At 35.4% G+C, this 72,089-nt stretch overlaps 2 protein-coding genes across 6 annotated transcripts; both read left to right on the forward strand.

Annotated features, from left to right (window-relative positions):
* Nucleotides 1-4,912: 4,912 nt before the first annotated feature.
* On the forward strand, nucleotides 4,913-37,547 carry LOC127091901 (uncharacterized). Of its 5 annotated transcripts, none has more exons than XR_007792028.1 (20): nucleotides 4,913-5,134; nucleotides 6,041-6,357; nucleotides 6,536-6,642; nucleotides 7,676-7,834; nucleotides 17,969-18,034; nucleotides 18,146-18,235; nucleotides 18,401-18,703; nucleotides 18,881-18,978; nucleotides 21,399-21,434; nucleotides 21,541-21,661; nucleotides 21,784-22,020; nucleotides 22,794-22,889; nucleotides 22,996-23,061; nucleotides 23,223-23,261; nucleotides 23,375-23,509; nucleotides 24,168-24,529; nucleotides 24,921-25,014; nucleotides 35,816-36,007; nucleotides 36,503-36,653; nucleotides 37,070-37,547. XR_007792028.1 is itself a non-coding variant. In XM_051030637.1 (19 exons), the coding sequence occupies exons 2-18, from the start codon at nucleotides 6,544-6,546 to the stop codon at nucleotides 36,599-36,601; spliced, it is 2,292 nt and encodes a 763-aa protein (XP_050886594.1). In that variant the 5' UTR covers nucleotides 4,913-5,134; nucleotides 6,536-6,543; the 3' UTR covers nucleotides 36,602-36,628; nucleotides 37,070-37,547. The 5 variants fall into 5 exon arrangements, 1 of the variants encoding a protein (XP_050886594.1); XR_007792030.1 differs by lacking the exon at nucleotides 6,041-6,357 and having other exon boundaries at nucleotides 36,503-36,628; nucleotides 37,070-37,145; nucleotides 37,285-37,547; XR_007792029.1 differs by lacking the exon at nucleotides 6,041-6,357 and having other exon boundaries at nucleotides 4,914-5,134; nucleotides 37,070-37,145; nucleotides 37,285-37,547.
* Nucleotides 37,548-65,762: 28,215 nt separating this feature from the next.
* Nucleotides 65,763-67,652, forward strand: LOC127093288 (gibberellin 20 oxidase 2). The gene is made up of 3 exons (XM_051032199.1): nucleotides 65,763-66,407; nucleotides 66,842-67,163; nucleotides 67,238-67,652. The coding sequence occupies exons 1-3, from the start codon at nucleotides 65,875-65,877 to the stop codon at nucleotides 67,514-67,516; spliced, it is 1,134 nt and encodes a 377-aa protein (XP_050888156.1). The 5' UTR covers nucleotides 65,763-65,874; the 3' UTR covers nucleotides 67,517-67,652.
* Nucleotides 67,653-72,089: the final 4,437 nt, after the last annotated feature.

Below are 72,089 nucleotides of genomic sequence, written 5' to 3' on the forward strand. Positions count from 1 at the left end.
ATTCCACGGCATACCGAGTCCACGGTTTCAAGAAAAGAGGTAATATACAATTATATGACATATATTCATGGAAGTTGTTACATTCTTAATTTGATCTAACTATTTATATGACATGTAGCTTCAAGAAAATGAGGTTAGCAATGCCTCCGCACAACAAAAAAAGGAGGTTAGCAACGCCTCCGCACGGGTAAAAAGTTCTGGTGCTAAGAAGACCGTAGCTAGGAAAAAACCTACCACCAAGTATAGGTCGTGCCTCAGGACATTTCTAGAGATGACCGATATACCGACCGGAGGTGTTCGGACTGTACATATGGAGGTAGGGATTTTCGGCTTTGATCACGACCAAATGATTGGTAATGAAGACTTCATGCAAGTTTTTAGTCATGAAGAAATCGGCGTCACCGTTGTCAATACATAGGTAAATCCGGTCTACTTTGTTTTATTAATTAAACAACTTATGTTAATGATGTTTACTTTATGTTAATCCGGTTTACTTTATGTTTCAAAAGAGGTGTTAATGATGTTTTTATATTAGGTTTTTGTATGACAAATTGATGCGCCTCAATGGTTTGGACGTGTCATTCGGATTCTTAGCACCCGCGACCGTCAACTTAGGTTTAATCTTAAGTAGACCGCATACCGTGACGGAGTACGTTCTTCGGATCCTCATGGACAATAAAGATGCGGAGAAGTTGTTTTTTATACCGTTTAATACCGGGTTAGCATTTCATTCTAAATTCATCTATTATAATTATTTTCCAAGTTACCATCTAACATTTGCCTAATCATTACAGTGGACATTGGTTGTTGCTCGCAATCAATCCTATCCGAGAAATTGTGTATTATCTTGACTCGTTAGGAAATGATTGGACAACATACCCGGATATGAAGGTCCTAATTGACACGTAAGTGAGAATGTTCAAATTTTTTCTTAGTTTATGTGAATTGTTCTAATTGCTTCATTTTTATTTTATTAGCGTCCTACAAGCTTTTCGGGCCCAACGAGATATCCAAACCTCAAGGAGGGGCGCCAACTCCATTACATGGATTAAAGTGGCGGTATATTTTTAATTACCATATTTTTTATTATATTAGTGATGACACTTGATAAAACTTAGGATTTATAATCCATATTTTTTTTTCATATGTAGTGTGCTCAACAACGTAATCAAATAGATTGCGGGTATTTCATGTTGAGGTTTATGCGAGATACTCTTGCTTTGGGCCGATTAATGATTCCCACCGATGTATGTATTTCTAACTTATGAGTTATTTTTATATTTACACATATCTCATATAATTAAATAGTTGGAATTAATTCAAAATATGTTATATTATTATGTAGTACTTTGAGGAATTCAAGTGTGCATTTTATACAAAGGATCAAGTGGACGAAATCAAAGAGGAGTGGTGTCAATTCATGATAGAGCTCAATGTTTTTTCATAAATTTGTGTAATTAATGTGTACATTTGTAGTATATGTAATGACTTGTAAATGTGTACATAAATTTGTATATATTTTGATACATTTAAGGCAAAATTGGTTTGAATTGGTATATATATATATATTTGTTAGCCAAAAATTGGTAGAAAAAAGGCCAAAATGGCATATATAAAATGTGATAATTGTCTGTCAAAATCTGGTTGAAAACAGGTAGAAATTCTGGTTTATAAACCTGGAAAAAATGTGGTTTAAAACAAAAGCTTCAAAAATTTTCGTATACCTTAGACAGCGCTTTTGTAAAAAGCGCTGTCTAAGGGGGGGATTAGAAAGCGCTTTAGGCAAAAGCGCTGACTAAGGGGGGGGCTTAGACATCGCTTTTTGAAAAGCGTTGTCTAAGGTATACCTAAAAAAATTAAAATAGGAGGGTCTTAGAAAGCGCTTTTGGCCAAAGCGCTGTCTAAGGGGGGTGGGGCTTAGACAGCGCTTTTCAAAAGCGCTGTCTAAGGTATACCTAAAAAATTTAAAATAAGAGGGTATTATAAAGCGCTTTTGGCCAAAGCGCTGTCTAAGGGGGGGGGGGGGGCTTAGACAGCGCTTTTAAGATTTAAAAAAGCGCTGTCTAAACCTTTAGTAGCGGAGGTTTAGACAGCGCTTTAAAGCGCTGTCTAAGGCTAAAAAAAGCGCTGTCTAAGGTCTTGTTTGTTGTAGTGTGAATAGATGACGAATACTCAAATTGTTGAGTTAGGTAACTCGCATTCAAGTATTCGGGGAAAAGAATAGTAGACACTAGACCACTTCCTTTTTCGTCCAAGTTATTGTGAAAATAAGGTTGCTTAAGATTTGATTACAAAACTGCTTTGAGATGAATCAGGTTGGTGTTTTTTAATGGATAACGATTGTTTGGAGGATCAAATTAGGCAACTCGTATCCAAACAATCGGGGAAAAGAATAGTAGGCAGTAGATCATTTCCTTTTTCATCCTTTGTGAAAACGATATTTAAAAATGATTAGATGTTTTAATTGAATTTGAAAAAATGCACTCGATAAAAATCAAGGTTTAACTCAAGTTGATTCGGAGTTAATTGAAATGAAATAAGTTTTGATTTGAATTTTTTTATTTGATGTGGTCAAGTTATCTAGTTAATTAATTAACCAAATTAACCAATTAAATGAAATTAATTAATTAATCAAATTAATTAAAAAAAATTAACAAAATTAATCAATTAAAATAAAATTAATCAAATTAATTAAAAAATAATTAACAAAATTGTTCAATTAAAATAAATTTAATCAATTAATCAAGTTAATTAAAAATTGATTAACCAAATTAATCGATTAAAATAAAATTTAATCAATAAATAAAATTAGTTAACAAAATTAATTAATTAAAACTAAATTAACCCATTAATTATAAAAAACAAAAAGAAAATAAAAAGAAGTAATAAAACAATAGAATTTAAAAAAAGAAAAAAAGGAAAAAAGATTCTGGGGGCGCCCACGCACCCTTATTCTTCCGCATTTTGGAAAATGGAGAACGTTATAGGAAGAAATGATAACGTGACCAGAGCAAGAATAATTGTGGAAAAAAACACACTACTAATTTATTTGATTCATGTGTAACTATTCAATTTTCACGAAATTGCATAAATGAATAATAAAAAATCATCTACTCGATTTCACAAACATAATGACATGCTTTAAAATCAACAATCAACAATTAAAATTTTCGAAAAAATAGTCGTTTACAGTGGGACATACAAGAACATCGTTTTTTCCAAAAATTCACATTTCAAGCTATCTTGCACAAATGCTTAAAGAATATGAAACATACTAAGTGTATCAACAAGTTTATGTCAAGAAATCAAGTAAAAAGAAAGAATCAAAGCTTATCCATACGAAAAGCCTCAAGAACGCAAAGAACACCAATGAGTTTTTCGACAAGTTTGCGAATTTCGGTCACCTTTCGATGAAGCTCCAAATAGGTACCGATCAATGTGATCTGAATCACTCTTCAATCGTCTCATTCTCCTCTTTCAAATTCTTCAATTATTTTTCATTTTTGAGCAAAATTCAAGTAGTGAACATGCTATCTTTTTGACTTCTTTTTTTCCATTGTGGTGATATGATGTTGTTTAAATATGCTAAGATGAATGTTAGTGAATATAAATTTGTGTGAGACGTGAGGGTGAGTTTTGAAGGGAGTTAGAATGTGAAAAATGAAAATGAAGAATGGTTAGGATTGCACCAATTAGTAATCCATGTTAAAAAATGTTTAATCATAGATTAGGATTTCACGTAAGCGTGTTTGTTGAAGTTTATTTTGTTGAAATGAGATTGTAATTTGGTTATGGGAGAGAAATATGGATAGTGATCCAAGTGAAAATGATAGGAACAATTGTGAATTGTTGATGATTTTGATCCAATGACCATGAGAGTTAGCATAGAATAATAAGCAAATTAGAGTTTCTACAATTAAATGTATTGCCAAAATAACCCTTGAATATTTTTAGATCAAAAATTGAATTTAAATGCAATAAAATAAAATAATTTTTTTAAAATAAAAACGAATAAAAAATCAAAGGATTATTTATTTGTTCATACTTATTTTTTCTTAACATTTTAATAAAAAAAGAATTAAAATGAATAAAAAACAGGTGCAAAAATGTGCGAAAAAATAAAATGAATGCATTAAAATAATCTACGCGAAATGGTTGAAAATACTCAGGCTGATCAAATTACGAACGTAAATGCGATCGAAAAAACTAAACGAGTATACCAGGTTAAACTACACGAATCATAGATTAATAAAACAAGCAATTGCAAGTCCGATCTCAATTTTTTTGCCTTCTAACTCTACGCATAATACGCTGAAATATATCAAATAATACATTTATAATAAATTCATGTCAGTATTTGAATCTTGGAAATTCTTTACGATGAATGGTGTGTTCCCCAAATATGTTCAAGAATGCCTTGCAGCAAATAGGGAAAACGTCATCATAAACCTAAATTTAAGGATATACAATACTCTACCAGATACATATGTTGACCTAGACCATCAATATGGATATAAAGGAGAAAATCTTAAACATGTGTTACTTGCAAACAACGAAAAACTACTTTTTATCTTTTAGTCATATAGATAATATCCCAAACACTTTTTTTAAAAAAGACACTCACAAAAACATGTTGTCCCGAATATTTTTAATAATTTTTATTTTATTTTTATGAAAGAGTGATAACTTAAATATTAAATTAAGGATTTATTCTTATTTTTCTTGATAGAGGATGAGGGAATACTTGCCTCTCCTAAAATACTCTCCTAAAATAAAAGTGGAAATGTTGGTGCATGAAATGAAATAAAATTGTGCTTGGACTAAACTAAGGAAGGACATGTGGTAAATTGATAATCAACCACTTAAGGAGTAAAATAAGGAAACAAAGCAGCTAGCACAGCTGTGGATTCCGATTTTCTACATACTACATATCAGCTTCTCATGGAAAAGACAACCTTACCCTCGATTCAAAATCACAACCAAACCGAGTCAAAAACCAGCCATAACTAAAATCAAAAGCTTATTTTACATTTGCATCCATTTTCACTCTCTTCTTCGTTTTCCCTTCTCTACAAAGTTGATTAAATCTTCCCCAAAACTGAAAAACAGAGCCACACATTCATCACTGATCAAGGTTCGCTCGCACTTCATTTTACAATTCGAAGTTTCATTTCCATTATTTGTTAGCATTAAATTAAAATGTAAACATTTCACTTCACGATAACGCTTGTTATGATTAGGTTATCAATTTTCGTAACGGTACATGATTTATTATTTTTATTATTGTGAATTTAATTGTTACTATACATTCGGAATGATTTGGGAAATTCGATTGCTTCGGCTGGCATTTTTCTCTTCCAATTCCAGGTTTCTCTTTGGTGATTGATTATGTAATTGTGTTAAGGTTTTAATCCACATTTAGTTTTCTGCGAGTTTTATATTAATGTACGTTTTGAGTGGTGAATGAGTTGGAGATTTGGTTGAATGCAATTGAAATGAGGCATGGAAATGCTGAATTTAGTGTTAATTGAGATATTAAGACTCTTAATGTTAGTTAATGACATGCAGTTGCAGAAAACATTTGTCCACAAATTAAATAGTTACAGGCTGATGGAAATTATTTGGGGAATAGATCAGGACATGGATTAGGAAAAAGCTTTGATGATGTAGTTTAAGCTCTCAATCCATAGACTATGATTTGGCTTTTTTGCATTGTTTATTGTTTACATAATGTCGTGGTTTTATTTGAGGTTGCATTGCATTGGTCACTTTTCTTGTCTTTCAGTGAAGTTATTGATTTTACTGAGCTCAATTTTGTTTTTTGATGGGCTTTTTAGTATTTTTTTTTTGTTATTTACTTACTTTGCATTGCATAATCTGCTCAAAATCATGACATTTGCAATTTTCCTCAAATCTCAATACAAATTTCTGTTACTGGACATTGAATGTACTATGAATTGTTGCTATATTTGCAAAGAATTAGATCTACTGGATTTACTTAAGTTCAGAGCTGATGGGTTAGGTCTAATGCATGGTATAGTTGACAGTGTTTCGGAAGGTGACACGGCCTGGAAACTTGAGATTCTTTTGTACAGAAGCTATCATAGTTGTTCTAGAAGCTCCTAGATTGACAGGGAGGTTTTGCGTTTCTTATGGTATTTGATATCTTGTTAGTGGGTTTAGTTTGATAAGTTTATCCGAGACATGTTTTGGAAATTCAGGGTATGTATTTTCAGAAGTTATAGGGTTGATTGTTGAGCATAAAACTCAAATGTCTATGCTTGACTTTCCAAGGTGTTGGATCTATAAATTTTCTCTTGCAACCACATGTGCCCTGCAGCAAGCTATTCCGTTAAGGTTACCGCATCTGTAATGTATCCTGCCGACCATTTTCAAATATAAATTGTATATTTTATTTTATATGGGGTGACTTGTGTGGTTGAAGCTGAAGCAAATAATTTATTATAGTATGCCATCTTTTTCATTATTTTAATTACTCCGGGATATATGTTATTTATCATTTTTTTCCCACCAGTTTCGGCAATGCACTACGTGGGTAGTGTAGGGAACCCAAATAATTCAACTCGCCCACGCAAGGAGAAGAGATTGACATATGTGTTGAATGATTCTGATGACACAAAGGTAACACATTATTTCTTTATTATTGTTAAGAGTCCCACATCGGACAATATAAAGTCTGAACATGTGTTTATAAAGTCTGAACTTGTGATTATATTTATTCCAAAAAATGACCTAGTTTCATGTTTGTCATATGCTTCTTTACCCCCATAGACCTTTTCTTTGACATTTGCCTCAAACTTGTGAACTAGATGAGACTGAACCTGGTTGTTTCAGATTGTTTCATGAAAAAACCACCTTTTTAAAAAAGAAAGTTCACTTTGATTTTCAACATTTTTTAGGCTTTTAAAAATAATCTGAATCTAAAAAAAACTGTAATTTGAGTATAATGAAAAACTGTCGAGTAACTTCTTCTGAGAAATATACTGATTATTAGTATGAGTGTGATAGACGAGAGAAAATGTTAAATAAGTTATCTTTTTAAAAAATAAAGTTCACTTTGATTTTCAACATTTTTTAAGCTTTTCAAAATAATCTGAATGTGAAAAAAACTGTAATTTGAGTATAATGAAAAACTATTGAGTAACTTCTTCTGAGAAATATACTGATTATTATTATGAGTGTGATAGATGAGAGTAAATGTTAAATAAGTTATCTTTTATAACTTTGAACAAACACAAACTATCATACTTTACATAAAAATTTCAAATATTAATAATCACTTTTTACACAGTATATAGAAAACACTTCTTTTATATTACTGACTGATTGGCAGATTGTGATGTTCTTTTAGTTAATAAAGCTGTATTCATATACTTTTTGGCCAACATTAAACCATTTGGCGGCATATTTGCTTTCATCCTTATTGTTAATATTTATCACTATTTAACCTTATAAACAATCAAATCTTCATCAATAGTTTTTCTATACGCTTTGGTACCTGTTACCTTCTGACTTGCTACTTGGCATTTTGCTTCCAAAAGTACATATAATAGATGCTACTTCTGCTCGGTTTTAATTGAAAACTCTTGAAAATTTGAAGATTTTCTCTGTTGATTTATCTATATTACTCAAATGTTTTTCCCCCTTTCTGCAGCATTGTGCAGGCATAAATTGCTTGGCTGTACTTAAGTCCGAATCATCTGATGAGTCTGATTTTATTTTCACCGGAAGCCGTGATGGCAAACTAAGAAGGTGGGCACTATCTGTGGATGCAGCGGCATGCTCTGCGACCTTTGAATCTCACTTGGATTGGGTAATTCTTCTCTCTCTAATCAAAATTTTCACACACATTACAATTGTCTGGTGACCCATGGTTTATTAAGAAGTACCTCATGAACACAATTTTTTTACTTTCTAGGGCTAGTGACGATGCTTTAGTTACACTACTTCCCCCCTATAGTCTCCAACAATTTCCTAAGATAGATATGTAAGTGAACTTCATGTTAATCATGTATTAGTTTTATCGCTTAAACACCAGATTTGATGATCAAGTTAGAAGGTACATGTGAAAGCACGGAAAAGCTATTCACTATGCTATGTGAAAATTATATATTGTTCTTGGGAGCCTAGAATATATCATCGCAACCCTATATGTGGAGTGGGATTAAGATGATTATTATTTTCCTATTTCTAGTCTTTTATCTGCAAAGATAGTCTGTAGATAGTGTAGATAGTCTGTAGTTGTTTGAAGATTAGTTGATATAAAATTTTATATATATATATATATATATATATATATATATATATATATATATATATATATATATATATATATATATATATATATATATATATATATATATATATATATATATATATATATATATATATATATATATATATATATAGTATATTGTATTATATTTTAGGAGCTCTTAGAATTTGGGTTTAGCACATAACTCAACCCCATAAATCAACTTGTAAGATGAGGTCTATCGAAGCTTGTATTTACTACCTATGCCATCTTTACAGTTAGTGGAACTCTCAACCAGTGTATGCAGGATCACGAGTCAACACGTGAACTCGTTCGATCCAACGTCACTATCGCATGCCGGCGTGCTGTGATCAGGTGGGATAGTATGTGGCGAACTCGCACGATTTGGGAAGCAAACTCGTTTTGAATTCAGAGATGTTGTGCATCTTCTTTTTGGGTTTTTTGTTTAAAGAAAAACCCCCAATTTTTTGAAAATGGGCCTGGATCCAGGTCGGGTTGTATATTCGAGCTATCCAAGATATGTATGAACGATTATAGAACTAGTGCGCGGACACAGGGTGGCGAGACAAGACAAACGATTTTTCTGTTACAATAGATTTGCATCAACGTTCAATCCTAAGCCCCTACCTTTTTCATTTATTTGGATGTACACACGGAACACATCCAAGAGTTAGCACCGAGATGCATGTTTTTTGCCGATAATATAGTCCTACTTAGAGAGTCGAAGGAGGATTTAAATGTGAGGTTGGAGACAAGCTATAGAAACACATGACTTTCGCGTAAGCAAAAGTAAGATGTAGTATATGGAATGTAAGTTCAGCAATAAGAGAAGCATTTCTAACCTAGATGTGAAAGTTGGAGACCATATCATCCCACAACTGTAATTTATATTTGTTAAACTCAGACAGTGAGTGAAGTGTTTCTGTTTGTATTTGTTGCAATTGGTTTATTGTTGGAGTTTATTATACAGAGTTCGTAAAATCGAACATGTAGTGTTGGTTTTAGCTTTGGATTAGAGTTTGTTCTGGAATAGTTCAAGAATACATTGGTGCTTGTTAACAGAAGAATTCTTGGTTTGTCCATAAGAAACGGTGTTATATGAAGATTGAAGACAATTTTGGGTTTGATTCTTTGAATATAGTTTGTTGCAGCCAATATGTTGCTATAGAAGAGTTGTAGAGTTGCAGATTTGTGGAAAATGATATTGACAAAGTAGTACTGGATAGACTTGCACACTGCAGCTTCAATAACTTCTCTATTCTGGTTGTGTAAATGTTAACAATAATGAAAAAAATAGTGAAAGATTTGGGTCAATATTATGCAGACCAAGTCTATTATTTGGGTAGTGTTTTTATTTCATTACTTTTCCACCTCAATTGACCTAACTTGATGTCTATTGCTTTTGTCTTAACTTGATGACTGTTGGTTTGGCTGTGGTGATTAAGTTGTGCTACTTCTGTTATAGATGGATACGTGTTGATATTTTACTTTTGTCTTTAGTGGTTGAGTACTCTTGATAGTTAAACTTGGTGCCTTGATTAACTAGTTGTTCTTTTGCCAAGTGACCAAACTTTGAGGTATAGTTTCTCCTGGTGGTTAAGCCTTTTGCTTGATGGCTTTGTTGATGTTAGCTTTTGTCCGTGGTTAAGCATTGTTGCTTTCTCCAAGTGGTTAAGTCTTGAGTTGTGGCTTTTGCTTGGTGGTTAAACCTTTTGCCCTATTGCTTTGATTTAAGCCAATGTATTTCCGGCATCTTGCATTGTATTTTTTTATTTGTATCTTTACTCATTCCAAGCAGGAAGTTGTTGTGAACACCTTCCAGCCTGCAGATACTTTTTCATCATTTTTTACTAGTTTACATTGATCTATATAGGAGAGCTTCAGGGTTTCCTCTCTTCTTCTCATGGATGCCGTGTTTTTCAATAAAGACATTAAAGACCTAAGACATAAACATTTATTCAGCCAATTTTTAGACTAAAGATTTAGGTCAATTGCGATATTTTTTTTGGTATTGAAGTTGCTCATTCACAGGAATGCATTGATATTTCTTTCTAAAAATATGTTCTAGATATCTCAGAAGAGACGAGGAGGCTTGATTGATATCTTGAAAGACGGGGAAGCTTGATTGTAAACCAATTCACAGGAATACATTGATATTTCTTTCTAAAAATATGTTCTAGATATCTCAGAAGAGACGAGGAGGCTTGATTGATATCTTGAAAGACGGGGAAGCTTGATTGTAAACCAATTGATATTCTTATGGACCCCAATGTGAAACTTCTACCAAATCAAGGGGGCCATAAGGTAAGCCAAACAAATATAAAAGATCAGTAGAAAAATTGAACTATCTCACTATGACCAAACCAAATATCTCATCTGCTGTTGATGTGAGTAAATTTTGAAACTCACCTTGTGATAGCCATTGGAATGCTGTAGTTCAGATCTTGAGATTTGTTAAATGATCACCAAGAGAAGGGGATTGTTTATAACGATAGAAGTCATACCAGTATTATTGGAAATTAAGATGCAAATTGGGCAAGTGATGTAAATCATAGAAAGCCTAATTAAGGCTATTGTGATTTGATTTGGGAAAATCAAGAAACTTAATTTCATGGGAAAACAAGAAATAATTTGTTGTCGCAAGGGTCGGGCATGGAGGCAGAGTATCATGCTACTGTCCACACAATTTCTGAACTTTTGTGGTTTAAAAACACTAAGAATTGAAATTTTGATTGAAATATTTGTGAATTAGGTTCTATGAAACTTATGTGTCATAATCAATCATTATGATATCTTACTTCAAACCTTGTCTTTCATGAGAAGACTAAATATATAGAAGTTGATTGCCACTTCATCAGAGAAGATATTATTAGAATCTCTTCAATGAGCTCCAATAATTAGTGGGTCGATATTTTCACCAAATTCCTGCGTGAACCTCTTGTCCATTTTACATGTAACAAGTTGGATGCATGTGATATATACACTCCAATTTGAGGAAGAGTGTTGATTCTAGTCATAATTAAGATTATATAAATTATATCTCTATCTTGACTAAATAATTGATATAGTTTCCCCATTTGAGGAAGAGTGTTAATTCTAGTCATAAATAAGATTATATAAATTATATCTCTAAATTATATAATTATATCTCTAAATTATATAAATTATATTGTTGACTAAATAATTAATATAGTATCCCCATTTCCTACTTTTCCTTATTCAGTGATTCTTTCCTGTGTATAAATGTTGTACAGTTCCATTGTGTAATGCAAGCAAGTCATTTTAAATTATTCAAGTCTTATATTATTTGTATGACTCTGTATATATTATTATATAATATCCTTCATGTGTGTAATTTAAATATGTGAATAATAGAAATAAGAATTTTTCCGAATGTGCTTGAGTGAAGAAAGCAACCAGCAATTGTGATATTGATTCATACTATATAATTAATTGCATATTATGTTTATAAGGATAAATAAACACAAGTTCAACTCCCTAAATGTACGAATCTAAACATACATGAACCTAAAGACTTATATACTTTTTGATGGGAAATATATAATGAATTAACTATTTTCAATACTTTCTCTCAAGTCGGTGAATAAGTATTCTCCATTTCCAGTTTGGATATAATTTTTTCAAAGTTTTAACTACTCAATCCTTTAGCGAGGATATCTGCAAGTTGCTCGCTCTTGTGAGGACACATATTGGACACAAATTAGCCCACTATCAAACTTCTCATTAATGAAGTGTCTATTGATTTCAATATATTTAGTTTGATCATGTTGAACAAAATTATGTGTTATTGTGATAGCTGACTTATTATGACTTATTATCACAGTAGAGTTTCATAGGTCCTTCTCATTTGATTTTCAAATCTTCTAAAATAATTTTTAGCCAAAGTAATTCACAAAGACATTGTCCCATGGCTCGATATTAAGCCTCAACATTAAGGCATTGTACTAATCAGCCCATTATCAAACTTTTCATTAATGAAGTGTCTATCAATTTTAATATGTTTAGTTCGATCATGTTGAACGAAATTATATGCTATAGTGATAGCTGACTTATTATCACAGTTGAGTTTCATAGGTCCTTCCCATTTGATATTCAAATTTTTTAAAATAATTTTGAGGCAAAGTAATTCATTCAGGCATTGTGCCATGGCTCAAAATTAAGCTTTAACACTAAGGGACCGTTTGATTCAATGGATGGGATGGGAGGGGAGAAATTTTAATAAAGGGGAGAAGGGAAGGAAGATGAGGGGAGGTATTATAATTAAATATATGTTTGGTTCAGAAAAGAAGGAAGAGAGGCGAGGTACGAATTTTAATTAAATATATGTTTGGTTCATAAGGGAAGGGAAAGGGAGAGATTCTAAAATTATATTATCTTTTTACCTTTAAAATCTTGTAACACTCATATTAAATAAAATAAAAACAATTTTAAGTAAAATTCACCAAAAAATAATTTGTCCAATCATAAATAACATAAACAATCAAACACAAAATTTTGAATTTTTTAAATATTCTTAAATATATCAAAGTGCAAATAGAATATTAAAAAATATTCGAGAATATTCTTGATCAAATAAACTATTTCTTGATTTTGATGGTTCATCTAATAATATAAAATATTTATAAAATTAAATTTAGATAATTTATAACTCATACTAAAATAATATATAGATATGTAATACGACACAACAAGGACAATTAACGTATAATATTCTAACAAGGACAATTTAGGATTTTAATAAAAATTAATAAGGGTAATATTGTCAATATGAAAAATTTATGTTTTATCACAACTTTTTTCTCTTCCTGTCCCCAACCAAACGGACCCTAAAAGGACTTACTAAGTTTTGCTTCTTACTCGTAGTCATAAGATTTCCTTCAAGAAAGGTGCAATACCTGTAATGGATCTTTTATCAACAATTGACTCTGCATAGTCTGCATCAGTGTATAACTCAAGGGTTGTATTCTCATTTCTTTAGAACAAAACTCCTCTTCCTGGAGTTCCTTTGAGATGCCGGAGAATTCTATGCCGGAGATACATTCTTTATCTACTGCAACATCTTCTGTATTACCCTATTTAAGATTTGGATTTATAGGAATGCTCGTAGGCTTACAGGCTGTTTTCCCTGTCTCCTTGAGTAGATTTGTAATGTATTTTTGTTGAAATATAAAAATGTCTTTTCGAGAATGTGCCACATTGATTCCCCAAAAGTACATCAATTTTCCAAGAGTTTTTATTTCAAACAATGACTCAAGATTTGTTGCTCCTTCTAGAAATTTCCAGTCATTATAATGTCATCCTAACAAAATTGTTACTCCCCCTTGTGGCGAGTGTTTGATGAACAAGGTCTGATCCCCTTAACTTTGCTTGTATCCCAAAAATGTCATAATTTTAGTGAATCTTCTAAACCATGCTCGAGGTGATTGTTTTAGGCCATACAACGTCTTTTTCAACTTGGAAACTGTATTGTGAGGTACATTTTTATCATACCTCGACAGTACCTGCATATATATCTCCTCCTCAAGTTCCCCATCAAATTGTTGTAAATCCCAACCATAGTTGACAACAAGTGACAAAATTACTTTGACTGTATTAAACTTCGCAACCGAAGCAAATGTCTCTAAATTATCAATTTCATAGGTTTGTGTAAACCCTTTGTAACCAGTTTGACTTTATAACTTTCAATTGATCCATCAACCTTATATTTTTTGGTGCACACCCATTTGCATCCAACTGTCCTTGTCCTCTTCCCTTCTGGTAAAGTCACTACCAAGTTCTATTCTTCTTCAATGCGTCCATCGTGATACTCATAGCTTGTTTGGGTTATCATTTTATCTTGTAATTCAAAAGAATTAATTGTCTCATTTGAAGGAGTCGAGTCAAGCTCTTAAATTCGCGTCGATTCAGGAATGACCTTTGACTTTCTCATGTAAAGCAATTCTTTCCATATCTTATATCCACTTCAGGTTTAAGTTCAACTACATGTGAATTTGATTGATTTGACTAGCTCCTAGGTTTCTTCAGGCTCAGATGGGTCTGATACAAGTGTGTTTAACTCGAAACTAGAAAGATCGAGTCTATTTGACTCGAAACTGGAAAGATCAGGTGTATTTGACTCTAGACCAGAAAGATTGAGTGTATTTAACTCGAGACTTGAAAGAATAAATGTATTTGACTTGAGACAAGAATGACTGAGTGTATTTGATTCTCGACCAGAATGACATGATGTATTTGACTTAATACTAGAATTTGAGTGTATTGACCAGAAAGATTGAGTGTATTTGACTCGAGACTTGAAAGAATAGATGTATTTGACTTGATACAAGAATGATCGAGTGTATTTGATTCTCGACCAGAATGACCTGATGTATTTGACTTAATACTAGACAATTTGAGTGTATTTAACTCAAGACCAGAAAGATTGAGACGTTTTCCCTAAAATTTCGGCCCTGAAGGTAAGGTTTAGTGAAGTATGATTCCTCCTGATGAAAGGTAACATCCCGCGACACAAAAATCTTTTTAGATGGAGGATGAAAACACTTATATCCTTTTTGAGTAGAGGAATACCCGACAAAAACACATCTTAGGGCTTTAGGATCAAAGTTTTTTCCTGTTTTGATTATGCACATGGACAAATGAGACACACCCAAAGATTTGAGGTTTAAGATTGCTACTTGTTGACAAATTTGGATAGAAGGAAGAAAAAACATCCATTGGAGTCTTGAAACCTAATACTCAAGAGAGTAATCGCTTAATAAGTTATGTGCTAGTGAAAACGACCTCTACCCATAAATTATTGGGAACATTTTGATGAAAAACAATGCTCTGGTTTGGTCTAATAGATGCCCTTTTTTTTTCTACGATTCCATTTTGTTTTGATGTCTTAACACAAAAAAACTCGTGGATAACTCCCTCTTTATAATAGAAAGAAATAAGAACATGATTGAAGTACTCTTTCCCATTACCAGACCTAAGCTATTTACTGTTTACTCTAAATTGATTTTTAATCATATAGAAATTTTTTGGAAAAACAGTACTGATGTCAGACTTGATTTGGAGTAAATCATTTATAAAAGTCACAAATCACCTGACACCAATTACATTTGGATTGGTAGAGGGACTCCAAACTCCTGAATGAATAAGATAGAAGGGGGAAATGATTGTTTTGTTAGTTTAATGGAAAATGTAGACGCTTATGTTTAGCAAACTCACACACATCACAATGAAGACTTCAAATATCTACTACCTAATCGAATAAAGACAAAAACAAAACTTTAGTGACTCCAAAAGAAGGACGATCCAATGGACAATTAAAATGAAAGATTTTTTTTTCTTTTTAGAGAGTACTAGCAATAACATTAATGAGTGTGACAAGTAGACTTTTGTATAATGACTTGGTTCTTTAATATAGTAAAGGTCATTCCTTTCTCTAGCACGACCAATTATATTTCCCGACTCCTTATCCTGAAATATACAACAATCATTATGAAAAGTCAGACTATAGGATAAATAGTTTGTAAGATTTTGTATGGAGACAAGATTCATGGATAGTTTTGAACCATGGAGAATCCTTTTTAAGGTTATAAAATGATTTATTTTAGCAATTATTTTTACTAGGACAAAGAGAATATGTGGAAAACCCTTCCAAAGAGGGTGTCACGTGGTTTGTGGCTCTTGAATCTAATATCCAAAATAGGTTAGAAGGTGTTTCTGAGACATGAAATTCAAATGAGAGTGAAAGCTTATCAGAATACACCATACGATGATTTTTCCATACTGTTGGTCATCAAGGAACCAGAGAGACGTACCAAAAAAAAGCGATTTGATGAAAAAATCAATCCAGAAAATGTAGGCACAAAAACTGATACTATACAAAAGACTGCTGACAAATGTGCAGAACTATACCGAAGGCGGCAGGAAACTGTACAAACGGCTTCTGGAAAGTGTTTGGATAGTGGTTAACTTAAAGAACTATGTAGTGCCCAGTCAGGATTTGAGGTTACTGACAATAGAAAATGCTCAGTCAGATCTTCTCAAAAATTATTTGCGGAAGTTGAGTCTTCTAGTTCAGGAGATCTAATGCCATCTGAAAAATAGGAATATATATATATATATATATATATATATATATATATATATATATTAAATGTGCTTGAGTGAGTAAAATGCTCTCAAAATCATGATATTTAAACACATTACATAATTAATTAAATGTTATATTTATAAGGAAAAATAGATACAAATTCAACTCCCTAAATGCACAGCTGGTATTGTAGGGACAACGGCTTCTGGGAAGTGTATGGATAGTGGTTAACTTCAAGAACTTGATAGCATGTAGTGCCCAATGAAGATTTGAGGTTACTGATAGCAGAAAATGCAGTCAGATTTTCTCAACTTATTTGTGGAAGTTGAGTCCTCTAGATCTGGAGATCTAATGCCATGTGAAAAATAGGAATACATTTTTTTTCTTCTGAATGTGCTTGAGTAAATAAGGCGCTCTCAGCAACCATAATATTTATACACACTACATAATTAATTACATCTTATATTTATAAGGAGAAATAAATACAAATTCAACTCCCTAAATGCAGAGTCTAAACATACATAAACCTAAATACTTAAATGCTTTTTAATGAGAAACATACAATGATTTAACTATTTCCAACAACACATGGATTCACTAATGCTATTTTGTTTTCCTCTTTCTCCGCAATTTATTTTGTAGAGCATTTTTATTTGTCTGCTGTCTTTTTTTGGGGGGTTATAAGAAGTCAAAATTTAAACCATGACCGGGATTTATTTTAATACTTAAAGCGGCAACTTCAATAATCACTGAATTCTTCTACTTGACTATTGTTGCATCATGTTCCGTTTTGGGCATTGGAAGTTTGATACTTCTTTTCACTTGAATAACTTCCTTCTTTTTGGTCTAATTTTACGATCCTAGTCATTGTTCAACTTATATATTTTTAGTTTAATTCCAAGACCCTTGAGCTTGCATCCAGCATTAATTGTGCATTGTAATACCGAGCTTTTTATACCAACTAAAACATCACAATTTTTGGTACATGCTCATGGTTGTCAAGATCTCTCGATCTAGATCTTAAAATCTTACGATTTTACGATCTCACTCATCCCCAACGATCCCGATCTTAACTAGAATCGCGTGTTGTAGCCAAATTGTGATTTTTTTTTTAAAACTATTGATTTTGTGCAATCTTGGCCAGTTCCGGCCACAATCAGTCGTTTTCCGGCCATGCTCTCTGTTTTCCAGCCACCACCATTACAAGCCGAGAAGGTTGACAAGATGCCGAGGCGCAACAATTACGGTTCGGCGGAGGCCACTTTCCCACAAATACACTTGCCTACGAAGATATTGTGTAAAAAAACTTCAAATATATAGTATAGTTTTTCGTTTTAGTAATATCTTACGATTTTTGTTATGATCTTATGTTTTACGATCTTGCTACCCCTTTCGATCTTACAAAAATAGTTGGGTAGGATCTTCCGATTTTAGTTACGATCTTATGTTTTGCGATTTTACTGTCCTCTCCCGATCTTATGCAAGATCCCGATCTTGACAACCTTGCATGCAATGAATTAGCTCAAGGTACTATTATATATTAAAACTTAAAAGTGTTTCCTTAACAGGTAAATGATGCAGTTCTTGTGGGTGATAGTACGCTTGTTTCTTGTTCTTCAGATACGACCCTTAAGGTTTGTTGACTGTTAACGGTAATTTGTTGTAATCAATCCATGTTCTTTGACTGTGATGGCAGCACTGATATGCTTGTTACTCCTATTTTGGCTGCTGTATGTTTGTGCCAGACATGGAATGCCTTGTCGACAGGAACATGTACTAGGACACTCTGCCAACACTCAGATTATGTTACTTGCCTTGCAGCAGCTGAAAAAAATGTAATGTTATGGAACTTTCCATGCTTCTTAAAGTGCGTCAAGAAAAGTTTCTTTTTCATATTTTCTATGTTCATCATTGAATCTGATAGATTGTGTGATTTGATTTAAAGTTTGAATCTTATCAAATCCATTTTCTGATCCTTCAATAGTGTCGTGAATTAATAGAGCAATATTGTTGCCTCGGGCGGCCTTGGTGGGGAGGTTTTTATATGGGATATTGAAGCTGCACTCGCTTCAGCTGCAAAATGCAACGATGCTATGGATGTCGATACTTCAAATTGTGTCAATGGTTCTGGCAACTTATTGCCAATGACAAGATTACGTACCATCGGCTCTAGCAACAGTATATCCATGCAAACTCAAACTGAAGGATACATTCCGGTTGCTGCCAAAGGCCATAAGGAATCTGTTTATGCATTGGCAATGAATGAAGGTGGAACACTTCTTGTTTCCGGTGGTACAGAAAAGGTACTTTGTGACATTCATGTTCATGTCTATGTTCTAACTGTTTGTGGCTTCTGTTATTAACTTTGAATTATAAGGTGCATTTGGTTTATATTGATTTGTGCAAGCTGGGTTATGGGTTGTTGTCGCACCACTGGTATGGTTTTCCTTTTTTTGCTTTTAATTTTTTCATTTCTCTAGGTTGTACGTGTTTGGGATCCAAGATCTGGATCAAAGACTATGAAGCTAAAAGGGCATACAGATAACATCAGAGCTCTGCTTCTGGATTCTACTGGCAGGTCTGTCTGGTAGTCTTACATTTTTTAGTCTACAAACTTTATATATATCTTCAACTCTCCTATGGCCCCTCCCCACAAATACCAAATTTCTTCTACTTTGGACAAGTTACTGTTTACAAACATTAGAGTTAGGGACGTATTTATGAACTTCTCCCTATCTCTTTCTTCTTTTGTCAGTTTTCTTTGGCATATCTATTTATTGCCACAAAATAGAAAAGAAATAAAACATATATAGCATGCAGTATAAACCCTTATTTTCATCCGCCAAAGGTACACAATATAAGCATCACCATTTTAGTACTCTGTTTTTTCATCAATTTAGTCTCTTAATAATTGAAACTGTAACCATTTTGGTCCTTTTGTTGCCATCTATTTGAAGGCTAGTCCATTATCTGCTTGCCATTTCCTTACCTATGAGTAGCCTTCTAAGTTAAATTTATGGTAACCAAGGGACCAAAATAATATCATTATTGAGGGATATTTGTGATAGAAATTGATACCAAACAATAAGATTTAATAGTAATTACATTGAGTTTCCAAGAAATTCGAGAGTCTTGGATCTCTCCCTTCCCAAATGTTCGAGAGTTGAGTCTCTCCTAATAACCACTCACTAATTCCCAGATAACCCACTATGCTTTGCTATCTTCCTATTTATTGAGCATAACAGCCTATAGAACTTAACACACATTAATTCACCATTCCCTTTATTCCACAAGCTTTTTTTTTCATCCACCCTTTGTGCATAATCCATTAATTCAGATAGTCTTTCAACTGGATGAAGCTTTAGTTCAGCCTTTATCACATCTTTGGGTCCATTAAAAAAAATTCCTTTTAAGTAAGACGGATCAACACTTTTCAGGGGGCCTGCATATAGCTCAAATTGCTCTCTATATTCTTCCACTGTACCTGTTTGTTTGAGACTCAACAACAATTCAAAGGGACTTTGGATCATTGAGGGTTGAAAATGATTAAGGATGGCTGTTTTGAATTCCTCCCAAGTCGAGTTTGGTGACGACACCTCCCACCATTGATACCATGCAAGTGCTTTTCCCTCCATGGCTACCATCGCTGCCCGCAGTCTCTCTGTTTCATCTACTTCCTTCAGGTCAAAATAGCGCTCGGCACGGTTCAACCAACCGTATGCATCTGTACCTTCAAAAATTGGAATTTCCAACTTTCGCCATCTTTCTTTGCAGGACCGTGGATGTCGATGATTCACAGACACATCCTCTTCATCAGTTTGGTCCTTGCCGTGTCGTGATCCTGCTGGACTTTGGTGCCTCATGCGACGAACAGTTTCGACTAATTCCTTCATTTGTCGTCTAACCTCTCTTCGCTCCACACGGTCTTCTTCACGTTGTTTCTCCATTGTTTCTTTCATTGCTAACAACGCTTAAAATCCACGTTCGAGAATTTCCAATCTGACCTCCATTTCCCCTCGCGTAGATACCTAAAGCAGTCCCGGAAGGAAACTGCTCTGATACCGGTTGGTAGAAGTTGATACCAAACAATAAGATTTAATAGTAATTACAATGAGTTTCCAAGAAATTCGAGAGTCTTGGATCTCTCCCTTCCATCAAATCTTGGAATCAAATCCGCAGCCATATTCATGCCAAAATTTCCAGCACAATGGTAGAATCTTCTTGGATCAGAACTGCTCTGATACCGATTTAATAGTAATTACAATGAGTTTCCAAGAAATTCGAGAGTCTTGGATCTCTCCCTTCCCAAATGTTCTAGAGTTGGGTCTCTCCTAATAACCACTCACTAGTTCCCAGATAACCCACTATGCTTTGCTATCTTCCTATTTATTGAGCATAACAGCCTATAGAACTTAACACACATTAATTAAGTAATTAATAAAATATAACGAACAGAAAGATTAAACAGTAACGGCTAATAAAATAACTTCATGGCAGAATAGAAATAGTTCCTAGTAATTCTGAAGGTCTAACAATTTGATGACAAAAATCTCGTGAGGACTGAATCACTGAATTAGTGATGGTTTTATCTATGGACATAGAGGATGAAAAAGACGATTACTAAGATCTAATATTTCTTAGGCCATGTTTCAACAAGTAGCTATTTAATGGGTAATAGTATACTGAGTTTTTTTCCGGAACAAAATGAAATAGTTAGTATACTGAATTTGCGAGGACTGAATTACTGAATTGATGATGCATGCTTGTATCTTTAAACTTAGAGGACGAAAATGATGATTACTAACACTTTATATTTTAATTGACAATGTTTCAATGGGTTGCTATTTGATTGGCGATAGTATATACTGAACAGAGTGCTGTCTGGTTTTCTTTTCAGTTGCATATACTTATTTTCATTGCATAAGTTATGTTAGGTCGAATTAAGTAATACTTTTCTTCCTACAGCAGCTGAGATGATTCTAACATTTATCATTGTAGGTTTTGTTTATCAGGATCTTCAGACTCTATGTTAAGGTGGTGTACTTTTTTTTTGTTGACAATAAGATGATGTGTGTGTACGTGTAATAGTAATTTATATTGTTTCTTATATGCCTTACGAATGTCACATGTTTCTTTGTAGGCTTTGGGATCTCGGTCAGCAACGGTGTGTGCATTCTTATGCCGTTCATACAGATTCTGTTTGGGCTCTTGCTAGCAATTCAACGTTTAGTCATGTTTATAGTGGTGGTAGAGACTCTTCTGTGAGTGCAATTTTTTTATAAAATTAAAATGAATATTTTAATTATTGACTTGAACTTCTGCGACGTCTCGTACTGTTCAATGTGTGAAGGTCATCTTCTGACCTATTATTTGATTTGTCCAGTTATACTTGACAGATTTGCATACTAGAGAAAGCATTCTGCTTAGCACTGGGGAACAACCAATTCTTCAAATGGCTTTGCATGATGATAGCATATGGGTTGCATCAACGGACTCGTCAGTTCACAGATGGCCTGCTGAAGTGTGCAACCCTCAAAAGATTTTCCAAAGAGGCAATTCTTTTTTAGCTGGAAATTTGTCATTTTCAAGAGCGAGGGTGTCTCTAGAAGGATCTACCCCTGTATGTTGTATTTATATTTATTTGTCAAAAATATTACTTTTATTATTTTATCACCAAATGTTGTATTGCTTTGAGAATACATAATGCTGGTTGCATATGCACATATAAAGGTGAAATATATTTGTTTACTTGTCTCTCGTTTAGTGCTTCCTTTTTTGGGGATATGGTGGGGTCTTCCTTCCAAAGAAGTTTCTATCCTAGGATAAATGTTCTTTTGATCAGGTTCATAGAACATATACATTAGGGGAGAATATATTGTTCTTATTTGATTTGATAATACACAGATACATTAGGATTACATAGGAAAGGAAACAGTAAAGGAAATTAAATCAAACCCTAATAATCAAATTCAAAATCAAATCCTAATGATCTAATTCTGGAAGATATCTAAACTTGATGATGATTCAAACAAACCTCCCTGGTTTAAACTGATAGAGGAATGTTTTAGTTAGCATTTTGTATTATTATAGTGTAGTCTATGGTGTGCTGTTTCTATATAGTGCTGAGCTTTAATAGTTAGTTACAGCATTCTCTCTATATAAGTAGAGTCATTGTATCTCTTTCTGATATATACAATATATGAAATTCTAACAGAATTCCTAACTGATTTCTCAGATTCTATCATAAACCATTTATTATAGGGACTGCCAACTTATTATTTATACAATATTTACGCCATAATCTCCTTGAATCTTTTTCTTTGCAACATATTATCTGTTTCAGCGCAGAGCCACTAATAATTTTTCTTTTTATTGACATTCAAATGTAAATAGGCTCCTGAATACAAACAGCCTACATTGACTATTCCCGGCATCCCTGCAATAGTACGACACGAAGTTTTAAATAATAAGAGGCATGTGCTGACAAAGGTAATCACGGTGCTTTGTGTTTTGTGTTATTATGCAAATTATGTTAATATTGTCACGTGTTCTGTTGTATAGTTATCTTCTGAGCTGATAAATGGATCCTTTATAGGATACTTCTGGTTCAGTGAAGTTGTGGGAAATCACGAAAGGTGTTGCAATTGAAGATTATGGAAAGGTAATTTGGTTTTACTTTCATTTACTAATCTGAATGGAAGTATTATCTGATAGGGAAAAACCTTAGTTGTACCGATTAATATTTTCAAAGTTCAACTGTAGCTGCTGGCAGGGCTCATTTGTAGTTCAAAATAGCTCATGCTTTACATCTGAACTATATAGGTACCATTCGACGAGAAAAAGGAAGAGCTGTTTGAGATGGTATGATTGCATGTATTTGTCATCAACAATTCTTTTGCTTTTTGAAAGGACACTTGTTATAAATATATTATTGTTTTAGTTCTGGTTGGTTTATACTTTCCCTATTATTTCAGGTTAGTATTCCTGCATGGTTCACAGTGGATACCAGACTTGGATGTTTGTCTGTACATTTGGACACTCCCCAGTGCTTTTCTGCAGAGTTGTATTCACAAGAGCTTAACATTGTAGACAAACCGGAAGATGATAAGGCAAGTGAGCATACTTTTATAAGCAATTTGTATACCTTTTTCTTGAATTTCTTATCTATTGATATTTTCCCTAATTTCAAGTCTTTGGTATGTTATTATCATCAGTGTTGTTATATGCCAGCCATGGCATGACAGATTTTTGGACAACCGCCATAGGCAATTTGTCAACGGATGCCTAGCCTGGCTGTGCCATAGGTCGCAATGGGTTATTTATATGGCAAATTTTTAGCTTTCCGCCATTGACTAGTTATTATATTGGCCGTAACAAATAATACCCACTTTACAAAATTGACAGTGTTTATTCTCCTTTTGTTTTGCAAGTTACAGATGACTATAATAAACTAATGATTTCCAGTTTATTTAATTGTATACGCCATTCATGTTGGGGATCTTTTACCATCAGTGAAGCATAATGAGCTTCCAATTTTAATTTGTTCTTGTTCAATCCGAATGATGCTCACCATGTCACTATTATCACTAATATGATAGTGTTTATTATATGCAGTTTTATTACGTAAGAGGCTGCATTCTCATAATTCTTGCACACCAAAATCAATGCTTATTTATACATTCATGAAGCATGCACGCATAAAGACACACGCACGCACAAACACACATATAAAATATGGAAGCAGCTAATGACTCTTTTACCCTACAGATTAACTTGGCTCGAGAAACACTGAAAGGACTCTTGGCTCATTGGATGAGAAAACGAAAGCAAAGGATGGGAACTTCTATTTCTGCTAATGGGGAATTATCATCTGAAAACGAAATTGGTACTAGAAGTCTTTCACATTCAGACGTTGAGGTTGACGGAAGTTCTGAGAATGAGGCTGTCGTTTATCCTCCTTTTGAATTCTCAATTGTTTCCCCTCCTTCCATTATTACTGAGGGAACACTCGGAGGTCCATGGAGAAAAAAGATTACAGATTTAGATGGAACTGAAGATGATAAAGACTTCCCCTGGTGGTGTCTGGACTGTGTACTGAATAATCAATTACCTCCTAGAGAAAATACCAAGTAATTTTTGTCTTCCTGTTTATTTTTGTTCTCTCTATAATTCCTCTGATTACTTCCTCCGTCTCACAATAGATATCCTCTTTCTTATTTTTATTTGTCTCAAATTATTTATCTCTTTAAAATACTAATATGAAATTTATTATTTCATTCCACTAACTTATCCTTATTTATTGTATTTTAATTTATATAACTACTCCACTATTTATTATTAATAACGTTATTTTAGTAAATGACACTCGTTTTATCATTGAAATCAACACAATTAATCATTATCTTAAAAAATGTGAAAATTTCAAAGAGAACACCAATTATGAGATGGAGGGAGTATTTTTCTTGGGCCAATTATTTACTGTTCTCTTTAATATACATATTTTTATCATAACCTTTGCAGATGCAGTTTCTATTTATATCCCAGTGAAAGCTCTAATGTCCAGATCCTCACTCAAGGGAAGCTAAGTGCTCCACGTATATTAAAAATTCATAAGGTAACTATTGGAAAAAATAGGTAAAATTTGTTGTATATTATTCCTCAGCCTTAGGCTGATTTATATAGTGAAGATATAACCATTACATTTAATGGAGAATAAAGAAAAATAAAGAAAAATAAAAGTAGTATTAAAGGAAATAATAAAATCGGAAATAAATATTATCCAACACCCCTCTCAAATTGGTGTATAGATATCTATCATGCCCATCTTTCTTGTCTATCAAATGCTCAAAAATAGGTCTTGCCAAACTTTTGATCAGGATATCCGCAGTTTGCTGACTTGAAGTCATGAAAGGTAGACATATGATTCCAACATCTAACTTCTCCTTTATGAAGTGTCGATCAATCTTGATATGCTTGGTTCTGTCATGTTGAACTGGATTATGAGCTATGCTAATAGCAGCTTTACTGTCAGAGTACAATTTGAATGGAAGTTCAATTTTCATCTTAAGTTCTTCTAGGATTCCAAGGATCCATAATCCTTCACAAATACCTTGAGACATAACTCTAAACTTGACTTCTGCATTACTCCTTGCTACAACTCCTTGTTTCTTGCTCCTCCATGTCACAAGATTACCCCAAACATAGGTACAATATCTAGAGGTTGATCTTCTATCTGTGACTGAACCTGCCAAATCAACATCGGTGAAGATAGATACATTTCTTTTACTAGTCTTCTTAAAAAATAATCCTTTTCAAGGATTTTCTTTAAAATATCTCAGTATCCTATAGACTGCCTCAAGATGTTCCTCGAAAGGAGAATGCATAAACTGACTCACTACACTAACTGAAAAAGCAATATCAGGTGGTGTGTGTGACAAATAAATTTGTTTCCCAACCAATCTCTGATATCTTCCAGTATCAACAGGAACATTACCTTCTCCCCAAAGTTTAGCATTAGGATCCATAGGGGTATCTGCAGGACGACATCCACTCATTCCTGTTTCTTTCAACAAGTATAGAATGTATTTCTGCCGTGAAACCACAATACCATTCTTTGACCGAGCAACCTCCATACTTAGAAAATATATCATGAATCCCAAGTCCTTGATTTCAAAGTCTACTGCCAATTTCTCTTTTACTCTTGCCATTTCCACTGTATCGTCTCTAGTAAAGACAATATCATCAACATAAACAATCAGGGCAACAACTTTTCCATCGTGGGAGAACTTTGAGAACAGGTGTGGTCAGTCTGTCCTTGGATGTACCCTTGTTTCTTCATGGACTGAGTGAATTTTTCAAACCAAGCTCTATGGGACTACTTTAATCCATACAAAGTCTTATTTAGTTTACACACATTTGATCCAAATTTGTTTTCAAAGGAGGAATGTCCATATATACTTCTTCTTCTAGATCACCATTAAGGAAGACATTCCTTACATCTAATTGATGTAGGGGCCAATCCAGGTTAGCAGCAAGAGATAAAAGAATTCTGACAATGTTCAATTTTGCAACAGGAACAAATGTCTCTGAGTAATCTATACCATAGGTCTGAGTAAAGCCTTTAGCCACCAAGCGAACATTGTGCCTTTCAATTGATCCATATGAATTATACTTCACAGTAAACATCCATTTGCATCCAACTGTATTCTTGTCATCTGGTAGTGACATAACACTCCAAGTTTTGTTCTTTTCAAGAACTTTCATCTCCTCAAGTACAACTTCCCTCTACTTTGGAATTTCTAGAGCAACCTATACACTTTTTGGAATTTCTACATTAGACAATTTTGAGGTGAAGGCAGACATAGATGAAGACAAATTTGAATATGATATAAAATTGGACATGAGGTGTTTAATGCAAGATCTGACAGGTTTTCTAATGGCAACAGAATCATCTATATCAGGATACAAAATACGACTCTTAGAAACAGAGATAAACTTACCTTTCCTTTTGTTAGGAGGTTGATCATTTCCCGATTCAGATTCCTGGCAGTGTTGAGATGTGGACTCGTCCCTTCCTTTATGGTGCTTTTTTACAAAAACCTTTTCTTTCCAGATCCTGTTTCCTAATTCAAATATGTTTTCTTAAAGTGACTCATTATTTTGTGGCATTTTAATTAGATCATCATTATCATCGTTTTCAGGTTTCACAAGATTCCTTACTCATAGCAGAAGTAGGATCAGATAAAGAATCACGGTCATTTTCTGTTGGTGCAGGTGTAAAAGTCTCATAATTTTGTGATACTGGCAAATATAAGTTATTTAAAAAACTCATGTTCTCAATTTGAAACGAGTCTTCGTTTATCTTCCCCCTTGAAGATGAGTGTCATCAAAAAAAGTTTATTTTCAAATAATGTAACATCTATAGTGATAAACATTTTCTTATTTTTTGGATCAAAATATTTATATCCTTTTTGGGTTGAGGAGTATCCAACAAAGACACATTTTATAGCATATGATTCAAATTTTCCTACATTTTTATGTTCATGAACAAAGACTGTGCAACCAAAGATTTTTAAAGTCAAATCAGTTAAAACACGAGTACTAGGAAAACATTCTTTGAAGACATTAATTGGAGTTTGAAAATTGAGAATTTTGGAGGGTATTCTGTTAATTAAATACACAACTGTTAAAACAGCTTCGCCCCACAAATGATTTAGTACTTTATTCGAAAAAAGTAGAGCTCTAGCAACTTCTAGTAAATGTCTATTTTTTCTTTCGGCCACTTCATTTTGTTGAGGAGTATTAGGACATGAACATTGATGTACAATTCCATTTTTTAGAAAAAAATCATCCAAGATAGTGTTAAAAAATTCTTTGCCATTATCACTTTAAAGACTCGATATTTGTTTGAAATTGGTTATGCACCATTGAAAAAAATTCTTTACAGCCTGACAAACATCTGATTTCCCCTTTAACAAGTACACCCAACATACTATTGTATGATCATCTATATATGCGATAAATCATTTTTTGAGAGAGAGTGTACTTGTACGATTAGAGCCCCAAACATCACTGTGAGTGATAGAAAACGGTTTTGATGGTTTATAAGGCTCTATTGAAAATTGAGAATGATGATGCTTTGCAAACTCACATGCTTCATATTTAAACGAAGAAAAGTTCTTATTGTGAAATAACTTAGGAAACAAGTGTTTTAAGTAAAGAAAACTAGGATGACCTAATCTTAAATGCCATACCATAATGTTGTCATCTTTATTATTTTAAACAGAAAAAGACTCAAAGCAGAAACTTATTGTTTTTGAAGATAGTTGTGATGTCGATCCAATATCAAGGTAGTAGAGTCATCCACTCTCCTTAGCACTGCCAATCATCTTCCCCGAGTTCAAGTCCTGAAAGACATAGTGAGATCGGAAAAAATTAGTTTGACAATTTATATCTTGGGCTAATTTACTGACGAACATTAAATTACACGATAAGTTTGGAACATGAAGGACATTTTTAAGAGTTAACATTGGAGACAACACAGTTGACCCTTTACCTGCAATGGTTGAAAAAGAGCCATCTACGATTTTTATTTTTTGATTACCTACACATGGACTATATGAAGAGAATAAAGTGGATTCACCTGTCATGTGATCAGAGGCACCTGAATCTACTACCCAAGTATGACTGACACTAAGAAATGCAGAATCACCTTTTGTTGCTATAGAGCAAGAAGGGGTTGGAGACTCGAGGAGTTTGTACAATCTGTCTAGTTGTTCCGTAGTAAGTGGAAGTTGAGTTGGAGGGGATTGGTGTCCTTGATCAGAATTACTAGCCTGGAATGCACAACCACCTTTTTTCTTCCAGTTAGAAGGTTTGTCTTTGAGCTTACAACAAGTTTCACATGTATGCCATTCGTGCTTGCAGTGATCACACCAAGGAACTTTGTCTGACCTTTTTCCCTCGTCAAGATTCCTAGTAGTCAGAGCTGACTGAGCCTTCAGATTCAGAGCATCGTGGTGTCTTGCTCATCATAATTTCTTGTCGTGCCTCCCCCCTTCTTATTTTTGCAAAAGTTTCATGAAGAGTTGACAATGATATTTTTTCCTAAAACTCTATTTCTTACCTCATCAAGGTCTTTATTGAGCCCAACAAGAAACATGAATACACGATCATTTTCTTGCCTTTTGAGAAATAAAACATTGTATTTTGTACACCTCCAATTGTCATCATAACAGAGATCCAACTTTTGCCACATTGTTAACATCTCATTGTAATAACTTTGATTTTAAAATAAAAATTTGGGAGGAGTTTTGAATATCAGAGCATGTTTCCTTAACAGCTTCCCACACATCCTTTATGAAAGGTAAAAACATGTAAGACTTATCTATTCTAGTTTCCATAGAGTTTACCAGTCACGCAATAATCAAGGAGTTCTCAGACTTCCATTGTTTGTAACGAGAGTCTCCTGTTGCCGGTTCAGCTACTGCTCCTGTTAAGAAACCAAGTTTCCCTTTGCTATCCAATACCAACCGAACGGTTTGAGCCCATTCATTATTGTTATTCCCATTTATTTTAGGGATATTGACCTTGAGGGAGTATGAAGAATCTTTTTGATCATTACCGCCTATGTTGGAAGAACTGTCACCAAAATCAATGTTGTTCCTGTTTCCATAGGCCGTCATTATTACCAAAAACAATGTTGTTACTGTTTTCATTGTTGCCATCATTACTGCCACTGTTTGTGACCACCGACGATTCCTCTCGTATGCCATCTCCGCGATCACCTCCGATTTTGCGACCACCGCCGTTTCCGCAGCCACCGCCCGACTCAGGCTGCGGTTGTTCGCTATGGCTGGATCCGGTGTAGGCCTTTGTTGAGTAAGGCTATTTGTTATTGTTATTCGTCATAGGAGGCTAAACGGGTATGTGAAGCAGGTCGGTAAGAAAGCGAGTCGAACAATTTTTTTTTTTCAAGAAAGCTTTAGAGTAACCCCTAATCCAATATTCTTGATACTATATTGAAAAAATAGGTAAAAGCTATTGTATATTATTCCTCAACCTTAGGCTGGTTTATATAGTGAAGATATAATTATTACACTTAATGGAGAATAAAGAAAAATAAAAGTATTATTAAAGGAAATAATAAAATCAGAAATAAAATATTTTCCAAAAGTAAGTTTTAATATTTCATGATGACAAATGGGAAGTTAAAGTTGTGTGCTTTTTCAGTTTTCCTTTGAATTTTTTCTTCATTACAATAAATGAAAAGATAATCTTTTGTAACAAGAGAATATTGTGTTGTACCCTTATCCTTGAATCTATCAATTGCTTTTAACATCAAATTTAAGACATTACATTTCATCTTCATTTTCAAGTTGACTTTTGGGTTGAGTTACAAAATCGATTTATAAGATGAGGATTGTCCAAATCTTGTAATGGCTATCGTGACCATATATACATAACTAGGGATAGACATCGAAAGTGCGAACAAAGTGAACTCCTTTCCCTATCCCAAATTTCTAAAAAAAACGCACATCTGTTCGGAAATTTACTTTCAGATTGGAAAAACAATGCTTTTGTCTCGAAGCGTTCGTCCGGACAGCATATGAACAGTGTCTTTTCCAGAAGCAAACTTCCAAAATAAGATTGATGGTCAGAACATAAGCTCCTTGGACATGCATAACATATTTAGGTTAGGTGTTTTGATACCATTCTTGAATCTGAATTTCTTGTGTTATTATATGGAGAAAAGTACACATATATAGGTCTAAGCCTCCTAATTAACTCTACTAATTAAAGAAAGATTTAATACAATAATATCTTAAATAATATCCTAATTGATACTACTAATAAAAACAATAGATACAGAATAATAATAAAATAATATCTCAACACTCCCCCTCAAGGTGATGCGTATACATCATAAGCATCCACTTTGTCACATATGTATGTAATTTGAGGTCTTCAAAGAGATTTTGTAAAGAGGTCAGTAAGTTAATCCTTGGAATTAACAAATGAGGTTTTGATGGTCCCAATGGTAATCTTCTCTCTAAGAAAGTGACAGTCAACTTCTATATGCTTTGTCCTTTCATGAAAAACTGGATTGGAGAAGAGGTGCAAAAGCTGATTAGTTGTCACATACGAGTTCCATAGGGTTGACTTCACAAAAGTGAAGTTCCTGTAGTAAATGCTTTAACCAAAAGAGGTCACATGTGGCATGGGCCATGGCTCGATACTCAGCTTCTGTACTTGATCGAGCAACGACCGTTTGCTTTTTGCTTTTCCATGAGATCAAATTTTCCCAAATAAAAACACAATAACCCGATGTAGACCATCTATCACTTGCATCTCCTGCCCAATCAGAATCTGAATATCCAATGATATCAGTGTTGCCTCTATCACAAAAAACAAACCCTTTTTCAGGTGATCCTTTGATAGACTTAAGGATTCAAATAGCTGCTTTCCAATGGAGGAGAATTTAAGAATTGACTTACTACACTGACCAAAAAAGATATATCAGGTCTAGTCATGGTAAGATAATTCAACTTTCCTTCAAGTCTTCGATATCTTCCTGGATCAGTATATGGCTCCCCCTGATTAGAAAGAAGCTTTACATTAGGATCCATAGGAGTGTCAATTGGTTTGCAGTCTGAAAGACATGTTTCTTCCAAAATATCAAGAGCATACTTCCTTTGAGAGATAACAATACCTAACTTTGATTGAGCTACCTCAATTCCTAGAAAGTAACGAAGAGGACCCAAATCTTTAGTCTGAAAATTCTGAAATAAGTGTTGCTTTAAAGCCTTGATACCCTCAAAATCATATCCTGTAATTACAATGTCGTCAACATAAACCACTAGATAGATATATTTATTGGAGGAGCATTTGGTGAAAACAGAATGATCTGATTCACACCGGTTCATCCCAAATTGTTGCAACACTTTATTAAATCTTCCAAACCATGCCCGAGGTGATTGTTTCAAACCATACAAAGATTTGTGTAATTTACACACCCGATTACGCTCCCCCTAAGCAACAAACCCAGGAGGTTGCTCCATGTAAATCTCCTCTTCCAAGTCACCATGCAAGAATGCATTCTTGATATCCAATTGAAATAGAGACCATTGTTTCATGGCAACCATGGCTAGAAAGAGGCGAACAAATGCCATCTTCGCAACAGGAGAGAAAGTATCACTATAATCTTGACCGGGGACTTGAGTGTATCCTTTTGCCACTAAGCGAGCTTTCAATCGATCTACCTGTCCATCAGGACCAACCTTAACATTAAATATCCACATACAACCAACAACAAATTTTTTAGGTGGGAGAGGAACAAGCTCCCAAGTATGATTAGATTCTAAAGCTGACATTTCATCAAATATTGTCTGTTTCCACCCTGGATGGGATAAAGCTTCCTGAATAGTTTTAGGAATAAAAACAGATGCAAGTGCAGTAACAAACGCACAATAGGTAGGAGATAACCGGTGATAAGACACACAATTATAAATAGGGTAAGGATTACGGGTTGAACGATTACTTTTACGGATGACAATGGGCAAGTCAGGAGACGGGGCCAGAGCAGGGGTGGAGGCGCTTGGAATAGAAGCTGGATCATGTGGTCTCAACCTTCTCTCATAGGTAATGCCATACCGGTTCAACAAAGGTGAGGACTCATCTATCACAACGGATGGACTAGACGATAAAGGATTGGACTCAACCGACTCAAAATAGGGAATATGCAGAACTTGATTTAAATTAGTTTCAGGGACATCTGAGTTGGGAAAGTATGGTACGTCCTCAAAGAATGTAACATCTGCAGACGTGTATAAACGATGTGTAGAAGGAGAGTAACACCGATATCCCTTTTGGATACGGGAGTAGCCCAAAAAAACACATTTGATGGCACGAGCGAACATTTTATCATGACCTGGGGACAAATCATGAACAAAACAAGTACATCCAAAGACACGGGGGAAAATAACATATAAGGGATCTGTAGGATGCACCGGGGAATGAGGAACCTGATCATTCAACACAGAGGATGACATCCGGTTAATTAAATACCTGACAGTAAGAACATCTCACCCCCCAAAACTTTAGAGGTAAGTTGACATTTAACAAAAGGGTACGAGTAGTGTCAACAATGTGTCTATGTTTTCCTTCAGCAACACCATTTTGTTGAGGCGTATGGGGACAACTCAATTGATGTACGATGTCTTTGGAGTGCATGAAAGAGTTGAAACGATCAGAAAAATATTCTTTTGCATTGTCATTGCGTAAAATGCAAATTGTTTTGCCAAACTGCGTCAAGATTTCAGAACATAAATTCTTAAAAATATTAAAAAATTCAAAATGATCTTTCATTAAAAACATCCAAGTACATCTTGAGAAATCATCAATAAAAGTAACATAATACCTATACCCTAGGATTGAAGGAATCCGACTAGGACTCCACACATCGGAATGAACGACGTAAAAAAGAGACAAAGCTCTATTATTAATGCGACGGATAAAAGAAACTCTAATGTGTTTTCCTAATTGACACGACTCACGTTGTAAGGACTCTAAATGAGGAAGACCTGACACCATTTTCTTCAATTTTGATAAACTCGGATGACCTAAGCGACAATGCAGAAGATCAGGAGATCCAGTAGTAACACATATAGCGGAAGTGGGTGGTTGAAGATAATAAAGACCACTAGATTCAATTCCGACTCCAACCGTTTGTCATGTACTCCGCCCCTGTATCAAAAAGGAATCAAAAGTAAATGTTATGACACATTTCAAAGAGCTGGTTAATTTGCTTATAGAAATAAAATTGAAAGGGCAATTAGGAATCAATAAAACAAAACTCAAAGAGAGTGGGGGAATAAGTGATATTCGTCCAACACCAGTTGCCTCAACTTTAGATCCATCCGCAACAGTAATATGATGTGGATATTTAGGTGGTGATAATTCAGAGAATAATGAGGCATTACCGGTCACATGGTCTGAAGAACCATAATCCATAACCCATCCAATAGGAGTAGCATGAGAAAGACAAATCATAGAATTACCAGTACGAGCAATAGTAGCCGAGGAGGTGGCTTGTTGTGCTACCTTCAATCGCAAATATTCCTGATACTCATCGGCAGAGAAAGTAGTTTGAGTTCACCCTTTGATTCACGGTTTGCAATGGTTTGAGCAACATTAGCAGTTTTGTTCGGGTAGCCATGTAAGTCAAAACACCGATCTTGAGTGTGCCTATCTTTCCTACAATGAGTGCAATAGAAGTTACTTCTACCTCTTCTACCACGTCCTCGACCACTGCCACGGCCACCACATCCTCCATTACTAAAATTAGAAACAAAAGCAGAGGACTCAGGAGTAGTATGAGTGTCATCACCTGGTAAAGATACCCGGACGAGACGATCAATTAGTTCTTCTACCGTAGGGATGGTAATATTTGTTAACGCCTGGTATTTAACCGAACTATATTCTTTAGAGAGGCCATGAAGGACAAACACCATGAACATATTGTCAAGCTTGCCCAATATCTTCGTAATATCATCACTAACCAGCATAAATTTAAGGCCATCAATAGTAGATTGAGCACAGGTGAGATATTCTAATAAGTCTTGATCATTCATTTGAAGAGTAGCCAAATTGCAGACCGATGCATACATTCTATGAATATCGTTAGCATAAAGGTTTTAGCCTTCTGCCAAACCTCATAACATGATCTATACGCACGAAAGTGTGCCATCAGATTTGGTTCAATAGAATTCCACAACAATGATACAAGTTGATAATCAGCGGCTTCCCAATCATCTTTTATCTCTATCAGATTCAGAAACCTTTTTAGTAAGATGGTCTGGCAGACGTTGTCCTAAAAACCATAACTCAACCGAAGCATACCAATTCAAATAGTTCTTATTACCATTTAATTTAGCCGTGGTAATAACGGGTGTTCCTGGAAACACAAACGAAATAAACTCTTTTTGGGAGGATTCTTCTTAACAACACCATTCTTTGGGCTTGGAATATCAGTCATGATTTCAACACCACCAACTAAAGAACTCTAGATCGCAGAAGCAACACACAAGAAAAAATAGGGTTGTGAACAAAAAAAAAATAGGGTTGTGAATTAAGAAAAAAATAGGGTTTTGAACCAAGAAAAAAATAGGGTTTTGAATCAAGCTCTAGATACCATCTTGAATATGAATTTCTTGTGTTATTATGTGGAGAAAAATACACATATATATAGGTCTAAGCCTCCTAATCAACTCTACTAATTAAGGAAAGATTTAATACAATAATATCTTAAATAATATCCTAGTTGATACTACTAATAAAAACAATAGATACATAATAATAATAATAATAATAATAATAATAATAATAATAATAATAATAATAATAATAATAAAATAATATCTCAACAACCATCTTAGAATCTATAGGCTGAGTCTAACTCAACCTCACAAAATCAACTTGTAAGGTGATGACTCCAAACCTTACTCGAACTACTTTGTCAATATCTCTAAGTTGGTGGGTTCTCAACAACTTTGTTTAATTTGTCCATCCCAGATGTAGTGTGGAATACAAAATAGTGGGATATGGGAAAGGAGGCAGATTTCTCAATTGCATATGCTGGCACTCGGCAAGCCTCTACTTGCAAGGTGGATTGCATGTTGGTCACTGAAAGAAAATGAAACAGTATATTAAATAAGCATAAAAAGAGTGATTGCAAATAGGTGGAAATGATATACATTTAGTTTTGGAAGAAATAAAAAAAAAGTGACAGACAGAAAGGAATAAGGCAGTTTAGTTTCCACAAGAATTCATTGCTTTGTTCATGGATAAATTTTATAAGAAATTATTTCCCAGCTCAATTATGCATTTATTAATGACCATCTCTTTTTTTTGTCTAGGTTATTAATTATGTTATAGAAAAGATGGTGCTTGACAAACCTTTGGATAGTGGCAATGCTCAAGGTAGTTTCCCCCCTGGAATTGCTGGATCGAATTTACAGAACCAAACAGCTGGGGATGATTCTTTCCGATCTGGGTTTAAACCTTGGCAAAAACTTAGACCTTCTATTGAAATATTGTGCAACAATCAGGCAAGTTATATATATTCTTATCAAGGTAGTCATATATTTAGTTTTTTAGATGCCAAAATTGAGCAATTTCACGCTTTATTTGTTTTTAGTTGGCCTACTCTTCAATTAATGTTATGCTTTTTAGAATCTGTTCACTTTCCTTATCAACATTTTTGGTTACCCATTGTGTTGTTTCCTGCTAGTTGTTAAAATTTAAAGACAATTCCGCCCAACTTACTTTGATGTTTTAAAACTACAATTTTAATCAGTTTCTTTTATACACGATGCACAATTACTCGAAGAAGTCTTTGTTAACAGCTTTGAAAATATTTTGGTCTAATTATCATGAAAACCAGTTTCTATACCTTACACCATGATACTTTGAAAATGATCAGGTAATAAAAGTTCCCTTATTCAACAGGAATAATGCTTGGCAGAAACTTTAATCATCTTCTAGGATATATTCACTTGATGTGATGAGTCTTGATAGTTTTTTTTTGTGGTAAAATTATTCAGATATTGCCTCCAGAAATGAGCTTAGCCACAGTGCGAGCTTATATATGGAAGAAAACAGAGGACCTTGCCCTAAATTACAGAGTAATTCATGGGAGGTGATTGCAAATTGTGCTTTCGTCGATGGCGGTATAGCATCTTAAACTTTGCTTAGGTACGAATATAATGCTTTGGTGGCATATGGTCTGGAATTTTTTTCCTATTGTTTCTACTACCAACTGGAACAGGGAAGGAAGACCTTAGTAAATCCTACTCTGCAGTCTTTTTTTTTTATTGATGCCTATGTTGCTCCCCAAATTGAGAAAGGCTTTAAGCCATTTCTCTGCTGCTTGCTTGCTGAGAAATATCGTGAGATTATGAATCCCAAACTTTATCAGTATAATTTTCTCTCAATTTATAGGAAAATATTTGTGTAAGTTTTGAGAATGCTTGAATGATGATCATTGGCATCACAGTTTGGAAGACATAGGATAGAATGCATACAATTACAAATACCCTCCTTGTTATCCTTACTTTTTCTTCGATTAATGTTTAAGCAAGCGCAGACTTAATTATTATTAGCACTTGCAGGTTTTCTTGTGATTGCATTAAACACTTCAGAGCAATGATTCTTAACGGGGTGCTGCCTATTTTGATCAGTAGCATTGTAAGAGATTTGTTTGTTCTAAACTCACATTGATAACCAAATTTAGTGGCATTATTCAAACCTGCTCAAATAGATTTTCCTATGTTGGAATTTGTGACTAATTCTTTTTGAAGTACATCTGGCTTGAACATACTTTCAGTGGTCATGACCAAGACTCGTTAATTTTGTGTCTGCATGATGAAGAAGGTTTTCTAATGGGCTCCATGGAGTAGGGATCATCAAATGGGTGTTTTCCAGGAAGTAGGTAGTAAATATAGGGATGACAACAAAAATATTGTACATTTGATCCGTATGTTGAATACCTAAACATATAAATTATGTTCTATATCTGTATTTTTCCTTCATATTTGTTTCTGTACTATTTCTTTTTTCAATAAAAATATTGGCCATCATTAATTGCAAGCACTATTATTCTCATTTTCTTAAATTTAGAATGAGTCACCCTCTATTTGAGTCATTTTTTTTGCTTAACTTCCCTTTTAGTTCGGAGCTCACTGTTTTTAGTCTGGTGTCCTTGGTTGTATGTTGGTCAAAATTTGCACTTTATTTATGGTCTTTTTATTTTATGTAACTTTGCTGAGTCAAAAATGTGGATTTGGAAACCGAAATCACAAACAATATATGTATGCAAGAGATGACCAAGTTATTATCTAGTGGTAGTTATTGTCATCAATCGGTGCTAGTTAAATTTTCTAGGACTAATTATATTTAGTTTCAATAAAATTACAAACGACATGTTTATAGCACAAGTATACATAAATAAGTTTCTATAAGCTATTTCTATAGCAATTAATTTATGGTATAAATTTATAAGATATCTCTGAAAACTTATAAAAATAAATAATTTTTTTTTATGGAAAATGTCATTAGCTGTATTTCTAAATGCCGATAAATTTATATAAGCTAATCTGAACAAATTCTTTTAAGAAATTATCTAAAAAAACTTTTTTTCTATTGAATTATAATGCAAGGAATATTAGAGTGTGTTTAAAATGATAGAAATCTATGAAGTATTTTGTACCTATTAAATTAAATTTGAAATTTGTTTTGGAGTTATGTGAATGTCAAATTTGATATATTTATTATTTCAAAATTTACATGTTGATCCTCATATTTTTACAAATTTACAATTTGTTTGGGTGAAATAGTTGAAGATTTTTGGGTAATTTTTATAAATTTTAACAAGTTTTTGGTTTTATTTAAAATATAAAAAATAAGAACCTATTTGCAAATTTTAAAAATTTAAAGGGACTAATTTGTAAAATTTGAAAATTATAAGAGATTTATATGTTATTTTGAAAATTTTAGAGATGAATTTAAAATTTTCATAAAATATGAGTTCCATTCAAATTTTGAAAAATTAATAATAAACAATTTAACACTCACATTATATAGAGGTAATGACCAATTTTAAATTTTTTACTTCTTTATATCATTTAAAATTCCTTAAATTTAACTTGAATAAAACACTTCATAAATTTACATAATTCTAACAATTCTTATAGGGTTAAATAAGTTTTTGATCCTCATAAATATAATAATTTTCGTTTTTAGTTCCTCTAAAAATTTCATTCAAATAATGGTCCCTCTAAAGTTTTTGGTCCATACAATTAGTCCGTGATGTCAAATGCTACTAACGAATGCTTACGTGGAAAGACAGGTAGATTTATTTTTTATTTATTTTTTATTTTATTTTCATGAATGACAGCGTGTAAAATGCCACAATTTAAAGCTGATGCATTTTTATTTTAACCTAAATCAATTGTTCATCTACTTTGTTCATCTCTTGTCTGATTCGTTCTCCTCAGCTTCATTTTTTTTATCTTCTTCGTTCATCTTCCTCAAAACCTCTTTGTTTTTCATCTTCGTTCATCTTGGTCTGCTTCGTTCCTCAAAGCTTCTTTCACTTTCACCCAAGCATCTTTGTTTTTCATTTATTTCGTTCGTATTACAATAAAAGTTTCGTTGTTACCTAACCTAATACCATTTGTCTCTGTAAAATCGTGAGTTGGGAAGTTTTATGCGTGTCAGGTTCGTATAGTTTAGTACCAATGCAAAAATGTACCTAATAAAGGAAGGTTGTTTTTGAGGTGTCCTTATTGGAGGAGTGTTGATACATGTAGTTTGTCATGATTAATTTGTGCAAAATGTGTCAATCTTGTCAATTACTGTCATGATTGATGTTCCAAACATTATGACAGTCTAAATTGGTGATGATACCTTATGAAATAATACAAAATATTGATGACAATAATTGACAAGATTGATGTTCCAAACTACAAGTTTCATAACAGAAATTCACCACAATACATAAGTTTGATGTTCCAAACAAAATAGTACATAAGGTTCATAGTACATACAATTGGTGTTCCAAAAAAATAGTACATAAAGTTTATATTACATAAGATTGATGTCCTAATCAAAAGAATACTTAAGTTTAATATTACATAAGTTCCAAAAAACAAAATATTTCATAACACAAATTCACTGAGTCAAGCTCTTCTGAATGTCATTCCAAGTCTTCTTCCCTCTAGCACTACCAACACTTATATCTTCCTCAAGAATCACAAATGGACCCCCTGTAGCCTCCTAGGTCCCACAATGTCACGTGTTTTCAGAGTCCTAAGTCTATCACTATTTATTTTTGGAATTTAAACATGTTTGCCCTTTTTCCTTGGTGATATCATAATTTTTACTTGTTATGATAACATAATGTTACTAAACTAATAAACATAAAACACCAAACAAGTTTAGTTGGTATGCGTTGGTAAGTTACAAGATCACTCATACTTGGCTTGTATGTAGATGCTTGACATTTTTCCTTGTTGGTATCAGTTGACATTGGTTTGATAGTAGACTTAGACAATTTTGGTCTTGAACCAATGAAAGTTCTGACAGCAGACTTATGCACTTTTGGTTTTGCACCAATGAAAGTTCTGACCGTAGGCTTAGTCCTGACAGTAGTAGTATCAAAACTTATTGGGTTAACATTAACAGGTTGTTTGGCAAGAACATGTGGTTTTGCAGGACTAGTGTAAAGATTAAGTGGTTAAATGTCTAGTATGTCGTCATCATTCAACAATACTGTCAATTAATCAGGATCTACCCCATAATACATTCTCATTGCCTCAACAAAACCTACAGAAAACTATGTTGCAGGAGTCACCCCAGGTTGAGAAGGAGTCACCTCAATTTAAGAAGGAGTTACATCTGGTTGAGCATGTTGAGCATGTTGCACAGGAGCACAAGTCTTCGTCTTTTTACTTAGGCCTCCCTTTTTGGTATTTCCTTTTGGCCTACCCTGCAACCAATGCAATTTGAAACAAGTCATTGCCAATAATAAATGAGATTAAAAATTTAATTGTGTCAACAATAAGCGTTACTAATCCTCTTCTTTGGTCCAGTCTCCACAATCTGAGTTTGACTTCCTTAAGTGGGTGTTTTAACATTTCTTGGCAATTCACCAGGAACAACTGCAAGTTGTTTATTTTTCTTACATGTTCTTGTATTGTGCCCATATTCTAAGCATGTCTTGCACCCATGGGTTGTGTTTTCCTTTTCCATCTAGTTTGGGATGCCTCATTTGGCTCTCTTTTATGGAGTTTCTTTGGTCTCCCTGGACCTCTCTTGAAACTTGGTGGCAAGATTTCAGGATCAATAGTCCTTGACCATTTGTTTTTCCCATTTATGGGAGTGATAACTTCATTGTAACATTCTATATAATTCGTCCTATGATAACACTTGTGTACATAGGATCGTCGACTTTCTTATGTATTGCAGTAACACCATGTCTACATGGGATCCCAAAAGTTGCATGAACACATATGTTTTTCCAAGTCTACAACAAAACTATTTGTGAACATGACATGTATTACTTGAAATGTTAATCTCCCTGCATATGTTGGCAACCAATTTTCACTTTTTTCAATCTCTCTATCTAACCTCTTAAGTGGTTTAGACTTGATCTCCCCTTTTTAATTTTCTACCTTTTCCCCATGTGTGGCAAACCTACCCATAAGGTAGTTCCTAATCCACTATAACATGGTTATAATATGTTTATCCCTTTGCATCAAAATAGTTGCATTGAATGATTCACTAAGATTGTTCATCAGAATATCACACTTAGAGTAAAAGGGGAATGCATGCTTACACCATTTATGTTTGGGTATAACTGTAATACCTCAAAATTTGCCCCCCTCATGCATGCATTCATTTTTAGGTCATTTAACATTTCATATTGCATTTCATCATGTCAATCAGAATTAGATCCAAGAAGCTTGAATATCATCCAAGACACTTTGTGGGTCCTATTTGGGTGATCAGTCAACACAAGGGAATGACTTGAGATACTTCCAACATGTTCAAATGAGGTCTATTCATCAGTCAAAACGTTAATCTTGAAGGAGCAAAAGTTTGTTCATGAGTTGTCATGCTCGCTAGGCGAGCAGAATGGGTCGCCTAGCGAGTCCCAAGGAAAGCCACCAAAATCACCTACACTCAGAGGAATTTCTTGAACTGTCATGCTCGCTAGGCGAAGCCCACGCGTTTTGAAAAAAAAAAGAAAAAAAAAAAAGAAAAGAAAAAAAAAAAAAAAAAAAAAAAAAGAAAATAAAATAAATAAATAAAATATAACAGAAAAATCTTGGACTTGAACCTCTCTCTTTTGAGCCCACAAAGTCACAAAAATCAGGTTATAAATTCTAGACTTCCATCTCCCAAAAAAACCCTGGGGAAAAAGATAGTGAGAGAAGAGCTAACAGAGTTCAGAGCAACCTCTAGAGACTGAAAGGAACTCATCTGCAAAGAGTCAATTCCATCTCATATAAACCCTCAAATTGCTTTGCAAACCCAACCAGGCAATTCAATTTCAGTCGATCTCTCCAATCAGGTTTGCCCTATTTCCATTACTCTATGCTTTCAATTTGAATGCTCTGAATGTATGAGGTATTATCGTTAGGTTTTGCATGTGGGCACATGTTTTAGTATGTATGTCATGTCTTGATGTGTGGATCCTTGCCCCTGACTTTGAATTTTGATACCCTTTTGATGCATGTGTTTAACAAGAGGTTTAGGCCTCCTACACTTGGTTGCTTTTTGTGAGCTCTTTTTGTGAATTTTAATGGCATGATTCATGTGGGTCCATTTTGATTTGGGGCAACTCTTGATTGCACCCCATCTTGTCACTCTAACCTGTTTGTTGAGTTTTTTTGTGAGGGCTCACATGACTCCTGAAAGAATAGCTTGCTTGGCATTCCACTTTATTTGTGGGATACCATTTGGAGATTTATTCCGATTATCTGTATTGACTTGCTTTCTTTGATGGTGTCAGCTCGAGAGATCTCTGGGTTTCTTATATCTTTAGCTGTTATTACTTCGGATCTTTATCCGTGTGGTAGATCTCTTGATCCTTTATCTTTCCCGCATTTTACCGCTTTCTTAGCTGGAAGACCTCAATAGGAGGCAATGTTTTCTTTTGTTTGTTTACTTTTGTGCCCAAAGACCTCCAAGAAGAGGCATCAGTGCTAAAGACCTCCCTGAAGAGGCAATTGACGGATAAAAGGGATTAGTAATCAATCCCCCATTATTCAGTGTGTCGTTCTTTATGCTCGCACTACGTGTCGATGCTTCAGAACAAAAGCCCAAGGTCTTTTGTCCGGTCAGTCAGTGGAGAGGGTTCCACCTTTCTGAATCCCCACTTTTTGTCATAAGCTCACCCTGGCTAGGGTTAAGAGCTATGAGGTCTTGTCCTCATTACCCTTTTGATCTGCTCACCCTGACGTTCAATGTCAGTGGTTAAGAGCCCATTTGATTACCTATTCCATGGCTTGTCTGTCGAGGTTGATATGACCCCTCTTGACTAAAGCTCTACCCATGTATGTTTGAGCCCCCTTGTTGGCGTGTTTACTTTAAGATACATGTTTTGTATGGTGTGATCGTCTCCCCATAGGGTTGCTAGGCTTCGTATAGTCTCCCGTTTGCATGTCAATTAAGGTAGCGCGGTTCCTTCGTCTAGGACTGCCTTTTTGCATGAGCATCCTAAAACACCCCAACTCATTGATTTTTCTTCTCCTAAGAACACGTTTACTCCTTCTACTACAGGCGAGTAAGTCTCCAAAGGTCGAGCATCCGGTAGATTGCGTAGTAACGTCGTTCACCCCAAAACACAACCCTTACCCCCCGTAGTTAGCCGAACTACGGCTTGCTCTGATTCTCATTCCAGATGAGATACGTAGGCATAAGACGCGATGTCTTAGCAAGCACACTCCTCTATAACCCCTAGGTAGCCGAGCTACGAAGACTCTGATTCTCATATTCAGATGAGATACGTATGCAGTGGATGTGACATCCGTGCGAGTCATTTTCTTTTGACCCGCCTTTTAGTAAATAGTACATTAGATAAACCTACACCCTTTAGACAAGAACAACAAAAGTGGATCCCGTAGAGTACTACGGATGCGTAGGGGTGCTAATACCTTCCCTTCGCATAATCGCCTCCCGAACCCAAGATTTGGTTGCGAGACCTTGTCTTTTCCTTTCCTTTCTCCCAGGTTTACTTCGAGCGTTTCCTTTCCCTCCTTTGGGATAAATAACGCACGGTGGCGACTCTTCTGTCATTTCTTTTTTTCGCAGGTTGTTTTTTTTTCGCATTCTTTTTTCAGGTTGCGATAATAACATTTAACCATTCAAAAGCATCTAAACTCACCTCCTTAATTTGATTCATCTTATCTTCATGTGCTTCATAAAAGTTTGCATTTGCTGCAACCATAATGAGATCTCTGAACAATGTACCACCTCCAAACTTCTTCTTGAACTTAGCATATAAATGCCTTAGACAAAACTTGTGTTCAAACTCAGGGTATTCTTCCTCAAATACATGCATTAGTCCCTGTATACATAATAACATAAAATATTACACATACTAAGCACCAATGTCAACAAGAAGTAACATTACACATAATAACCAATGAACCATTACACATACCTTTTACTGATCAGATATGAAGAACCACCTACTATTACAACCAATGTCATCAAGAAGTAACTTAACAAACCAACTCCAAGAGTCTATGGTTTCATTCTCTAAAACCCCAAAAGCAATAGGAAGATATTGGTCATTGGCATCCCTACCAACAACAATCAACAAAATTCCACCATATTTGTTCTTTAGGTGACATCCATTTAACCATATGAATGGTTTATATGCAACCTTCAATGCTTTCTTTGCACCATCAAAACACATGTAGCACCTTTCAAACCTTCGTGGCAAGCCATCTGTTGGTCTTCCAATGTTTAACTTGAATGTTTTTCCTTTTGATGTCCTCCTCAGCACCATATGACCATAACATACTATATTGCTTGGCTGAGTCCCCTTAAACAACCTTTCTAGCTAGTTGCCTAGCTTTGAAAGCCATGCATCCAGTGATTTCTGTAGCAAACCTCGGTCTTACATCTGCTTCAACTTCATTTAATTTCATAGTTGAATTGTTCTTCAACATGTCTACAACCACTCTAGCAACCCAATCAACATTAACATTCTTGTTGAAGAACTTTCTTCCATATTTGTGTTTCTGAAACAAAGTTTTAATCTTAAATGATGTAGTTCTCAAAACTGTTATGCATTTCATAATGTAGGCACAATGTTATTTGTCCTTACAAACAATCATACACCTATTCCCATCATTTTTGGAAAATCTTACCTCCCTACCATTCAACACACTGTGTTCTAGTACAACCTTCTTAAATTGATTTAGAGATGAAAATTCCATTCCCACCTTATATATGAAATCCTTTTTAAGTGTTTCCTCTTCAGTAAACCTAATCACTATAGGCATGTCATCACAACTATCTTCATCTGCCCCAATATCAAGCTCATCGATCATGTAATCATTTTCTATGACATGCTCCATATCCATCTCAGTTGTTGTAAACACTTTGTTTTTTTACTTAATGTCATACGGTGAACTGGACTTTTTGTGTTTTTTATCGCAATGTCGCGGTTAGCAAGAGTCGCCACCGACTTTTCTTTTATCCAATAAGGAAAGGTGGAAAAGAACAGGAAAGACCTTAATTTAGATTTTGGGTTCGGGAGGTACATTATACAAAGGGAAGGTGTTAGCACCCTTTGTATCCATGGTTATCCATGGGCTCTTAATTGCTCGATCACTTATATTATTTTTGTCTGAAAAAAAAGTGTTTGTGAATTGTTTGGAAAATTGTTTTTGGAAAGAGAATTTAACTTTGTAATGATTCTTGTATGAATGTATACAAAGTGGTTATCCCGTTTTAGTTTTGAAAATTGTTTAGAAAAATATAACTCGGTAATGATTCTAGTATGAATGTATACCAAGTGGTGATTTTCTAAAGGCATTTTGAAAGGTGTGAGGTGCAAAAAAAATGTTTTAAGTTGTGAGCCAGCAATTAAGAGTTATACCGACCCAAGGTCTTTACGGGCATTTTCTATCCTTATGAGGGTAAAACTGTCCTTATTATTGAGAAATAAGTAGTTTTATCCTTTGGATGTAAAAGGGTCATCGTAGGGTCATCGATTGGTCATTGAAGGCAACAGTTACGAGGATACCTTAGCATTCGAAGGGACTATCATCTTTTAACCGTAGGCAACATCGGAGGGTCATCGAGGGACAAAGTTGTATATTCGAAGGCAACATCCGAGGGACTATAATTTATTTTATGATGATTTAACCGAAGGGTCTTTGCTAAGGGTATCCCCACGTTCGCGGGACATGACCGTAATATCGTAATCGTAAGGCAACAAAGAGAGGTCCAAGATCACTTATTCAAAGGCAAAGTTTTACAATTAATTATATAATTAGGATGAAACTCCACATTAAAATTATTAAAAATAATATATAAAAAAATTAATACATTAGAAATTAATACATTAAAAATTAATTTAGGGTGAAACTCCACAAGGGTATCCCACAAATAAAGTGGAATACCTAGCCAATAACCTTTTCCTGGGATATGTGAACCTTTACGAAACTCAAAAAAAAGAAACATGTCAGAACACCAAATCAGGGTGCAATCGAAGATTACACCGGAGAAATATCATAACAATAAATAGGATAGGATGAATAATGCATGGCTATGATAAAACATAAAAAAAACAGAATAGAAAAGTCAGCTACTGTCTCGTTCGCCTCTGCCTCGCCTAGCGAAGGCCAGGCGAATACTCGCCCCAGGCTCGCCTAGCGAGGTGCTAGCGAGCGGCCACGGATTTTGAATTTGAAAACAGCCCCACGTTAGGAACTTTGAATTTTATGGCATTTTATCACAGGAATAACATGATCAAACATTCAGGGTATTCAGGCATATTTAAATTCCCATACGAAAGCAAATTATATATCAACATTTAATCATGATGCATTATATATGTAGATATGGCCAATTGAAAGTATAAACAATAGAGATACGCAAACCTGTTTGCCAATTCAAGGTTGAAGGGATTGACCACTTGTAGTATCGGAATAAGTTAGGCAGCGGGAATTGGACGGCGATGGCTTCGGTGCAGATGGGCTGCCTTCAGGGTTTCTTTACTCTGAATTCTCCGGGTAGACAGGGTTCCTATGCCAAAACTTCTCTTCGTTCTTCTCTGTTCTCCTCCTCCTTTTTTTCCCAGTGAATCTCCCAGTGTAACTCCAAGTGTAACTCCCCTACTGAAACTTCAGTATTTATAGACTAATTTCGTGGGTAATGGGCTTGGAATGAGGGAGACCCAAGTCCAAAATAATTTGTTATATTTTATTTATTTATTTATTTTAATTATTTAATTAATTAATTAATTAATTAATTAATTAATTAAAAAAAAAATTCTCTTTTTTTTTTTTTTTTTCGTTTCGCGTTTATTTTATTTTTTTTATTTTTTTTATTTTTTTTTTGGGCTCAGAATGAAGCCCGAAATTTTTGTTGTCTGTCAGCTTCGCTAGGCGAGCGCGTAGCGAACAGGCCAGTTTGGGCCATTTTCTGGATTGGGCCATCCGTGAGCTGGGCCTTTGTTTCTTCAAGATCAGTGTTATATATGAGTCGGAATGCCTTGCAAAATGTCTTGAAATATTAATGGGCAAATTTTGGGGTATGACAGCTGCCCCTGTTCGATATTCTTGGACCGAGAGAGTTAGAATGGTGTATACGCCATTCGTGGTCTGGAGGTGGAAGATTATTGAACACTAGAATGCCCCAAAAATTTGCACTTGAGAATCGACAGTTGGTCTTGATGGAGATGGGCTTAAAGATGCCATCCGGGAGGTTTGATGACGAAAGCTTCAGATCGCGCCGTATATTAGGCCAATTTGAAGACATGGGTGCCACACTGGGTCGTACGTTAGACCGTATAATGAGTCATCCATTAGGCTGCCGACTTCGCTAGGGAGTCGGAGTGTGTCATATGCTGTTGGGGATAAAGGATCAGAATGGACCATACGCTAGATCGTATCTGAGTTGCAGAATGAGCCGTACGTTAGGCTGAATCTGATGACGAAAGGGGTAGTCGTACGTTAGACTACACTTCAGAAATGTACCGTATGTTAGGTAGGATCTGATGATGAAAGGGGTAGTCGTACGTTAGACTACACTTCAGAAATGTACCGTATGTTAGGTAGCATCTGAGGGGATGGACATCCGAACGGGTCGTACGTTAGACCGTCGCAGAATGAGTCGTCTGTTAGGCCGCATCTGATGATGAAAGCGGTAGTCGTACGCCAGACTACACTTCAGAAATGTACCGTACGTTAGGTAGCATCTGAGGGTTGTAAGGTCCAAACGGGTCGTATGTTAGACCGCGTTGGGGTTGTTGAAGTTCAGAATGGATCGTACGTTAGATCGTATCCGAGTTGTAGAATGAGCCGTCCGTTAGGCTGCATCTGAAAAAGAAAGTAGTCGTACGCTAGACTACACCCCTGAATGTACCGTACGCTAGGCAACATCTGAGGATTTGAAGGTCCAAATGGGTCGTACGTTAGACCGCATTGGAGTTGCTGAAGAAGTCATATGTTGGGCTGAATCAGAATGAACCGTACGTTAGGCTGTATCTGATAACCTGTATATGTTGTACTTGCAATAAATGTCTGGGATGGGCTTAGAGATGCCATCGTCAGGAGGATATCGAAGTGTTGTCAGAATGAATGTTCCCATGAACTGTATTTGAAATATGTATCTGAATCTTGAATGTGATTGATAAAGGTGTCTGTCTGAATGAACCTTCTACTTTGACTATATCAGGAGGATAATTAACCTGCAAAGAAAAAGTTAGCTTCATGCTATGTCATGATGCATGAGATGTTTCGTGTTATGCTAAAATAAATGTGAATGTTGTATGCATGCGTATGCTGTGAAAGGATGTAATGAATGAGTTATGCGTATGAGAAGTTCTGCTTGGGGACTCTACTGGGGAAAATAAATCCCCATCTACTGATTTGAGACATTTGTGTCGATGACCCTTTCTCGGCTGGGGATGCTTGATTTCTGTCTGATGGTGGAAATATTCAACAGAGCCTGGCTGGGGATGGATGAGATGATCAATCTATCTGGTGACGCCGACCTCTGTTGGGGAGTAACTGGCTGTGCCTGGGGATACTGCCATTTTCTGAGGAAAAAAAAAAACAGGCTTGCTGGGGAAGAGAATTGGTAGCGGATTCATTGGAAGCATGATTAGACCTTTTCCTTGATCCTGAAGTCGGGTAGTAATTGCTATTGCTATTCTATGCATGTATTTTTGGTAAACATCAGTCATATTCAAATGCACATATTAATTCAAATTAAATCAATGGACATTTACGCAACCAAAACAGAAAAGTAAAAACAAAAGCATCTTTTTTTTGAAAGAGGGTTGTATTGATTTTGAAAGGAGGCCTATAAACAGGCAATTTGTGTACAAGGAGACAGAAATCCTAGTAAGAGGAAATTGTCGAAAACAAAGAGAAAGTTATGTGGAAGAAGTCCTATTGATTTTAAGCCTACTACTGTCATTATGTCTTCGAGCATCTCATCCCTTGCTGTCGGATAGAAGTGATTGGCTTGGTCAGTCCCTCGAACTTGGATGAAAGTTGACTGAGAACGGGACATAGTCATACGCTTTAATCCCTAATTTTTGCCTGGACCGCCTTTTCAGGTTTTTAGTCCACCAGGATACCCTTTTTTGCCCAAGCCGCCTTTTCAGGTTTTCGACTTGCCGGGTGTACATTTTTTTTATATATCCCTAATTTTTGCCCGAACCCTTTTGGTTCGCCGGGATGCCCTTACTTTTGCCTAGATACGTCGATCTAGCGGGTCTCTTTTATGCGTAGTATTTTTTAACTATGTCCGCATTCACGGGATGTGGGAAGTCTTCACCATCCATTGTAGCGAGTATCATGGCTCCACCTGAGAATACCTTCTTAACTACAAATGGCCCTTCGTATGTGGGAGTCCATTTGCCTCTGGGGTCAGTTTGTGGTAGGATGATGCGTTTGATTACCAAGTCGCCAATTTGATACACTTGTCTCTTGACCTTTTTGTTGAATGCCCTGGTCATGCGCTTCTGATATATCTGCCCGTGACATACAGCCGCAAGTCTCTTCTCATCCATCAAATTTATCTGATCGAGTCGAGTCTGAATCCATTCGTCCTCGTCTAAGCCCGCCTCTTTCATGATCCTTAGAGAGGGAATCTGAACTTCCACTGGTAAAACGGCTTCCATTCCGTAGACTAAAGAGAAAGGAGTTGCCCCCGTCGAAGTTCGCACGGAAGTACGATAACCATGAAGAGCAAATGGTAACATCTCATGCCAGTCTTTGTATGTTACCGTCATCTTTTGTATAATCTTCTTAATATTCTTATTAGCCGCTTCTACAACGCCGTTCATCTTTGGCCGGTACGGAGAAGAGTTATGGTGTTTTATTTTGAACTGCGTGCAGAGTTCAGTAATCATCTTGTTGTTCAAATTAGTGCCATTGTCAGTGATAATTCTCTCAGGGACGCCGTATCGGCAGATGAGGCTGTTCTTGATGAATCGTGCCACCACATTCTTAGTAACAGAAGCAAATGAGGCTGCCTCCACCCACTTTGTGAAGTAATCAATAGCAACAAGGATGAAACGATGTCCATTAGAGGCGGTAGGTTTAATCTCGCCAATCATATCAATGCCCCACATTGCAAAGGGCCACGACGCGGTCAACACGTTTAATGGAGCAGGAGGCACATGTACTTTATCCGCATAGATCTGGCACTTATGACAAGTTCTGGAGTGATGGTGGCAATCAGTTTCCATGGTAGACCAATAATACCCTGACCTCATAATCTTCTTGGCCATTGTATGTCCACTAGAATGAGTCCCAAAGATACCGTCGTGCATGTCTTCCATAATCTTCTCTGATTCCTTTCTATCCACACAGCGAAGCAAAGTCGAATCATGGTTACGTTTGTACAATATTCCATTACTCAAAAAGAATTTAGCGGAGAACTTCCTCAGAAATTTCCTGTCATTGATGGATGTCCCTTCAGGGTATTCCTGAGCTTCTAAATATCTTTTTATCTCGTGGAACCAAGGCTTCTCTTCTACTTCATCAGCGTTAAGTTCATAACAATATGCTGGTTCGTCTAGTCGTTCAATGGTAATCCGGGGAGCTTCATTGTCCCATCTGACTCTGAACATAGATGACATGGTAGCCAATGCGTCTGCCAACTGGTTCTCCTCTCGGGGAATATGTTCGAATGTGATCTCTTCAAAGTATGGGATTAATGTCAACACCTGCTCTCGATAGGGGATGAGGTTCGGATGTTTAGTGTCCCATTCTCCTTTGACCTAACTGATTACTAAGGCTGAGTCTCCATACACCCTCAAAAACTTGATTCTCAGGTCTATAGCAGCTCTGAGTCCCAAAATACATGCTTCATACTCAGCCATATTGTTGGTACACTCAAAACATAGTCTAGCGGTGAAAGGCGTATGGCCACCCTTGGGGGAAATGATCACGACGCCAATACCGTTGCCCAATGCGTTAGACGATCCATCAAAAACCATAGTCCATCGGGATCCCACTTCGGGTCCTTCATTCGGTCCAGGTTCTTCATAATCAGTAACAAGCATGACATCCTCATCTGGGAACTCAAAATTCATAGACTGATAATCATTCACGGCCTGATGAGCCAAATGATCAGCTAGCACGCTTCCTTTGATTGCTTTTTGGGTGGTATACTGGATATCATACTCTGTTAAAATCATCTGCCATCTTGCTATTCTTCCGGAGAGGGCGGGTTTCTCAAATATGTATTTGATAGGATCCATCTTAGAAATCAACAAAGTGGTGTGATTCAACATATACTGTCTTAGTCGGCGAGCAGCCCAGGCCAAAGCACAGCAAGTTTTCTCGAGCAGTGAGTATCTTGTTTCACAGTCGGTAAACTTTTTGCTAAGGTAGTATATGGCATACTCTTTTCGACCGGACTCGTCATGTTGTCCCAACACGCACCCCATTGAGTTTTCTAAAACGGTTAAATACATGATTAGAGGTCTTCCCTCAACTGGTGGCACCAGAATTGGAGGTTCTTGGAGGTACTTCTTGATTTTGTCGAAAGCTTCTTGACATTCATCATTCCATATCATCTCTTGATTTTTTCTCAGTAACTTGAAGATGGGTTTGCAAGTAGCGGTCAAATGGGAAATAAATCGGGCAATGTAATTCAAACGTCCCAAGAAACCTCTGACTTCTTTATCCGTACGGGGAACTGGCATCTCTTGAATAGCTCTCACCTTGGCTGGGTCGACCTCAATACCTTTACCACTGACAATAAAGCCCAAGAGTTTACCAGATCTTACTCCAAAGGTGCATTTGTTCAGGTTCAATCTCAACTTGTATTTCTTCAGCCTCTCAAACAGTTTGTATAAATGATCGAGATGTTCTTCTTCAGTATGAGACCTGGCTATCATATCGTCCACATATACTTCTATTTCATGATGGATCATGTCATGGAACAAAACCACCATAGCACGCTGGTACGTTGCTCCTGCGTTCTTTAAACCAAACGGCATTACTTTATAACAGAAGGTGCCCCATTGCGTCACAAACGTAGTCTTCTCCATGTCCTCAGGTGCCATTTTGATCTGGTTATAACCCGAGAATCCATCCATGAAGGAGAATACCTTGTGTTGAGCGGTGTTGTCTACCAGAACATCAATGTGTGGCAGTGGGAAATCATCCTTGGGACTCGCTCTATTCAAATCTCTGTAATCCACACACATTCGCACCTTACCATCCTTCTTTGGCACTGGTACCACATTAGCAACCCATTGAGGATAAGAAGTAACCGCCAGAAAACCAGCATCGAATTGTTTCATGACTTCGGCCTTGATTTTCTCGGACATTTCAGGACGCATGCGACGAACCTTTTGCTTAACAGGACGACAATCTTCCTTCGTCGGCAAACGATGCACTACTATATCGGTATCCAGCCCTGGCATGTCTTCGTAAGACCAAGCAAAAATCTCCACATAGTCATGTAGCATTTGAATCAATCTTCTTTTGACACTGATTTCCAAGCCTGCTCCTATTTTGACTTCTCTCTTGTCCACCTCGGTACCCAGATTTACAGTCTCAACTGACTCCTCATGCGGCTGTATAGTCCTTTCTTCTTGTAGTAACATTCTGGCAAGTTCTTCAGGTACTTCACAATCTTCCTCACTTCCATCTTCGGCTCGGTAGATCGGATTTTCAAAGTCATAATGAACAGTAGTAGAACTATTATCATCAGGATCCAGAGTGGATAGGGATCTGCAATTCGTTACGTGCGTGTGTGTAAGAAAACATAGCTCGTTTGAAAGATAATAGGAAAGACAAAGAGCGCAATATTTGAATGCAAAACGTCCATTGATTTATTGAATATAAATATGCTTATGAAAATGACAAAACCCTTAACAAATTAGCTATTGTGCCTCGGGCATAGACACAATGCTTTAAGAAGTTTGATTGTAAAAGAAAATTAAAATTTGCAATTCTAGAATAAACAATAACAATTACTCCTGACTAAAGGAAATCGGGATAATGTCTTCAGTCTTCCAATTGTTGAGTCCGTCACCAATTGTTGGGAAAATCCAGCTATCCAAGTCGCAATCACTATCAGCATCTTCCATAGCATTAATCTGATTTTTGACTATCTTTCCAGAGTTAAACCCCAGGCCAGCTTTATCAGACTTGTACGGTACATTGATCAGTTGACCCCAACCAGCACGATCACCATTTTCAATCGCGGCTTGAGCATCTTTCAGAGAGATCATGACAGGGTGAGCACGAACAACCTTGGGCACAAGGGGAGTTGGCTTAAGGACAGGACTGGGTGGAGGAACCACTTCAAATGACTGAGAAGGAGTCTCAAAGAATTCACCATCCATCTCGACGTATTTGAAGGCTTGCACACTACTGACAATATACTCTTCTTCTCCACATACAGTGACAACCATGCCTGCTATTGGATACTTCAGCTTTTGATGAAGCGACGAAGCTACCGCACCTGCCCCATGGATCCAAGGGCGCCCCAACAAGCAGGAGTAGGCGGGACGAATGTCCATCACGTGAAAGGTAGTGTTGAAGACTTGAGGTCCTATCTTGATAGGGAGAACCACTTCACCATAGACAACACTCTTCGCACCATCGTAAGCACGCACCACAACATCACTAGGTTTCAGTTCAATGCCTTTGTAGTCAAATTTATCGAGTACAGCTTTCGGGAGCACATTCAAGGAAGAGCCGTTGTCGATCAACACGTGAGCCAGGGTGATCCCCTCACACTCGATGGAGATATGCAGAGCTTTATTGTGATTCTTTCCTGCTGGCGTCAGGTCAGCATCGGAAAAGCCTAGGCCATTGTCAACAGTCAAATTAGCAACATAATGTTCGAATTGATCGACGGATGTTTCTTGAGGCACATGAGCGGTCTTCAAGAATTTCATCAATGCATTGGCATGGGATTCAGAGGATAATAACAAGGACAACATTGAGATTTTAGACGGAGTATGCCCCAATTGTTCCACTACATCAAAATCGCTCTTACGGATGATTTTCAGCATCTCTTCCATTTCCTGTTTGGCAACATCTTCAGAAGTAACTTCGACCGATGTCTCTGACTGAGGAGGATTGACTGGTCTTTTTCCTCGAATTTCGGGAGCGGGAGGTGAGATTTCTGGGGAGTAGATCCTTCCACTTCGAGTAACTTTACTAGTCCCCACAATATCATTAGGATTAGCAGAACTACCAACTTGCTTTATGCCATGGATGTAAACGTCGCCTCCATAGTTCCACGGAATAGCTTTGCTGGAGGAATATGGCACGGGGCCAGGTGCGGTAATAATCAGGGGAGCCACTTTGGGCTCAGCGGTAATCTTCACAGGCACTCTAGTAGCGGTAATCTTCACTGGAGCTTTGGACCTAGCAATCACAGATACCTCTTCAATAGAGTTGTCCACCTTAGGAACCCTTTCAAATAGAATTGTACGATCATCCATCAGCCGTTGAATGCCGTTCTTCAACTTCAAACAATCATTGGGTCGGAGTACACAGAGATCGCAATCTTCAGCACAACCTGGAAATAAACCAGCTTGCAATAAATTCTTCTTAACGATCAGGAGAGGAGATGCTAAATCAGCAACGTCAGTAACGTGAGAATTGTCGTCCACAACATTAACATTCTGGTCATGATTAGGCATAGGTGCTGTGATGACATTGGGGGTCGCCGGAGGATCAAATTCAATTTCTCCAGCGTCGATCATATCCTGAATCTTGTTCTTCAACAACCAGCAATCATTCGTATCATGCCCGGGGCTATCGGAGTGATAGGCACACCTGGCGTTGGGATTATAACGAGGAGAAGTAGTGTTGGGATTTGCAGGAGGGCCTCTGAGGGTAATCAAATTGGCCTTTAACATACTCTGCAGTGCTTGGGTTAAAGTCATATTGATCTTGGTAAACTGTCTTCTCGACCTGTCTTGTCTGTGTTGGAAGTTCTGAGATGGCGGTGCGGCAATTGTAACTGCCCCAACAGTATGGTCACGATTCTTCTTGTTATGCTTCCTCTCACTGTACACAGCATTTGATTCATTCTTTCCCTGATAGGACTTTTTGGTGCTTGCAGAAGTAGCTGCCTGTATCTTTCCACTTCGAATGCCGCTTTCAACCCGTTCACCTGTCAAGATAAGTTCAGTGAAACCTGACGAGGAACTTCCCAGTAGATGGCTGTAGAATGGGCCAGTCAGTGTACCCATGAACATGTCCACTAACTCTCGATCAGTCATAGGGGGTTTGACTCTGCCAGCCAAATCTCTCCACTTTTGAGCATATTCTTTGAAACTTTCTTTAGAGCCCATAGTCATATTTTGTAGCTGTAGCCGAGTAGGCGCTAACTCAGAATTATACTGGTAGTGCTTGTAGAAAGCTGTTGCTAAATCAGTCCATGTGCGGATGTTAGAGCTCTCAAGCTGATAATACCACTCTAACTGTGTGCCAGACAGACTCTCTTGGAAGAAATGGATCCACAGTTTCTTATCAGTAGTGTGCGGCTGAATCTTTCTCACATAAGCCCTTAGATGCATCTGAGGACAAGAGGCACCATCATACTTAGTGAAAATGGGAACCTTGAATTTGCGGGGAATGACCACATCAGAGACCAGACCCAAGTTTTCGAAATCCAGACCGGGCACTTTCTGCCCCTCCATAGCTAGCATACGTTCTTCCAGCAACTTGTACTTATCATCCTTCGGAGAGTACTGTTCATGTTCATAATCTTCATCGTCGTCCTCAGAATTGACGAGATTAGGATTCTCATCTTCCGAATCATTCTCGGTTTCTTCTTCTGAATCCTTCGGAATTCTAATCTTGACTCCTGTAACCTGTCCCTTAAGCCTTCTCCCCGGGTTGATGTAACCCACAGGTTTCTGGTCCTTCTTCTTCTCCATCAAAAGAGCTTTCAGTTCTTCCTGCCCCTTAGATAAGCTCAGCATCATTTCCTGGAATTGAGCATTCTGGGCCTGGAGATCTTTGACAGTTTGTTCGAGAGCCATTGTTCAATCTGTTTGAATCTGCTGGAATCTGTTTGATAGGAAAATCGTGAGAACACTGATCCTTTAGAATACCTGTTATGCGATGCAATGCAATGTATGAAATGTTTTCAAGGACTTTCGGGATTTAACTTTGCATAAACTAACAAAAAGAGCTTTTTTTTTCTTTTCTCTTTTGTTTTTGCTTTTGTTTTTGTTTTTTCTGTTTTTTTTTTTTTAGCAGAGTTAAATCCCTAAATCCTTGAAATGGTTAGTACAATGCCATGATGTTATGATGTTATGTTGTTATGATGTCATGTTGTTAGATAAATAACAAGCACAAGCAAGTCACACAACAATCATTCCTAGGTTTTAAGGCTTGCGTGAGTTCCATAGGTAAATACCCTCCCCACTGAAGTTTGGTTGGTTCAACCTGTCTTAGAATAGTAACTGGGTTCTAGAAGGATCTCAAATCATTGACCTTTCCTTAAGTCCACTTCAGTGCAACACCAAGTGGTTGACCGAAGCTTCCCTAAAGTCCAATCTCAAAGAGTGTAGTATCGAGTCTCAACCAACTCCAGTCGGAACCGAAGCCAGTTATCTCACTACTTTCTAATGGCCAGGATGAGTCAATTAGGGTTCTAAAGGTCTGGTTAATGCTTTTATGACACCACGCGAATGCCAAATATTTCCTCAACTAACATGAGGAACATCAGGACATCCAAAGTGCCACATTAACCGTAGCCATCATTTTGACCATTCCAGTATACGCCGGACAGTCGCGATGATCTCTTGCTACTTACCTAAGGTACACTAGATCCGGGTGTAGGATTTTTCACTCAAGCATAACATACCCAAGCAATCCCTTAAAAATAAATCAGACAAATTGAATAAGTGATCTTGTTTTTAAGGTAACCTCTCTTTTTAAATATTTAGGTTCCCCAGCAGAGTCGCCAGTTCTGTCATACGGTGAACTGGACTTTTTGTGTTTTTTATCGCAATGTCGCGGTTAGCAAGAGTCGCCACCGACTTTTCTTTTATCCAATAAGGAAAGGTGGAAAAGAACAGAAAAGACCTTAATTTAGATTTTGGGTTCGGGAGGTACATTATACAAAGGGAAGGTGTTAGCACCCTTTGTATCCATGGTTATCCATGGGCTCTTAATTGCTCGATCACTTATATTATTTTTGTCTGAAAAAAAAGTGTTTGTGAATTGTTTGGAAAATTGTTTTTGGAAAGAGAATTTAACTTTGTAATGATTCTTATATGAATGTATACAAAGTGGTTATCCCGTTTTAGTTTTGAAAATTGTTTAGAAAAATATAATTCGGTAATGATTCTAGTATGAATGTATACCAAGTGGTGATTTTCTAAAGGCATTTTGAAAGGTGTGAGGTGCAAAAAAAATGTTTTAAGTTGTGAGTCAGCAATTAAGAGTTATACCGACCCAAGGTCTTTACGGGCATTTCCTATCCTTATGAGGGTAAAACTGTCCTTATTATTGAGAAATAAGTAGTTTTATCCTTTGGATGTAAAAGGGTCATCGTAGGGTCATCGATTGGTCATTGAAGGCAACAGTTACGAGGATACCTTAGCATTCGAAGGGACTATCATCTTTTAACCGTAGGCAACATCGGAGGGTCATCGAGGGACAAAGTTGTATATTCGAAGGCAACATCCGAGGGACTATAATTTATTTTATGATGATTTAACCGAAGGGTCTTTGCTAAGGGTATCCCCACGTTCGCGGGACATGACCGTAATATCGTAATCGTAAGGCAACAAAGAGAGGTCCAAGATCACTTATTCAAAGGCAAAGTTTTACAATTAATTATATAATTAGGATGAAACTCCACATTAAAATTATTAAAAATAATATATTAAAAAAATTAATACATTAGAAATTAATACATTAAAAATTAATTTAGGGTGAAACTCCACAAGGGTATCCCACAAATAAAGTGGAATACCTAGCCAATAACCTTTTCCTGGGATATGTGAACCTTTACGAAACTCAAAAAAAAGAAACATGTCAGAACACCAAATCAGGGTGCAATCGAAGATTACACCGGAGAAATATCACAACAATAAATAGGATAGGATGAATAATGCATGGCTATGATAAAACATAAAAAAAACAGAATAGAAAAGTCAGCTACTGTCTCGTTCGCCTCTGCCTCGCCTAGCGAAGGCCAGGCGAATACTCGCCCCAGGCTCGCCTAGCGAGGTGCTAGCGAGCGGCCACGGATTTTGAATTTGAAAACAGCCCCACGTTAGGAACTTTGAATTTTATGGCATTTTATCACAGGAATAACATGATCAAACATTCAGGGTATTCAGGCATATTTAAATTCCCATACGAAAGCAAATTATATATCAACATTTAATCATGATGCATTATATATGTAGATATGGCCAATTGAAAGTATAAACAATAGAGATACGCAAACCTGTTTGCCAATTCAAGGTTGAAGGGATTGACCACTTGTAGTATCGGAATAAGTTAGGCAGCGGGAATTGGACGGCGATGGCTTCGGTGCAGATGGGCTGCCTTCAGGGTTTCTTTACTCTGAATTCTCCGGGTAGGCAGGGTTCCTATGCCAAAACTTCTATTCGTTCTTCTCTGTTCTCCTCCTCCTTTTTTTCCCAGTGAATCTCCCAGTGTAACTCCAAGTGTAACTCCCCTACTGAAACTTCAGTATTTATAGACTAATTTCGTGGGTAATGGGCTTGGAATGAGGGAGACCCAAGTCCAAAATAATTTGTTATATTTTATTTATTTATTTATTTTAATTATTTAATTAATTAATTAATTAATTAATTAATTAATTAATTAAAAAAAAATTCTCTTTTTTTTTTTTTTCTCGTTTTTTTTTTTTTTTTTTTTTTTTTTTTTTTTTTTTTTTTGGGCTCAGAATGAAGCCCGAAATTTTTGTTGTCTGTCAGCTTCGCTAGGCGAGCGCGTAGCGAACAGGCCAGTTTGGGCCATTTTCTGGATTGGGCCATCCGTGAGCTGGGCCTTTGTTTCTTCAAGATCAGTGTTATATATGAGTCGGAATGCCTTGCAAAATGTCTTGAAATATTAATGGGCAAATTTTGGGGTATGACACTTAACTTCTACCAGCACCATCAACATGCTCCCTTCTAGACTCACCATTATCCACCTTAATGTTTAACCCCTCATCAATGTCTTCATCAAAATCATGCATTCTCTCTTCTTCACTATCTTCAAAGTGTATACCATTTAAAAAGTATTAAATTGATCACTTTCCTCAACACTTTCATTTTCCTAAACACTTTAATGTCCTTTTTGTTTCTCTATTAACCTCTCCATATAAGTCTTCTCACCCCTTCATAATCTTGACTCTGTATATATTTTAGCATCATAATTATTCTTCTCAACAAACAAAGCTAACATTATTGCATCCTCATTATTAACAAAAGGGTTTTAGATCCTTTTCAAGACAACCCTCTTCATGTTTCCACCATAATTTCACATCATCAATATTAAAGGATGACATCATCCCCTTAATTAAGTCACAAGCTTCAAAGAAGGAAAAAAAATCAGAGTCTTGCCCATTGAAAGCATAAACATCCCCACCCTTATATCTTAACCTTGCATCCTTTACAAATGAACCCTTGGTGTAAAATACCACCTTAAGTAACCCATATTATATACATTAAAAATATGAGAGTGGGTAAATTAGACATTTTATTCATAGTCAAAGACAAAACCCTATATGTTTACAGTCAACACGACAAAATAAACATGCAGTGATTTCAAAGCAAGTGAGGCATATAAAAGACATACAATATTCGAGAACATAAAAAAATCATAATACAACCTAGCGTAACACACGATAGCACATGTGGGACTAACCTTAACGTTGGGACCGCATCAAACACAATTTTGATTCAAAGCAAGCTTCGTCAATGTTGAGACCACAAGTAATGAAATTTGAAGAGCGTCAAAGTCGTTGGGACCACGTGATTCAGTGCGTCTTCAATGGAGTTTTGTTTTGGGACCACAAGTACAAAATATGTGAGTGAAGAAAACGACTGAGAATGAATTAGAGAATTAGGGATTTTCTTTAAGTATCACGGTTTCTATTAACATAGAATACACGTAAGCATCCATCTGTCTTGCGACCTGAACAAATGAAAAATATCTCAGTTAAAAAAAATATTTTTAGTACACTTGTCTTGCCACGTAAGCATTTGTTAGTGGCATTTGACGTTAAGGACTAATTGTATGGACGGAATTTTTTGGAGGGACCATTTCTTGAAGGAAATTTTTAGAGGGACTAAAAACGAAAATCACTATATTTATGAGGACCAAAAACTTATTTAACCTTTAAATTATCAAAACAATAGATTTTGGTCAAGTCATTTTAAATTTTCTCAAAAATTTATTTTACCTCATTAAAATGATTCATCCAAAAACACTATTAGAGTGTGTTTGGACGAGATAATTGAATTTTTTTAGATAATTCAAAATTCTAAGTAATTTAAATGATTCAATTGAAATTCATTATTTTTTAATTTTTGTTTGTTTGCACGGAGTATTAAAATGATTCATTGTTATAAAAAGGATGAAGTATTTAAAACTTTGGCCAAATTTTAAATATGGAAAAATAGGGACCAATTTGAAATTTTTGAAAATTTAAAGGACCAATTTGTAAATTTTGATAATTTTTAGGGGCTTATTTGCAATTTTCTGAAAAATTTGAGGTAAATTTGAAATTTTAATAAAATATTATGACCATCTTGCAAAATTTAAAAAATTAAGAATAAACAATTTAACATTTGCATTATATAGAGTGAGAGAGCAATTTCAAATCCTTTACTTATTGGTATCATTTGTAATTCTTTAAATTTAACTGGAATAAAATTCTTCATATATATACATAATTTTAACAATTCTCCATATTTTTTTATCCAACCAATGAATTTTGGTAAAGTCATTTTAAATTACCTCAAAAAATTACTTTCCTTTATTAAATACTTCATCCAAACACACTCTAAAACTTTCAAAAAATTGTAAATTGGTCCATAGTGAATTTAAAATTTTACAAATTAGTCCTTTAAATTTTTTGAAATTGCAACTTTATCTCTATTTTTCAATTTAAATTTGACCCTATAATTTAAAAATTAAAAAAATTGACCCAAAAAAAATTAACAATGAGTAATTTTGATACTTCACCTACACAAGAGAATTTTAAAATATTGGATTTCAATTGAATAATTCAAATTACTTAAAATTTAAAATTTCTTAAAAATTTCTAATTACCTCTTCCAAACACAATCTTACCTTTGATATTAAATCAATATATATTTATGGATATGGATGATTATTTTTAGATATGCTTAAAATATTATAAAATCAAAATCAAACCAGACCATTTTTATTAGTTCCAGAAGTGGAAACACATACAATGTGAATTTAAATAAAAATTCTTTAAATAATGTTTGTCTTCTAAGAGGATGAATCATGCGACATAAGAGAAAAATCATCCACGTGAGCACTTAAACAAGTTGGTCCGCAAGAACTTAATAATTGGTCTGTCAAACTTACATTTTGAAAAGAATCAATTATGTTATGTGCGATGTAGCAATCCTCAATATAGTCAGGCTCAGGTTCACACCCAAAAATGCGAAGAAAGTAAGAAATGATCCATTCCTGAAAACGGTTCACATAAAATATTAGTAACAAGTGTAACCAAAGAATTATGAAAATGTATTAGTAATAGTAAATTATCATAAACAACATGTAACTTTCAGTCAACTGCTTTGTCTTCCAAGACAAGCTTCGCCCAACTTCGAGTATAGGTAGACCAAACATGTGACCCCCTAATTGTACTCGTGAATCATCACTAAGTTGATGAAGTATCTAAGGTTGACCATATTAACGTAGGTTGTACTTTTGTCCATAAACATTGATGTACCAGCCAAGAACAAGAGGTAACACCTCAATGCACACTGCCGGTGGTACTCAACCTACATATCATCACTGTTGGCATCCACAACCATTTGCAAGTGGTATTTGTAAAGATCTTCTAAGAATTTAAATCTAGAATGAGAACCTATGATGGCAACTACCTCATTTTGGGCACCAATTGGGTTAGCTCCCAAATAGGTAACCATCATCTCACTGACTTTGTCTCCACTGATCTTGGAGTAGTCCAGTCATTTTCCCCTGATGGGAAAATATTGAAGGCATGAGACGTCACCCAGGGTGATGGAAATCTCGCAAATAGAAAGGTGGAAATATGACGTCTCTAAATGTAATCTCTCTGCAAATTCCGTCTACATGCCATGATTTATGATTTTGTACCCTGCTGAACATAAATCGACAATCCCAGAGTAGCGAAGAACATTCTTGAACCAATCATCTTTAGGCTCTTCCAGTTCCAAAATCTTCCTTCCGTGGTTTATAGATGTTAAACATGGACGCTCCTGTAAAAATAAAAATATCACCATCAGTCGCAATTAAATTAGTATAAAATAGATGTAATGCAAAAGTAAATAAATATACATCTTCTTCCCAGACTTGCCTAGCTGCATGGTCTCCATAGGGATGAAGTTATGAGGTTTCATATGGGCCTCCTGGATAACTAACTACAGGGGCATCCACATCAGCAACATGTTCCTCCTGATTGGCTGTAAGCTTCAGGGGCTTTACGGGCTTCATAAGCAGATGACACATGGCCCCGTGAAGTAGATGATTGAGATATGAGACTTAGGGAAGTAAATGGTTGTGTACCTCGACCTTGAGTCGACTCTTCCCCATCAAATGAGCTAACATCGACTCATCGCCTTGTGGGCCTGACCATGGTCATCTCATGTCGTACAAACGTGTGTTGGGACACACGACCGAGCCTTAGTCTGTTCTGGTTGTTTTCAACCATTATACATGTAATAAAACCAGAAAATAAAATCAAAATGCAGTCAGGGAAAATCCGGAGATACATTTCCATAAACCAGTTTAGACAAAATCCAGAGATGTATCTCCGAATAAACTCGCAAGTTGCAGAAATGGAAAAAACCCCATTGATGCCCTAAACTCCAACTAAATGGGAATACATGTCTATACCAATTACCTATTTCAAATGTAACTACTTTATAATGAATATTAAACAACCTATTTTACCTAATACATTCACCGAATCTCAAAAAAGAAATGAAATGAGAAACTTATCGAATGAGAGTTATGGATTAAAAACTTGAATGGAGTGAGTGGAATGACATGGGATTGAATGTAGTGAATCACTAGTAGTGTTGAAACTTTAAAAATGGTCTTGAAGAAACTTGCTCATAAGCTCAAATAAAATTTTAGTGAGTTTGCAGTAAATGAAGAAGGAATAAGAAATGGTCTGACACGAGTATATGAATTAAACACATTCAGAGATGCATCTCCGTAAAACTCATAAGCTCAATTATTTATTTCACTAACCTATCTTTGAGCATATAATATATTAAATTGGTTTTGAAAATAATAATATGAAAATTATGTTGTATTTGAAAAACATCTTATACTAATCAATATTTTTCTAGTATTCTGCAACTCATCATTCATCTCACGTTATTTAATTGTTAAAATCTCTCAAATACTTCTAGTTTTCACTTATTTTTCTTTCACACTTGTTGAATGAAGTATGGAAGAAAGTTGAACGAAAACTATAAGCATTGGAGATATTTTAACCATTAAACAACATGAGATGAATGATGAGTTACATGATGTTCGAAATCATTAATTAGCGTAATTTATTCTTCAAATACAATTGTTCATATAATTATTTTGTAAACTAATTTGAAAAGTTATATGTTCAGCTAGGGTTAAATGATACAAGTAATCCATATTAGATATAATAAACTCAAGTTGTTTTAGCCATCAGTTAAATTTTAAAACCGAGGGGATTGGTTTTTCTGTCTTTTAAAAATTCCAAAAAGGATGTCCCTGGGGATCGAACCCATGACTCTTTCAACTATCCCCCCGGTTATCCAGAAACCAAAGGGTAAAGTGACAATTTTTCACGTTACCTCACATTTGTAATTGAGGTAAAATCTACTTCGCGCCCGAGGTAAGGTGTATTTTTTTATAGTAGTGCATCTTATAGAAAATATGCATGATAGAGTTTTTGTTAAGTTGACAAAGCATGATTTTTCAGAAACTTTTTTACCGCTTCAAAGTGACCTACCAAATAATCCTGCTGGCCAGATTACATGTATTAGATGAATTTCAGTCATTTTGTATAAGTTTACTTGAAGTCTGAATGTCTTCCATTATGAACATCTGTAGAGTTGAGAACACATGTCAAAGACGTAGTAGTTGATTTGGAGAATACATTTTTTATTAGAATGAATGAGTTTGACGAATTGAATGTTATTAAAAAAAAGTATAATAGAAAGAAAAAAAAGTCTAGTGCATAAGCACCCATAGATTTAGACGAAGTCCTAGATTTTGATTCATTTTAGTTTGTATCTTCAATTATATCTATAAAATGAATTGTATTTGAATGATTTATATTTTAAAATTTGACTTATTGATTAAAGACATGTTTAGTTTTGAAATACTGCATTAATACTATTCAGACAAACCCTTGACTTAACTATAAACCTTGTTTTCCATTCATACTTTTGATGTTTTATTGTATTCAGGATACACTAGACAGACAAACCCCTAACTCAAATAATAACCATGTGAAGACTTTAATGATTTGACGCAATATGTGTCGATATAACACTATCCAAACAAACCCCTCCTAGCTTAAATGATAATCATGATAAAACTTCAATTTTTGGACGCACGATGTATTTAGATAACATTATTTAAACAAATCTCCCAAGTTAAATATAAACCTGTTATTTGAATAACAATGCATTGGTCAAACATACATACCTGTGCATTGTTGTAACATACATAACTCACATATTTTTAATCTAGAACGCAAGATATCATACATAAAAGTGCATTATTTTTACATAAGTCAACTATTAAAATAAGATATTCATATGACATTGAAAAAAATCATAAATTACAAATCAAAATATTTAAAAATATGCAAATGGTCTATAACTACCAAGTATGGCACACACGCATGTTTCTTTGGTTCCTTAATACACTACTGCATCATGTGCCTATTGTCTCATGTACCGAGTCCCATATAACGGTGCTTTCATCGATCCATTTTATTCTTATATTTTAAACACATACAAATTACAAATCCTATTTATGTCAACCAAAAAAGTCAACATATTTTAATTTTCTAATATTCATTTAAAGTCAACTAATTATTAATGCAACAAATGCAACATTCAATCATTTAACATAGAGTTTTAATGAAAAAGATCCATTTCATCCCTATTTTCTTATCATGATTCCATATGAAAATCAAGCATCTTTCCCAAATTAGAATACCTTCTAAATTCTAACACAGAAAAACGTGCGAATTCAGGCACAAACCCTCAACTCAAGCATGCGCCATGACCTTCAATTCCATTTCATTTTTATTTATTTTTTAAACCAATTTGATTCTACTTTTTAAACTATTTTTTGTTTTCTTGCATTATATTCCATGCTTCAACCTACAAATTTTCATGCCTTTTCTTGTCCTATACATGTGTCTATAAGTAACTCCACCAATCTCGTCTATAATCATTATAAACTTCCTCATTCCTTAATTTCATCAAACAACAATTATTAACGTTTGTGTCATGGATTCCGGTCTCTGCTTAGTGTCTAGTAACCACCAAGAAATACTTCATCAAAACCATTTCTACGACCCATCTTGGTTACAAAAACAATGTAAGGTTCCAACCAACTTCGTTTGGCCAAAAGAGTATCTAGTAAACGCAAATGAAGAGTTTCAAGCACCATTGATAGACCTTGATGGATTCCTTAAAGGCAACGAAGAAGCCACAAACAATGCTGCCAAGTTAATCTCTAAAGCTTGTTCAACACATGGTTTTTTTCAAGTGATTAATCATGGTGTTGATTTGAGTCTTGTTGGTGAAGCTTATGATCAAATGGATGCTTTTTTTAAGCTTCCGATTGATAAGAAACTTGGTGTTCGTAAGATGAAGGGCTCTATGTGGGGCTATTCTGGTGCTCATGCTGATAGATTCTCCTCCAAGTTGCCATGGAAGGAAACACTTTCTTTTCCATTTCATGATAATAATTCCTTTGAACCTGTTGTTACTAACTACTTTAACTCCACGTCTTTGGGAGAAGATTTTCAACAAACTGGGTAAGAATATAATAATACTACTATGAATTCCATGCACATTTTTCAATATTACTATTTCAAAATAATATTTTATATTAATTTTTATTAGGGTGGCAAACAAGCCGTCAGATAATATTCCATGCACTTTTTTTTTCGGGACGAGTTAAGTTTTAGACTCACACTCTCAAATTTCCATCCAGCCATCATATTCTTAAGAGACAGATCAAAATTTTAGATTCACACCTTCAACTATATCCGTCTTGTTCTGCTCTATCCCATTTTTTTTCAAACTTTTGCAGAACGGACATGCTCATTACCACACTTATTTTTATATAGTACTTTGTTATCCTTGTATTCACATCTCATTTTTAAATATATGCAAATTTGTTATTAAACTCGAGATCGTTAATATATAATCCACGCAGACAGTATAACATTGCGCATTAATTATGCAGGGTGTCATTCCAGAAGTACTGTGAAGCAATGAAGAAGTTAGGGATGAAAGTGATGGAGATATTGGCAATAAGCTTAGGAGTTGATAGATTACATTATAAGTACTTATTTGAAGATGGTTGTTCCATAATGAGATGCAACTATTATCCATCATGCCAAGAACCAAGTGTTGCATTAGGTACAGGACCACATTGTGACCCAACAACGTTAACAATACTTCATCAAGATCAAGTTGGAGGTCTTGATGTCTTTGCTGATCAGAAATGGCAGACAGTTAGACCTCGTTCAGACGCATTTGTTGTTAACATCGGCGATACATTCACGGTATGTAGGCCATCTCAAAATATGTAAGAATATAGTAGTAACACTGTTAACTTATTTGTTGGTTTTTTGTTTAGGCATTATCAAATGGGAGATACAAGAGTTGTTTGCATAGGGCAGTGGTTAATAGGTACAAAGAGAGGAGGTCCTTGGCATTCTTTTTGTGTCCAAAACAAGACAAAATGGTGAGACCCCCTCAAGATATTGTGGTTATAGATGGGACAAAAAAATATCCTGATTTTACATGGTCACAGTTGCTTCATTTCACACAAAACTACTATAGAGCTGACGAAGCTACCCTTCAAAATTTCACCAAGTGGTTACTATCCTCCAACACTAGAAACCATTTACCTTGATTATTTACCAACAAATTGTTTTGGTTTTGGTAGAGGTTGAGATGCATTCTTTCCTTATTGCATTAGTTATTGCTACCTAGCTAGCTCCATGTATTGAATTGAACATGGATTATTTATTTATGTAACCTGATTTCATTTCTGTCCCTCCTCCTTTTGTAATGTTGATTTCATACAAGAGGATGACAAGTCGAGTATAAAGATCATGCGTAACTTTTGATGCTTATGACATTAAAGTCCTTTGAGAGTAATGTGTTATATATCAGAATATTTTATGATGTTCTATAGTCTTTTAAACCAGATATATAAGAGTGAGATGTTTTAGATAATAAATTGAATTATGAATTCAATTAATGTTATAATATCTAACCCGAATAATTTGATATATTATAATTAAGAATGGATAATTGTTAAGTGTAATATGATGGGTCTTACTAATGATCTAAATTTAAATTACTAATAAAAATAACAAACTAAATAATTATTATAACACCCCCTTAAGCTAGTGAATATATATCTATCATTTTCAGCTTGGAAACAATTTCTTCAAAGTTATTGTTTGTTCAGTTGTTTTGTTAGAAGATCTGCAAGGTTGCCTAGGGAGGACGTATATGGAGTGTAAATAAGGCTATTGTCTATTTTTTTAATGAAGTGTCTATCAACTTTAATATGTTTGGTTTTGTCATGTTGCACTGGATTATGAACTATACTGATAGCCGACTTATTATCACAATAAAGTCTCATCGGTTCATCGCATTTTATCCTCAGATCTTCTAAGATTGATTTCAGCCATATTAGTTCACATATCCCTTGTGCCATTGCCATGAACTCTCCTTCAGCACTAGCTATCGATACTACATTTTGTTTCTTACTTTTCCAAGTCACAAGATTTCCACCTAAGAAAGTGCAGTAACTTGTAATTGATCTCCAATCCATAATTGACCCTGCATAGTCGGTATCGGTATATGCTTCAAGACCTACACTCCAATTTCTTTCAAACAAAATTCCTCTATTAGGTATTCCTTTCAAATATCGTACAATTCAGAACGCAACTTGTAAGTGAATCTCCTTTGATCGGTGCATGAATTGACTGACTAAGCTAACAGCAAAAGCAACATCAGGTCTAGTATGTGAGAGAGATATAAGTTTTTCGACTAATCTCTGATACATTTCCTTATCAACAATAATATTTTCTTCTGCATTTCCCAACTTTACATTTGTATCAACCGGAGTATTTGCAGGCTTGCATGTTGTCTTGTCAGTTTTCTACAGAAGATCACTAGTATATTTCTATTGAGATATAAAAATTTATTTCTTAGAGTGGACAACTTCAATTTCCAAAAAGTATTTCAATTTTTTCAAGGATTTAATCTCAAATTCCTTGGCTAAGTGTATATCCAACAATTGTTGTCCTTCCTCATCATTACCTGTAACTATAATATCATCTGTATATACCAATAACACAATTACTCGCCCTATTTCAGAATGTCTGATGAATAAGGTATGATCTCCTTGACTTTGTTTGAAGCCCAAACCTATCATAACTTTAGTGAATCTTCCAATCCATGCTCTTGGCAATTGCTTTAACCCATATAAATATTTTTTTAACTTGCAAACGGTGTTCGTGGTAATATGTTCACGGAACCCAAGAGGTATATCCATGTAGATTTCTTCTTCAAGTTCACCATGAAGGAATGCATTCTTCACATCAATTTGGTTTAAGTTCCAATTAGAATTAACTGCTAAAGATAATATCACCCTAACTGTATTCATTTTTGCAACTGGAGCAAATGTCTCTGAATAATCTACTCTAGAGGTTTGAGTGAATCCTTTGGCTAACAATGCTTCCTTATACCTTTCAACCGATCCATATGCCTTGTATTTAATAGTGTATACCCACTTGCTCCCTACAAGTTTATTTCCATTTGGTAAAGAAACCAATTCCCAAGTATTGTTCTTTTCTAGTGCCTCCATCTCCAAATCCATGGTTTGTTTCCATTTCCTATCAAACAATGCCTCGAATAGAGAGGTAGGTAGTTTTATAGTGTTCATATTTGTAAGGAAGACTTTATGGGTAGGTGAAATGTGTTCAATATTTAAGTAGTTGAATACAGGGTAAAGTGGTTGTTTGGTACAATTTCTGGTATCTTTTCTAAGGGAAATTGGAAGATGTAAATCTTGATTGTGTGATGGTAGTGGTGGTAGAGTTGAATTGGATTCTGGTTCCTGTTGATGAGAAAATTCAGAAGTTGAATTACTAGATTTAGAATTTACCTCATGTAATGTCGGGTCAGACTCTTGAATATGAGTAGATTCAGGAATGGTATTCCTTCTTGTATATACTAAATTATTCCCGTATCTTACATCAGTTTCATCTTTTTCAGAATCACGTTCATTTCCAAGAGTAAGGTTAGGAAGTATAAGGGACTCACCATCCTTATTTATGTTCCCCCCTGAAGATGAGTTTGAACTAAGTAACTTTCTCGTTCATGGAAAGTGACGTCTTGAGAGACAAATAACTGGTGATATGGTGGATGATAATATTTGTAACCTTTTTGGATGGAAGAATATCCTATAAAGACACACTTTAAGGCTCTAGGATCAAGTTTCCCTCTACCATCACTTTAAATACGGACGAACGATTTATTAGATACAATGCAAGGACATTAGAAGGCAAACAATTTATGAGATACAATGCAATTAAGACTACCCCGCCCTAATATTTCTTGGGAACTTTATTTTGAAATATCATAACACGTGTTTGGTCTAACAAATGCCCATTTTTTATTTCAGCAATGCCATTTTGTCGGGGGTTTTTTAACACATGAAAACTCATGAATGATACATTCATTTTGACACAAAGAATCAAGATTATGATTAAAATAATCCTTAGCATTATCAGACCGATTCCTCTTAATACTCATACCAAATTGATTTTTAACCATAGATTTTTGTTTAAGTAAGTAGATCCAATTAACCCGAGTACAATCATCAATAAAGGTGATAAACTGACAGACACCTGAAATATTTGGAATATTAGATGGACCCCACACATCTGTATGAACTAGATAAAACAGAAAAGTACTCATTTTATTACTAATGGATAAAGGTACACACTTGTGTTTAGCAAGCTCACACACCTCATAATGTAGACTCTTAACATCTAATGTTTTAAATAAAACATGAAATAACTGCTTAATGACTCTAAACGAAGGATGACCCAGACGATGATGGTATAAGAGTACCTTCTCCCTATTGGTCTTTATTGATTTTGACAAAAACAAATTACTACTGAGAAAATATGGGTTTGAATCTTTGTTATCCAAGTAGTAAAGACCATTCCATTCTCTAGCACTTCCAATTGTCCCCCCCCCCCCCCCCCCCCCAGAATTCGTGTCCTAAAAAACACAAGAGTTATTATAGAAAATAAAATTACATGATATGTATTTTGTGAGTTTATGTATGGAAATTAGGCTAGTAGTCAATTTTGGGATATGAAGGACGTTGTTAAGAGTCATGGATAAGTTAAGTTTCATTGTTCCTTCACCTGCTACAGTTATAAGAGTTCCATCTGCAATTGATATTTTTTGTTATTGGGGCAAGGTGAATAGGCGGAGAAGTGTGTAGGTAAGGGTGTCATATGGTCAGTGGCTCCAGAATCTTTTATCCAGTATTGTTTAAAGGGTATATTTGAGGCATTAAATCCAAATGACAAAGAAGAGTTATCAAATGGAAAAGATAATAGAAACGTATTTGGACGTGTTAAAAAACAAGTACATGTTGGTTTCTCCAACTTACTGAGGAGAGATCTCACTTTTTGTACTTAACTTAGTTTAAGGTGCACCCCTCCTTCTATACTGTCTCCACTAGTACTTCCAGCCATGTGTGTATGTCATCCCTTTCTAGATAAGTCTCTTTTTTGTCCCCATTCTCTATTAGGAAGTCAACCAATCAATTTCCAACATTTTTCTCGAGTATGACGAGGCTTGTTGCAATAGGTACACCACACCTCTCTACCATTCTTCTCGACATAGGTTTCTCCCAATTTCTTCTGATCAACTAACATGGTTGAACTCTTCTTAACTAACAATGATGAGCTTTCCACAAATGGTGGTGTCAACATTAATTCCCTTCTACTTTCTTCACTTCTCACTATAGACACTACATCATTAATGTTTTGTACTTTTTCTTTGCCAATAATTTATAATCTAACATGGTCAAAGTCAGAGTTAAGCCTTACCAAAAAGTCGTAGACTCTATCTTGCTCAATGTACTCCTTAAGTTTTGTTGCATCTGCTGTAGATTCGGTTTTGATAACTCTATAGTGGTCTAACTCCATTCACAAGGCTTTGAGATGACTAGCGTATTCTGTAACTATTTTATTGCCTTGTCTAGCTCCCAATGTTTTCACATTCACATCATATATTTGGGCAACATCTTTGGATTTAGAATAAGTTTCTTCTAATGCTTCCCAAATCTCTTTTGTCGTACTTAGGAACATGCAAGTGTTACTAGTTTCTGGAGTCATTGAAGCCCATAACTATGCAATGATCGTTGAATCTTCTGTATCTCACTT

Source organism: Lathyrus oleraceus, chromosome 6 (genome assembly GCF_024323335.1).
Source record: "Lathyrus oleraceus cultivar Zhongwan6 chromosome 6, CAAS_Psat_ZW6_1.0, whole genome shotgun sequence".
In the NCBI taxonomy this organism is placed as follows: Eukaryota; Viridiplantae; Streptophyta; class Magnoliopsida; order Fabales; family Fabaceae; genus Lathyrus; species Lathyrus oleraceus.

Excerpts from the sequence above, each read along its gene's own strand:
- LOC127091901 (XM_051030637.1), top strand. The coding sequence starts at position 6,544 with ATGCACTACGTGGGTAGTGTAGGGAACCCAAATAATTCAACTCGCCCA. Across the intron at positions 21,435-21,540 it reads TCTTCAGACTCTATGTTAAG|GCTTTGGGATCTCGGTCAGC; the intron begins GTGGTGTACTTT and ends GTTTCTTTGTAG. Across the intron at positions 22,021-22,793 it reads CTCTAGAAGGATCTACCCCT|GCTCCTGAATACAAACAGCC; the intron begins GTATGTTGTATT and ends AAATGTAAATAG.
- LOC127093288 (XM_051032199.1), top strand. The coding sequence starts at position 65,875 with ATGGATTCCGGTCTCTGCTTAGTGTCTAGTAACCACCAAGAAATACTT. Across the intron at positions 66,408-66,841 it reads GAAGATTTTCAACAAACTGG|GGTGTCATTCCAGAAGTACT; the intron begins GTAAGAATATAA and ends TTAATTATGCAG. Across the intron at positions 67,164-67,237 it reads ACATCGGCGATACATTCACG|GCATTATCAAATGGGAGATA; the intron begins GTATGTAGGCCA and ends TTTTTTGTTTAG.